The sequence below is a fragment of the Neomonachus schauinslandi genome, chromosome 8 (assembly GCF_002201575.2).
Source record: "Neomonachus schauinslandi chromosome 8, ASM220157v2, whole genome shotgun sequence".
Classification (NCBI taxonomy): domain Eukaryota; kingdom Metazoa; phylum Chordata; class Mammalia; order Carnivora; family Phocidae; genus Neomonachus; species Neomonachus schauinslandi.
In genome coordinates this window covers 48,906,511-48,978,599 of record NC_058410.1, presented here as the reverse complement: position 1 = coordinate 48,978,599, position 72,089 = coordinate 48,906,511, and the positions used below count along the sequence as shown (strand labels likewise).

General features: G+C 36.9%; 2 pseudogenes; both read right to left on the bottom strand.

The window, feature by feature from the left end:
* Positions 1-22,371: 22,371 nt before the first annotated feature.
* LOC110583296 lies at positions 22,372-27,072 on the bottom strand (annotated as a pseudogene).
* A 168-nt stretch (positions 27,073-27,240) lies between these two features.
* Positions 27,241-29,060, bottom strand: LOC110583293 (annotated as a pseudogene).
* Between the last annotated feature and the right edge of the window lie 43,029 nt (positions 29,061-72,089).

Below are 72,089 nucleotides of genomic sequence, written 5' to 3'. Positions count from 1 at the left end.
AGGAATTTAGGTTTATTATGAGAGGTGTGGTGAATTATTCAGGCATTTTAAGCCAGGGTCTATGAGGTGCTCAGATTTGCACTTTTGAAAGATGACTCCAGCCGCATTGTGAGAATGGATTGGAGAGGGCAAGGCTGAAAACAGAGGCCAGGTTTTGTTATTTTTCCAGTAGTTATGGCAATGCCTTCTTGAAGATTCTGTAGGTGGATATGCTTGCTGTTCGTCTCCTGGAGGATGAAAAATCCATCTTAATGATTGGGCCGAGGGGAAATATGGTAACATATTTATTGATTAAAAAGTATTAGCTTTTGTTTTCTAATCTTGGGGAAATGGATTTCCTCAAAAAAAAAAAAAAAGAAAAAATGCATCCGCGAAATACTTGAGTGGCAGATATGTGTTCTGCACAACAGGATGTGATGGAGGCTGAGCTGTCCCTCTGGGAGCAACCATGGGACTCCATAGGGCAGGGAAAGGACAGATCAGAGAGGTGATGGAAAGATTGACGGTGACACATGGTGTGTGAGCTCTGGGAGAGTGAAGAACGTGGTGCCCCCCACCCTCTATGCTGATGAAAGCAGCCTTCACAGACCCTTAACGCAATGAATCTGTTCAACAGATGCCTTCAGCCTGTCACTTGCGGACAAAGCTTCCTTTGCTAAAACCCCTCTCAGAAAGGTTGAGAATGGATAAGTCTGGTGAGAGGAATAATTTGTCAAACTAATTTATTATAGTCCAAGGAGGTCTCTGAATAATGCAGGACTCCAGGGAATAGAAGGCTGTCATCTAGTGGTGGTAGTGACTCTCCTCCCACAGTCTGGGGCCTCAGTTTGCTTATTTGTTTTTGGTTTTGTTACAGGGAAGAGGCTAACATTGTTCCCAGTTCCTTGGTTCTGTACATAATAGTCCATTTTATGTTCATTTTGAAAATGAGAAAATAGGAGCCCATGTGTGGGAATGCAGGGTTCAAACAGGACTTACCGAGGAAAATTGAATCCAGGCGTTAAAGCTGCCAATAAAACAGGAACTGGATCAGCCTGCTGTAGGTTCTGCTGCTTGGCTGTGAATCATTTGTAGGATCTTCAGGGAAAGAACAAGCTAACCTGGGCTTCTAAGGCAGTAGCTCATGCCTCTATACTCCCCCGGAAGAGCTCACAAACCAAACCCAAATCACTAAGCACTATGGGAGAAATGTATTTACTGCCTTTATAAAATAAGAAAGAGAAATCACCCAGCACCCCCACCATGCAATTTAGCAATAACTAAATGAGAAAATTATCACCTTTCTGATAGAAATGACCATTTATCAAGGGAAAGTGTTAAAATTTCTATTTCTAATATAATAGGTATCAGGCCACACATTTCTGAAAGAATTATTTTTCCTGGTCATGTCACAACTGTTTCTGTCAAACTATTACAAAGGAAAAAAAAAAAAAAACAAAAAACAAAAGAGGAAGAAAGAAAATAAGAAAAAGAGAAAGAAAGGGAGAATAATACCTGAGCTTCGTCTGGTGCAGGAGCCCCCTGGAGCCCTGTTTTCAGGGGTGGGGCTGTTCACATTGCAGCATGCTGGTACTCAGTCCCTTCTGTTGGCTTCAGTTTTCCAACGTGTATCTCCATATTAGCATTTCAGGATTTAAAAAATGAATGTCCTACTCTAGATTGCAGAAGAATTTAACAATTTCCAAAATTGATAGAAATTCTAAAACAAAACTATTTGCTTACTATTACGACAAGAAATGTCATGACAATGATCATAAAGGCATTTTTGGAGTGTGGTAGGAAGAGGTAGGGGCTCTGAATCTGCTACTTTTTAGTCTAATTTTAGAAAAATATCCCACTTTCACAGTTTCTTACTCTCGCAGATGAAGTGCTTGGGCTAGATGATCTCTGTTCTTTTTCAGATCTAAAATTCTGTATGTTAAATGGCCACATTTAAATTCAAGCAGTAAATATTTCTATTGCCAGATTCTGGGAATCTTAGGATTACCACGACCTGAGCCTTAACTTTTGAGGAGTTCACGTTACACTACATGTGGTTCTCACTTGTGTAAAATGAGTAGGCGTTTTGCTCTTTGTTTCTGAAACACATTAATATAATCAATACAAAGGCTTTGCAGTGAGATATAAGTAGATGCAGATCAATATGGCCCATTGGTGGATATAAGGCACATGGATGTGAGGTTATACAAATTTATTAGCTTGTGCTGTTGAACTGCTAGAGATGAAGTTTTAGAGTAAATCAAGAGATACTAGTTTGTAGAGGCTTGTTTGGACAGGTTTGCACAAACATGTACAAATTTATTCTTTAATTTGCCACAAGCTCTCCCGATGTTGAATTGTACTCACAACCGCTCCGTCCACCCAGACACATATTTTCAGCACAAAAATTCATTGAACTCAACCCTTGAAGGACAAGTGTCTGACCAGATGAGTCAGTAAGACAAATTTTATGTACTTTCCTCCTGGTTCCCAAGTGGAGTGCTAACACAGGTAGGGAAGGACATTCTCATCCTGAGTCTGAGAGCGTTACCTTTTTGTTCCCTGACAGGCACAGGTGTGAGTCGATGATGCTGTTGTTGGCAGCAGCCTGGCACAGTCACTGTCTAGATCTGTTGGCCACGGCTGCCGGTAGGTTATATGGGTCTAAGTTGAACCTCCTATGATGGTACATAATGTCTACACGACAATAAACTCTTGATACTGATCAAAGTCTTTTATTCTGCCCTTTCATTTTTAGGATATTCTGACTTCCATGAAATGATACGGGGCATTTTCTCTGAAAATTCACTTCTGGGAAACTGCTTCATACTCCATGTTACTTGTCTTTAAAAAGTCCATTTCAGATAATATACCAGGCCTTTGGACTTTCAACATTCCTCAGCCAGATGTTCAACAGCAAATATTTTCTCAGCTGGGAAAAAGAAGAAAAAAACAGTGAAACTTGTCAGCAGTGGTGGGAATTATCAGTATCAATGAACACTTATTTTTTGCTTTTGCATGGGAGACTGGCAGAAATATTTGAAATATGAATCTGGGTTCTATCCCTAATATACCTTAATAAATTCCAGCTCTGGAGTAGCAAACGAAAACTGATACTGGAGACTGCAGAGCATGCAAAAATATGAAACATATTCAGAAGTTATTACTATTCATTTTACTTCCAATCATAGGTTCACTCAACTTCTATGTGATAAATGAACCTTCAGGGTATGTTTGCATTGACATTTATGAGTTTCAAGAATAAATGACCTGACTTTTTTGGAGAGGCGTTCCCCAGAGGGCTTAAAGGTAACTGAAATATCTTTGGCCCAGAATATTTCTTAAGTAGCTTTGAAGCCAGAGAATTTAATTGAATTTGAAAACCCACTTAGGAATAAAAATCTGAAGGCACTTTGGGCATTGCATTATGGGGCTAAGCCAAATATTTCAAAAATATTTAAGTTCAAATGAAATTGTCATTCATTTGACTAGTTAATTAAATATGATTTTTTTCTCCCTGAATTTCCCTGAGAAGGAAAGAACTCTTTGAATGCATGGTATTAAAAAGAATTCTAAATAAATTGGAACACAAGAGGCCTTTGGTTTGGGGCAACTTTGAAAAGTATCAGCTTTTTATCAAGGAAGGAATTATATTACTTTCTTTGATCTGCTCCTTCCCTTATTGCCTTGAAGCTATTAGGGCCCCCTTTTTGGTCTCTTCCAGCATGGATGGTCACTTATTCTCCAGTGAATGTGACTTGGAAAGGAATTACAATGAACTGCTGCTTTGTCCCAAGGTCCTCAGATTGTAAAGGGTTCTCAAGTAAGATTTAGCAAAGCAGCATACTTCAGACTCAGAATATCTTTGCATTCAGACTTGGGTGTTTTTAATTATTGACTTGGAATCTCTTCAAACCTGGTTCATCTTATGAAAAAAGCTCATCTTTGGTGACATGATAAGTTATCTCATAATTTAAAAAAAAACTAAGCTTTTATCTTAGAATCACTTTTAAGATACAGCAATCAAAACTGGCATATCACAGCACTGTGTATCACCATTCATTTTTCTTAAATGATTCCTTTGTTTGAAATGCATTTTAATTTTGAGAGTGTGGCATTGGAGTGTATACTGATGGATTACTTGAAAAGTTGAATGCTCAAATTTAAACCTTGGGAATTTGGGGGACCTGGTTAAAGAGCAGTCTCAACCTAGAAAACAATGATACTGCCATGGACTTCTTTCTGGTGGGTGATAAAATCCTTCAAGAATCTTCTTTTTAGTTTAATGAACATGACATTCTAGATATAAAGTTTGGACACAAATATGTTGGACTTGAATCACTAGGATTGATGGTGCTCAAGTTCTAAGGTGTAGGGAGATAGAGTCCAGCAAGTTACTTGCCTGGTCAAATCATTCTGACAGTAAAAAAATCAGTGCAGGAAACTATTTCCAACAGTATCTCTCTCACCTAGTGAAAAAAAAATTGCTTTCGTTTTTATTTTATATTTATTTCCCAAGACCCATGAATTTACATAATTTAAATAGAAAAATCAGAAGGCTTATTTGTTTGGAAAGGGATTGGCAAAATATTTGGGAATCTCTCATTATTATATTATCCATTCCTTAAGGAACACCACTGTCCATAACTTGATTGAAAAGATGCTTTTCAGCCAAAATTAAAGCACCTAAAGTCATAAAGTTGGATCAGAACATACTTATATAACACTTTGATATTGTAGTTGGACTGGAAGATAGTCAAACAATTCATGTACAAATAATTGAACATTCATTTGCTGTTCACATAAACTTGATGTAATAATGCCCTATTAGAGAGTCACTTTCCACTTCCTCTGAACCCTTTTCCAAACACCTTTCAACTTCAGAATTGGTCCAATGCAAGGAGCCAAAAGTACTGAGTGTCCTGCCAGAAAATCTCTTTGCATTTCTGTTACTGGAAACCAATAGGCTTAAAACAAAGAAATCTTTCAAGGGAAATTGTGAAGGACTTACCACCCAAATATTGGACCAAATAAATAAAACTCAGATAACATTTTGAATGAGGATTATTTTGCCTATCAACAATTATGAACATTCCAATTTACTCAAGGTGATGGGGAACTGATCAAGTAGATCTAAAAATACATTACATACATAGAACATGTGTAGATGTAGTATATACATGTAATAGTACATAACACATATGATATAAAATAGAGCTATATACAATTGTTAAATTTCAGGCAAATACTTTCTCCTAATATTAACTGGTCCCAAACTATAACTGTACCAACTTGCCCAATTACTGGTATCACTTAGGTCGCATTAAAAAATACAGGTCTTTCCTTCCTCTTCACTTCCTTCTTGGCTGTGTCTGATTGATTAGGATTGGAGAGGGTCTCCAGAAACTGTGTTTTAAAAAAATCTCTTGGTGTTTCTGAAGAGGAACCAAATTTCCCATCTCCTCACTTAGGCCACCTGTTAGCCTGGCACCTTAGCTCCTTCGGAAATGAGTAAATAAAGTGAGTACTCTGACACCAGATATTAGGATGGGCTATTTTAACACTAATCCGCAGTATCTGCAATTATATTTGTAGGTGTTTCTAATGCAGACAAAAGAAAAACGCCAAACAGTTATAGTTACACTAAATGGGAAACCCATTCCTGGAGCTGTTGTGAACAGACTTCAGTCTTAGAAGTAGTTGGAAATTTCTTCTTAGAGAAATCAAGTTCAGACACAAATAGAAAGCTGTCCCTCAACTAGGGAGTAGTAAGAAGAGATCAGAATCTAGGTTGTTTAAGGGGGAATGGAAAAAAAATATTCTGGGATCAGGTACCAAAAGCTAGAATTTTGTTATTATCTTTTATTTCCTCTTGAAATTCTATTTCTTTTGTGTTTAAAGATTTTGTTTATTTATTTATTTGAGAGAGAGAGAGAGCATGCGTGTGTTCAAGTGTGGGGGGAGGAAGGGCAGAGAGAGGGAGAAGCAGACTCTGCTCAGCTCAATGCAGGGCTGGATCCCAGGACCCTGACTGAGATCATGACCTGAGCCAAAGGCAGACGCTTAACCGACTGAGCCATCTAGGCACACCTTGAAATTGTATTTTCTTATTACAAAACTAAATTTTGTAAAGAATCTACATTAAAGTATGTTAAATAAAAAATAGTTAGAATATTTATATAACTAATGGTTTCACTTGAAGTCAGTTATGTCTCAGTAAGTTGGGTTGGATGGGGCCCAACTTCATGGTAAAGTTTTTGTTTTAAAATCAGCATTATGGCAGTGTAATTAATATGCAATAAAATGCACTTATTTAAAAAGTGAAAAAAAGTAAATTTTGGAAAATAGAAAAATCGCTTTAAAATTAGAAAATATTTAAAAAATCAAAAAGAAAATATCACTACCTTCACAATCATTTAACATTTTGTAGTATTTCCCTTCTGTATTAAAATACTCATATCTCTATGTAGATGTTGAAACGCCTATAGATATTTACAAAATTTTAAGCCCCATAATTGTGTGACTCACTCCAGCTGACACCATTGCTGTATAAGATGTTGTTTTTAGTTGGACCAATGACTCAATTAAATTCGACAATACAGTAGCTACCATTTATATGTTGCCTATAGCAGGCGCTATGTGCTTGACACATGTTGAAGCTTTCACTCTTCAAAATAGTGAGGTAGGTACTTTATTATTCCCCATTTAATTGATGAAGAAAGGAGGCGCAGAGGGTTTGAGTGATTTCGCTACTACTTTGTAGCAGAAGCAGGATTCTAGGCCTGCTGGAGAGTTGTTGCTCTTACCATCCATGAGGGCGCACTGGGGGATGTATGGACAGGACGTGAGTATGGACTAGCAACTCCCTGCAACTCGCCTCTGCTCTCGTATTTCTGTTTTAACATAAACATTTAGGTGGCAGAAAAGTAATTAAGCGACCTCAAGGTTCTTTGCAGGCCTTGCTGTAGTACCACAAAAGCACCTTAGGAACCATTGATCTCAATGTTTCCATCAGCCTGAGTTTTTGCCTCAGTGTTTTGTTTATAAACACAGTGAAGAGGATTTCACGAATAACTAAAGACTTACCTGAGGCAGATTTCATTTTCCTTTTCTCAGTAAAACAGCTCTGATTCTTTTCTTCGGATCTGAAAAGCGGGACTCTAAAGCGGCCCCTGCAAAATTCTTCAAGGCAAATTTCTAAATCCTTGCAAACAATCCAAGAAAATATCTTAATTTTTTTTCAGATTAATTTAACAGTTGTATACGTAGTTCCAATAAACAGGTCGTCTTAATTTAGGCTGTGAATTAAGGCAAGAGGAATGTCAGATCCTCCAATAGGGCATGCTATTTTAGGACAATCTCCTAAGCCTTTGTGCTGGTCGTGCTAAGCTAACAAAGCTCTTTCCCTGGGAAATCAGCCATCTTAATTGCTCAAGCTTCCGCTGAAGGATATCTGAAGTGACCAGACCCCAGAGGGACAGAGCCATAATGAAGAATGTTTATTGCTATTCTTGTGTCCTCATTGTTCAGTGACACACAGAAGCATCTCTACTTTTTAGTATCATGTAATCAGTATCAAATTATTTTCTCTGGAAACCTTGACCTTATTATTATTAAATCACATGTGCACTGTTAAATGATTTGCAAGCTGTCCAGCTTAGCTTCATTTTTTACATCTCTCCAGTGATTGCATTTTCATTTTATAACAACGAACTTCTCATAGGTCAAAGAAAGCATCCTCTCAAGGTCAAATTCCCTTTACTTCACATTCAATTTAATGAAACGGAATAGGAAATCACTGTTACTGAGCCATCATTCCCAGTGCTTGGTGATAGGGCAGCCCGGCACTCTTGAGTGATGGAAACCTCTAGGCTGACGTCCGATGTTAGGTGATTTCAGACACACAAAGGAAATCCACTGCTGTAGAGGCAGCTGGCTTGCAGAGTTAAACAACAGCATAAAGATCACGCTTGCCCAACTTCTGAATTTAAAAATAAAATAAAATAAAGACAGAGGGAAACATCTGCCCAGCATCTGTTGTAATCTCTCCTATGAGCCCCAGACTCTTCCTAGACCTGTCAGTTCATCAGGTGACACTGCTAAGACCAGTATCATAGGAGATAATGATGATGTGGGAAAATGAAGTAGTAACAGTGGGACTCTTGTCCCTTTCAAGGTAAAATCCTGCCCGTCTAAGATACAGAGATCCAGTTTTGTTTTTGAGTACCTATCAAGACATCTGGCTTAACAGGCCCTTGATTTAGTCTCAGGTTTATATTCTCAACACACAGTTTTTCTTATTTTCAGTACCTTGTATGTTTCTTCACACATAGTTGATATTCAATGGATGATGTTGGAGAGGCACATTATCTGTTAAATTTGTCAGATAGTTTAGAAAAGATTTGACCTTCTCTTAGATCTCTTTCCTTTTTTTTTTTCTTTTGTGGAAAATTTCCAACAATCTGCAGTTTATATTGTATTTGAAAAAAAAAAAACTTTGACTTACTTTTATGTGTTTTATTATGGACTATTTCAAACATAAAAGAAGATAGAGAACAATATAATGGATACCCACATACCTACAGGAAGCTTTAAAAAAATCTTAAAGTTTTGTCATATTTGTTTCAGAGATTTTTTAAAAGAAACAAAACACTGAAGATACAGCTGAAGCCCTCATCCCTCCATGAATCTGCTTTCCTCCCCACCTATCTTCTGCAAAGAGTACATCTACTTAGAGGTTGGTATATATCATTCTCATTCATGGCTTATCAGTACATACACTTTTTATTATGTGAGTTGTTTATATTTTACTATTTTACTTTGGGTAATATATATATATATATTACTTTGGGTAATATATATTTATTTATTTATAAACATGTATTACCCAAACATGTATTTGGGTAATACATGTTTATGTGTAAAACCGTTGGCAACACAGTGTACATATAATTTTCAAATTTTCTCTTTACACTCAATATTATGTTTTTCAGATTTATTCATGCTTGTTTACTTGATTAAAGATCACTACTTCAACTCTGGTAAAGATTTTTTTTTTTAATTTTCAGTAGATCATGAACCATCTGTCTAATTAAAATACAAGAAAATGGATTATTAGAAAATATGATAAAACAAAAATGTACTAAAGACAAGTCGCACTTCTTATTATTACATTTACCAGATAAAAATTACTCCATCAAGCTGCTATAAAAGTTTCTAAATGCTTGCTCTCAATTTTAGTACTATCTTGACACAGATTGGAGATAAATAGTTTGCCAACTGATACTGGTCCATAGAATGTGCTTTGAGTGACATTAGTCTAAATCATCTACTTTCATATATATATATATATACACACACACACACACACACACACAACTATGCAGTTGTACCATGGTGTTTATTCATTACTCTTTTGGTAGTATTTGTTTTCAGTTTTTGCTATTGCAAACAGTGCTGTCGTGAATATCCTGACCTATCATGTCTCCTTGTGCAGGAGGTGTTGTGTGCAGAACACAACTGTTTGGTCAAAAGAGATGATCACCTTCTTCCTTAGTGGTCTTTCTTCATTTTTGCTTGCATTTCCCTAAAAGAACTTTAAAAGGGTATTAAAGAGGGCACATATTGAATGGAGCACTGGGTGTTATACACAAACAATGAATCATGGAACACTACATCAAAAACTGATGATGTAATGTATGGTGACTAACATAACAATAAAATAAAATAAAAAATAAATAAACTCAAAGCTAAAACTAAAGCCCTCGCACATCTTAACCTGATAGTTAAAATCTTTTGACATGAGTTCAATTAGTTGCAAGAGATATGAATGCTGCTATCTTGCAAATACGGACAGTCCCCGACATATGATGGTTTGACTTATAATTTTTTGACTTTATCATGGTGCAAAAGCACGATCTATGTATTCAGTAGAAACCAGACCTAGAATTTTGAATTTTGATTTTGTCCCAGTGAGCAATATGAAGTAGATACTCTCTTATGACGCTGGGCAGCAACAAGCTGTAGCTCCCAGGCCGCTCCCCAATCACGAGAATAAACAACCAATACACTTACAATCATTCTGTACCCATTCAATCTTTCCGGTTTTCTTTTTTTTTTTTTTTTAAAGATTTTATTTATTTGATAGAGAGAGACACAGTGAGAGAAGGAACACAAGCAGGGGGAGTGAGAGAGGGAGAAGCAGGCTTCCCGCCGAGCAGGGAGCCCGATGTGGGACTCGATCCCAGGACTCCGGGATCATGACCTGAGCTGAAGGCAGACACTTAACGACTGAGCCACCCAGGCGCCCCCAATCCTTCCAGTTTTCATTAAAAACAGTATTTTTACAGTATTCAATAAGTTACATGAGATGTTCAAGTTATTATACATTAGACTTTGTGTTAGATAATTTTGTCCAACTATAGGCTAATGTAAATGTTAAAAGCACATTTAAGGTAGATCAGTGTAAGCTCTGATGTTTGGTAGGTAGGCGCATTAAATGCATTTTGACTTAATGATATTTTCAACTTACGGTGGGTTTTTTGGGATATAATCTCATCATAAGTCAAGGAAGAACTGTACTGACATTTAAAAGCAAAGTTCATAGAGTAGTCTTTAAAATGTACTAAATAGAATACAAACATCAGCAACATTGCCCTCTATTATCTTTTTAAAAATACACGAACAGGTTCTTCTTTAACAATGGGAAATTTTGCACTGTAATTTTTACTTTGCACATTCATATTTCCATCCCATGTTTCTCAAACAATTCTATGTTAATATAATATATTGTTATATTTGAAAGTGTTTTATTGATCAGTTTATCATAGTTTTCTTCAACAATAATATACAGGTACATTGAAACAAAAATTTTAACTTTCTTATGACATTGGGCTCTAAAAATTTTTTTGTACTGGGATAGCATTACAGTTATTACTATTAGATAAGTGCTCAAGACCACAAAATTATGTTAAAAAATTTGATAAAGGTAAAATTGTTTTGGAAATATATTTCCAAATGAGATGGACTTTGTCAATTAGTTCATAGAAATGAATATTACATAAAGTTGAATGAAATAAGTTTCAGCATCAATTCCCATTTATTCAAATAAATGTCTAGACAAGAACAGGAGTCTTTTGCTGTAACAGCATTGTATATTTCTCTAAACTTATTTTGTGTTTAAACCAAAATTAAAATAATGATGGAGCATAATAATCATTAACAAGCTTTTTTAAGCCAAAATTTTAATTAAGTTCTTTAGTTTTGTTTAAAGTAAATAATTAGAAGCCTTTTTTTTTTTCTCTTGGTTAAATAATCTGGTATATTAACAAGCTGAATAACACATTGCTCTTTAAAAATATGTAAATGAGGTAGGGATGCACAAAAAAATCTAGAGTCTGTAATGTTAACTAAAACAAAATCTTAAAATAATATGGGTACATTGATTGCAATTATGAAAAATTATATCTGTGCAATATTAAAGCAAGGGGAGACCATTGTGTCTTGACACTAGTTGGGGTTTTCTGGTGAAAAGGGCTGGGATTTTTCTTTTTTGATGATTCTGCTTATATTTTACCCTGAAGTTGTTAATATATAATTAAAAAATGTAAAAACCCATATGGAATATTCCTTGAACAACTCTAGAAGAAAGCCACTCTGAAAATGAAAGCATAGTCATCAAAATATTATCACATCATAAACACACACCAGGATGGTCATTAAATTCTGCTAACTAGGCTCCAGTTGGAATGTGGGTGTGCTGAAGTCTCTGGGGATCTGCTTGCAGTGATCAGCACCTCAATGCTTGCAAGGGTCAGCCTGCAATGAGGACTACCTTAGGTTTTTGGGGGCTGAAGGAGGGGTGGAATATGTGCTATCACCCATGTGGTTCATGAAGGGAAGCCATCTCCCGTTCAAAAGGATTGTTTCATCATCAAAGTTACCAATTTTCTCCATTTCTGGGAAGTATGCCAAAAAGGCTTTTCTAAGACTTAACAAATACGTGTTGATTATATTTATTGATTTTTCACTTAAAGTATCCTACCTAATCCAATTACTCAGGGAAGATTGAGAAAAATCAAAATTCCTTATTTTCAGTAACTTCAGAAAATGCACGTGGTTTTGATGAAATCTTTCTACTTTATCATGCACTTTAAATAATTTTGTTAATATCTTGGAAACATAGGCATGATTCAAGACATAAGGGAATGAGAATGCTTACCAAGTTCTTCCTCATCACAGACAATGGTTACATGCAGGGAGGACACCTTTAATGGTGGATTGGCATTTGCCAACATGCTGTTCACTTATCTTTAATATTCTAATTTTAAAGAGATAAAGTTTTGGCATGAGTATGTCTTATGGATTAAATAAGGCAAAACTGTATGTAATATTTTTACAACTTCCTTTTTCTTTGCTTTTGTGAATCTATATATGGAAGGTAAAAGTCTGAAAATTAATACTAATTTATTAATTTAATTTAATTTTTTGTAGTTTCAAGTTTTTATTTAAATTCTAGTTAGTTAACGTACAGTGCAATATTAGCTTCAGGTATAGAATTCAGTGTGGAAATTAATTTTTAAAACTTCTTTGTGTCTATGTACCATTTAGAATGTCTTTTTTTTTTAGGTTTTTTTTTTTTTTTATTATGTTATATTAGTCGAATGTCTTCACATGTCTCTAAAAGTTTGTATTCTGAAGACTGCTATTTTATTCAAATAAACATGGTCAAATTGCTCTTAAGAGTATTTGTATGCCCTTACTATTGGTGTTTGAATGTTACCATTTCTCCACATGCCTGCCAATTCCTTGTATTGTCAGATTTTTCATTTCTGCTAATTGGATGGATGCGAAATGCTAATTGAATGGATGTAAACATAGTTGTTTATAGGTTTTTTTATAATCACTTGTTTATCATCATTTAATATTTATGATGGTTATTTGTGTTCTCTTTTCTCTAAATCATCTAGCCATGTACTTTTTCCACTTTGGGGTTTTTCTTTTTCTTGTTGATTTTTAGCAGGTTCTAGTCTTCTAGACATTCTAGTCTTTTGTCAGATTTGACTAAAATCAGCACTGCCATATTCTTTTCTTTTGATGGCATCATTTTCCTTGTTTATATTATGTGTCACTGTATTAAGATCAGAAATTTTCGCGGTTTACCTTTCTTTCATAGGTTTTTGTTTGTTTGTTTTGTGTAGGAAATCTTTTTAACCCGGGGGTTATAATTTCTCCTAAAAATATTAAAGACTTGTTTTTTACTTTCCAGTGTTTAATCCATCTGGAAATTATCTTTCCATACTGTGTGAAATAAAAATAATTGTTCTTTTCCTATGGATAACTAATTGTCCAAGCACCATCTGTAACATATCCCTTCTCTGTTGGTTTATAAAGTCATTTCACTCTATGTCAAATTTCTGAATATATCTATTGTTGGTTTCTCTACTCTCTTGTTTAAATACTACCCTATGCTCAATACTATTATTATATATTCTTAAGTTATTGAGGCTTAACTTAAATACCATAAAATTCATTCTGTGCAGGTGTGCATCTCAATAATTTTTAACAAATTTATACAGCTGTGCAACCATCACCACAACCCGGTTTTAGAACATTCGCATCATCGCCAGAAGTTTCCTTATGCCTGTTTGCAGCCAATCCCCACTCCATCCCCAGTCCCTGTCAACCACAGATCTGCTTTTTGTCCCTTACAGTTTTGCCCTTTGTAGAAATTTCATATAAACAGAATCCTACAATATGTGGTTTTTAATGACTTAGCATATATAATGTCTTTGAAGTTCATCTATGTTGTGGCACGAAATCATGGTTCATAGTTTTTAATGATGACTTGTATTCCATTGCAAGGATATGCCGTATTTGTTAATCGGTTCACCAATTGATAGATATTTAGATTGCTTTCACCTTTTGGATATTATGGACAATGCTGCTATATCATTCATTCATGGGTCTTTGGGTGGGCATAAGTTTTCATTTCCATTGGGAGGGTACCTAGGAATTGAATGCCAGGTTTTAAAGTAAGTATAAGGTTAACTTAAAAAAAACAAAAACAACACTGGTAAACTGTTTTTTAAAGTGACTATACCATTTTATATTCTAATCAATAATGCATGAGAGTTCCAGTTGCTCCACATTCTTATTAAAACTTGCATTTTGATGGTTGTTTGGATTAGTCAGTTTAGTGGGTATTTAGTGGTATTTAGTGGTATTTCATTGTGGTTTAAATTTGCATATCTCTGCTGACTAATGATATTGAGCATCTTTTCATGTGCCTATTAGCTATTCATATATATTCTTTGGTGAAATGTTTATTTAAACCTTTTGCCTATATTTTAATTTAATTGATGCCTTCTTAATACTGAATTATGACAGTTTTTTTTTTTAAAGCAGATATATGACTTGCAAATATTTTATCCCAGTCTTTGACTTGTCTCTTCATTTTCTTACTGGTAACTTTAGAAGAACAAAAGATTTTTATTTTGATAAAATCTTTTTTATCAATATTTTTCTTTTATGGATTATGCAGTTAGTGTCACATTTAAGAAATCTTTGTCTGCCTTGAGGGCACAAAGATTTATTTATCTTATGTTTTCTTATAGAATTTTTATAGTTTTAGTATTTATTTATTTATTTTATTATTAAATTCTAGTTAGTTGACATACAGTTCAATATCAGTCTCAGGAGTAGAGTTCAGTGGTTCACCATTTACATATAACACCCAGTGCTCATCATAACAAGTGCCCTGCTTAATACCCATCACCCATCTATCCCATCCCTTACCCACCGCCCTCCATAAACCCTCAGTTTGTTCTCCATAGTTAAGAGTCTCATTATTTGTTTCCCAGTTTTGGGTTTTACACGTATGTTTATGACCCATGTTAAGTTAATCTTTGTAATGGTGTGAAGTAAGAATTTAAATTAGTTTTTAAAGATTTTTCCTGTGGATATCTAATTGTTCCAGCATCATGTGTTGAAAGGACTCATTTCCTCCACTGAATTGTCTTGGCACCTTTTTGAAAATCAACTGATTATTACAGTTAAGGAAGAAGGCTAGAATGAACCATGTGGTCCCCAACGAGTGATGGTGACACTATATCAGTATAAACACATATACATTAATATAGATACCGATGGATGGCTCTATCTATCTATCATCTATCTCATTTACATTATGCCATTATGTGTGTACATGGGTTAGTATATATACACATACATTTCCTAACTCTGTCCTCTGAGAGGGCCTAGAAACAATGTCATCTTACAAGCAACATGCAGACTGACATCTAGATTTTGGTTTTTGATACCATTCTCCAATGAAAGGACCCAGGGCTCCTTGGAGAAATGGTAGATTCTACGGCTGGATCAGGGAAAATACAAGATGAACCCAGAGATCTTGTGGGAAAGTAAGAAAGTACTTAAAAGACTAAATGATGGGAATATGTCAAAGTTACACAGGAGACAATGTGAAAAGCTCCCAATGGCCAAAGCTGGGAAGATTTGAAGAACAAAATAAATAATGTAGTATTAGATTATAACCCAAAGTTCAAGTAAATGCTCATGAGTTCATACTGATATAAATAAATGATCAAATAAACAAATATAAAAGATAAATATCCCATACTAAGGAATTATGAATAATTTGTGTAGGTATAACAACCTTAAGGAGGTGGTGCATAACTCCCCACCCCTTAAGTGAGGACGGCTCATAGTGACTCTCTTCTAAAGAGTATAGTATGCACGAGGTTGGGGAGGCACCAAAGAGTAACTTTACACTAGACTAATCTGATAAGAATTACTGCAGCCAGGTGATCAAAGTCAAAATCCTCAGCCATGTCATGTGATAACATGTATTCTTGATATGATGGGATAAGAAAAACACTTTATGTTTGTGGTCTTTCTTCCCCAACATGCGTAACCACAGTCTAAACATAAGAAAAACATTAGAAAATATCAGTGTGAGGGACATTCTACAAAATACCTGACTAGTAATCCTGAAAACTATCTAAGGCATAAAAAAAAAACAAGGAAAGTTTGACAAACTATCACACTCTAGAGGAGCCTAGGGAGACATCTTGACTAAATGTAATGTGGTATCCTGGATGAGATCCTGGAAGAGAAAAGGAACATTAGGTGCACATGAAGGCAATCCAAATAAAGTATGGATTTTAGCTAATAATATTGTACTAATATTGGTTCATTAGTTGTGACAGATGTACCATAATAAAATAAAATGTTAACAATAGGGGGACCTGGGTGCAGCATATACTGAAACTCCCTGTACTATTTCTGAATCTAAAACTATTTAAAACAAACAAAAATCTTTAAGGCTTTTGAGAAAAATCTTTTTTTCTTTGTCACTCTCTTTAGTTTATCAATTTTGTTGACTCTTCAAAGAACCAACTTTTGGTTCTATTGATTTTCTTTATTGGTTTTATATTTTTCTGATTCACTGAGTTCAGCACTGGTCTTTATTTTTTCCTTCTTTCTATTTAATTTGGGTTTCTCTTTTTTCTTGAGGTAGGAACTTAGATAATTTCTTTTACATCTATCTTTCTAATATAAGTATTCAAACCACTAAATTTCCCTCTAAGCACTTCTTTAGCTGCATTCCCCAATTTTTACATTGTGTTTTTTTTCAAGTAAGACTCTTTTATTTTCCCTGTGGTTACTTATTTGACCTTTGGATTATCTACAGATGTTTAATTTCTAAATATTTGAGATCTCTCAAAAATTTCTTTCTATTGTTACTTTTTAATTTAATTTTATTGTGCTCAATGAATATATTTTTTATGATTTCAATTCTTTTAGGCTTACTGAGACTTATTGTATGACTGAGACTATGGTCTATCCTGGGAAATGTTCTGTTTATTCTTGAAAAGAGTGAGTATTCTACTGTGTTGGGGCGGAGCATTCTATAAATATCAGGTTAGGTTGTTTGATAGTGTTCAAATCTTCTATATCAGTATTAATTTTCTGCCCAGTTCTATCAGTTGTGAGAAATGGAGTATTGAAATCACCTACAATTGTTGAACTGTCAGTTTCTCCTTTTAGTTTTGTCTGTATTTGGTCCATGTATTTGGGGACTCTAATATTAGGTGTGTGTACATGTATAACCTCCATATATATTGACTCTTGTATCATAAAATGTCCTTCTCTGTCACTAATAATATTTTTTGTCTTAAACTCTATTTTGCCTGATATTAGCCACCCCAGCTCTTTTATGGCTCCTGTATGTTTAGTATGTTCTTCCTCACCCTTTTACTCTCAACCTAGTTGTGTCTTTAAACCCAAATTGTGTCACTTATAGACAACACACAGCTGGATCATTTTTTAGCAAGTCTGACAATCTCTGCAACGTTTAATCCATTCACTTGAAAAGACATTGATATAGTTGGATTTATCTTTACCATTTTGTTCTTTGTTTTCAATGTCTCATGTCTTTTTTTGTCCCTTCGTTCTTCCTTTGCTACAGTTTTTGTATTGAATCAATATTTTAGTATATTATTTTATTTTCTCCTTTTAAAAAATAACAGCTTTATTAGGATATAATTCATATATAATACACTTCACCCATTTAAAATGTGCAATTCAATAGTTTTTAGTGTATTCACAGAGTTGGACAACCATCAGCACAATAAATTTTAGAACACTTTCGTCACCACCAAAGAAACCCCATACTTACTAGCAGACACTTCCCATTTCCTCCTAAATCCCTCCTTGACCCAGCTCTAGGCAACCACTGATTTATTTTCCATCTGCAGAGATTTGCCTATTCTGGTAAGAGTGGATATCTTTGTATTGTTTCTTTTTTTTTTTTTTTAATTTTTTTTTATTATGTTAATCCGCATACATTACATCATTAGTTTTAGATGAAGTGTTCCATGATTCATTGTTTGTGCATAACACCCAGTGCTCCATGCAGAATGTGCCCTCCTCAATACCCACCACCAGGCTAACCCATCCTCCCACCCCTTTGTATTGTTTCTGATCTTAGGAGAAATGCATTTAGTCTTTTACCATTAAGCATGATGTTAGCTATGGGTTTTTCATATATGCCTTTAATCAGGTTAAAGAAATTCTCTTCTATTCCTACTTTGTAAGGATTTTTAGCAGAAAAATGTTAAGTTTTGCCAAATAATTTTTCTGCATCAATTGAGATGACCATGTGATTTTGTTTTGATGCTTGTTGTTATGATGTATTGCACAAATTAATTTTAGGATGTCAAATCTTGCATTCCTGGAATGGATTCCGCTTAGTAAGGGTATATAGTCCTTTTTGTAGGTTGCTGGATTCAGGTTACTAGTATTTTATTGAGGGTTTTCTCATCTTATATTCATAAGAGATGTTAGTCTATAGATTTTTTTCTTGTGATATCTTTTTCTGATTTTGGTATTAGGGTAATACTGACCACATAGAACGAGATGAGAAGTAATCCCTACCTTTCTATTTGGAAGAGTTTGTGAAAAATTGGCATTAATTCTTTAAATGTTCAGTAGAATTCACCAGGGAAGACATCTGGGCCTGGGATTTTCTTTGTTGGGAATTTTTATTTATTTTTTCAATCTCTTTACTTATTATAGGTCTATTTAGATATTCTTTTTGAGATAGTTTTGGTTGTTTTTGTTCTTCCTGGGTTTTCTCAATTTCATCTAATTTATGTACTTTGTTGGCATATGGTTGTTCAGAGTATTCCCTTATAAATCTTTTTTATTTCTGTAAGGTTAATAGTGATGTCTCCTCTTTCATTTTTATTTATTTTTTTAACTCTACATTTTTTAGTTATTTTCTTAGTGGTTACTTTAAGGATACTATATACATCTCAACTATCACAAGCTAGGTGAGGCTAATATTGATCTAATTCCAGTAAAATATAACAACTTCTCCCTACTTTGTGCTATGATTGTCATATATATTCTGTCTATGTATGCTATGAACCCAACAATACAGTGCTACAATTTTTGCCTGTTACAGTCTATGGCTCTTTCATTTTTAGGGTGTCCCTTCAGTTAAGATTACAAATTCAGGTTAGGAGCATAAGATTTTCCCTGTTCATTACCTAATGAGTTTGCTGCTTTTATTGACAACATTGCCATACCTGAGTTATTGCCCCCTGCTCCAGATCAAGTGTGCCCCAGCTGGCTGCAGGTTTTCCTGGCCAGCCCCACCCTTGCCAACTTACCAGGTCAACTGGTTGTGTGTGTGTGTGTAGGAAGCACGTAAGGGAAAGAAGGCTGCGGACAGACTCCCACTGTTCTTACAAAAAGCATTGTATTTTTCATATATGTGCTCAATTTTGTTTTGTTGTTTCTTATTGGTCAACTTTTTACAGCCCTAACATGTTTGTTCATCACAATTTTGTCCAGTTTTATACTGGTTTTTTGGAGAGAGGATTCTCCAATATCTTCATGCTGTCACATCTAAAAAGCCAAACTTCCTGTTTTACAAAGAGAATGCTTCTTATGAAAAAGTTTAATACATAGAGAAATAAAGAATAAAAATCAATTCCTCTGTGTTTCAGCTACAACTATTATGAACCCCAACTACTATTAACCTCAATGTGACTATCCTTTCATGCTCTTTTAATGTATACAATTTTATATTAAGAGGAGCACACATTACAGAATGTTTTACAACCTGCTTTCTTTCTTTCAACAAGGTAGTGGGTATTTCAATGTCAGTGTGAATAGATTTACATCAGCCATTTTAATGCCTGCACAGGAGTCCATTTTATGACATGGTTGTTCTAAAATTTATTACCCTGTCCCTTATTGAGGAATTTTAAAATGGTTTCTTCTTTTTTTCTTCATTCTATAAACAACAATGTGATAAATGTATATCGTAGCACATTTGTTTAGGTATCTTCCTTAGCATAAATTTCTATGGGAAATATTACAGTTTTCAGGATGTGGTCATTCTGATTTGGGGAATATTTTGTCATATCATCCTCCAGTTTACAGGCCCTCCAGTGCATATGGGTAGCTATTTCTTCATATTTTCATAAGATCTGAGCACTTTTCGCTACTTTCAGGCTTTCCAGACAAATAACTGGCATTGATAATCCCTAATTTTGCTTGAACTTACTTGATTACTAGCACTTTCAAACATATTTTTTTGTTTCTATTGGATATTTGTGTCTCTTTTTCTGTGTGAATTTCCCATTTCTATTCTTAGCCCATTTTTTTTCCCATTGTTTTTTGTTTGTTTGTTAGGTTCTTTGTCATTTTATGCTATCTCCATTACATCCATTTCCTATTTCATGACTACTACTTTATAACATGTATTTCCTTTTACTGGCCTTTTACTTAAAAATATTTTATGGGGCTCCTGGGTGGCTCAGTCGGTTGGGCGTCTGCCTTCGGCTCAGGTCGTGATCCCAGGGTCCTGGGATTGAATCCTGCATCAGGCTCCCTGCTCGGCAGGGAGCCTGCTTCTCCCTCTGCCTCTGCCCCTCCCCTTGCTTGTGTGCTCTCTCTTTGTATCAAATTAAAAAAAAATAACATCTTTAAAAAAAATTTTTTTGGGGGGGGGCACCTGGGTAGCTCAGTTGGTTGAACATCTGACTCTTGGTTTCAGCTCAGATTGTGATCTCATGGGTGGTGAGATCCAGCCCCCGTGCTGGACTCTGTGCTTAGTGGGGAGTATCCTTGAGATTCTTTCTTTCCCTCTCCATCTGCCCTTCTCCCCCACCCCCCACACCGTTCTCTCTCTCTCAAATAAATAAATAAGTCTTTAAAAATACTTTTATGGCAGGACACAGGTTATGGAGTCAGAATGCTAATATTCCTATTCTAGCTTGTCTACTTAGAAGCAATATGACTATAGATAATGAGTAACTCTATGCTTTAGTTTCCTTAGATGTAAAGTGTGAGTAATGCTAGCAACTACCTCATAGAAACTGTGTGAATGTCAAATGTTATAATAATTGTAAAACACTTAGAATATTACTTATAAGTCTTAAGGAGGCTTAGCTTATTGTTATGTAATAAAAACTTATAATGTTTTTGACATTCTGGTTTTCACAGCCAGCCTTATCCTAAGATTTTGTGATCTAAATGTGCTTGGTCACTCTAATATATTTACTTACACCTTATGAGTGTAAGTAAATATATTAGAGTACTTCGAGGATTAGTATTTATATAGTTACATGTTCAATCTATTTGAATTCATTTTGGTGAATGACTTTTTTTTGGTGAATAACTTTTCCAAATGGCTCATTTTGTGTGTGATCCATTTAATTAAGCAATTACCAGATGACTTAATAATTTGTTGCACAGTACACTTTATCTTAGTAATTTGAAATGACTGCCTTTTATATTAGATTGAATTCCCACATATAGTTGAGCCTAACTCTTGCCTCTCTCTTTTGTCCTAATTATGTCTGTCTACTTCTGAATTGAGATCATATTCCTAATATTTAATTATTGAAACAATTTTAATACATTTATGTCCATGTGATCTTGTTTTCTCATTTGTAAAATTGTGAAAATAATTGTACCTATCTCAGAGTTGTTTGAAAATTAATATATGTTATGTGTAATAGTTGTTAAATACTCGTCAATCTTTTAGTACATATTAGCAGTTGTTATAATCATTATTCTGGAAGAATAGTTTTATGTCTAGACTGATGGGTTATTACAATAAGAGTCTCCAGTGAGTCATACCTCCCGGTATTCATGCCCCTTTGCAATGTGAATTTCTCAGCCCTCATCAAGAGGTGGAATCTGTCTTCCCACCTCTTGGATCTGGGTGGGCCTGTGTCTTGATTTTACCAGTAGAATGGTAGAAATGTCTTTGTGTGATTTGTATGCCTGGGCCCAAGAGGCTTTAAGATACCTGCTTTTACCCTATAGGAATTTTTGAATATCTTGCTGAATAGGAAAATTACGGTGGCTGTCCTGGATAACCACTAGACACATGAGTAAAGCCATTTTGGACCACCCATTCCCAGAAGAGATCTCAGTGCCAGCAGCTGCATGAGTGACTCTAGGAGAAATGAGCAGGAAAAAGATCTAATGGAGGGCAGCCCAAATTACAGAATATGAACAAGTAAATGTTGTCTTAAGCCTCAGTTTCAATTCCTTTGAAATGCCACAGTAGAAAACGGATACACAGACTTTAATTTCCTATTTTATTTTAAAATATTATTATTATTATTTTACACAAAGTAGTTTTAATTAGATTTGAAGATATTAATTGCATTCTGTGTGCGGTGAAAAAAATGAAACATACATGTATTTAGCACAAACTTGTGAAATACACTGAGCATAACTGGGTAGGAAGCAGTCTCTGCCCCTCTCCCTCCTCTGAGAACTGTCAGGAGATCCCACTGGGATGAAGTATTTCCTGCAACAGTGGGGCACCAAGCGTAACATTCACTAATTCTCTCCTTTCAGTATTGGTGGCAACTCGCCATTGTCTTCCAGTTCCTTAGCAATATCCAGACCTCCAACAAGCTCCCCTGTTAGAGACAGCTGAGAGTACGTGGGCCAATTGGAGTAAGCTTTTAACCCCTGCTGAACTTCTTCAGCCTCCAATACATCAAGTGTCTCATATTCAACACCAGTACTATTTCCTATTTCCAGAATTTGTCTGCTGAATCCACAGTTTGCTTCCTGTTAGTTTCCCTCCATAGGAGCATGACAGAAGCTTTATTTGTCAGTATTTTGATCCCTCTAATTTGGGAGCTTTGGGGCAAATTGTATCTAGTTTGTCCGATACTTCCAGCTCCTTAATTCAATCAAGTCCTCCTATGAGCTCTCCAGAAACATAGAGCTGGGGAGAGGTGGGCCGATTGGAATAGGTTTTGAGGCTCTGAAACTTGAGAAGATATCAAAACTGCTTAACTGAATATTACGTTTGTTAAAAATTTCCACCATCTGCTTGCTGAAACCGCAGTGAGGTTCTTGAGGAGTTCCTTTCATCAACAACATGCAAGGGGCGGCAGGAGTTCATTTCTTCAGGCGAAGGTCGGGATCTTCTTTAGGATGCTTGTTACCACTGGGTGGGAAGGAGCTGCTAGATCCATGTCGCTGAACTTTTTTGGTCAACTTGGGCATGTGCACCATCTAATAGGTCATTTTTCTGAGAAATCTTGAAAAACAGGAGGATGGGGAATAGAACTAAAATCATATTTTTCAGATACTTAAGTGTGGTGTCTAAATGTGGTGTCTGTCTTGATAAGATGGGGACCCCAAATGTGCGGTGATGATAGAGTGGGGGCTGGTGGTCTGAGCGTGAAAGGATTCACCCGAGGCGGAAAAAACGGAGAGAGAAATTTGTTGACTATACTGCAAGGGAGCCGCGGGCAGGACCGCAGAGGAGAGGTCGTGTGCCAGGAGGCTGTGGGTGGGGGCTGTAGTTAAAGTGGGAAGGTGAGGAGGTATGGGACATAGGAATTCTCCCTTTTTTGGTGACTGTGCCTGGTTGGAAGTAGCCCATTGGTCAGCTAGGGCCTATGGATATCTTGAGGCGGGTCCCCTGATAGGCCTGAGTTCAGCCAGGGGGTCGCTGTGGGCCCTTTCTCTCTTCCATCACTCAGGCCTGTTTCCTGCAAGCAGCCTCTACATTAAGGACTAGTTTCAGCTTCCAACTTCACAAACGAAACTTGAGGGCGTTCTTCGGCTAACTCTGCTATGGTGTCATTCATCTGATCGCACCCTGGAGCCCGTGGTGCCCAAACATGGACCTCGAGGAGGGACTTGGCTCTGAGGAGCAGCAGTTCCTCAAACGGCAGGACTCCGCCAACCTCCTTCTGGGCCGCTCCCGCCTCGGCCACAACCACGACCCTGCCGGGGCTAGACAGGGGCACTCGAGTCTAAAGTTAAATGATTCCTTCCATATCTCAATAACTAGAATTTTGCATTCTTTAAGGATATTCTACTCTTTATTCTCTACTTGGGTTTGAATCTATACTTTAATCATCATTCTGGTGACACATATGTCTATGAAAATATAGAAAAGGATGAAAACTCACAATAATATCTAAAATAAAAATTGACAAATTATTAAGTTATCAGTGAACATTTTTTCCTCTACTAATTAAATAGAGGACAGTGGTGTATTTAGAACAAACAATGGCTCACCTGTGCTTCATCCCAGACATTCTGGTCCTCTGAAAATAAAAGATGGTTTTATCCTTCTCCAAGGCCTACTGTCAGCCCTTAGACCCATTCAGCTCTACCATCTAGAAACCTGGTATCAGTACCAAATAAGTCACGTTATTCTGCACAAAAGTTTGTCAGTGTTTATTCATAATATAAATATAGGTTGATTACACAAGAAAAGCAAACCTCTGTCACTTTAAGACATATACCAGAATAAAATAGGATAACCAGCACTTCCAAATCAATAGCTATCATTTTCATGTAGCCAAATCTATTTAACTATGTTTCTCCTTTATGCACCAAAGATGTTCTGAAGTCTAAGGTGTTGTTGTCTATTCACATACAGTATTTTTCTGATACGATGCCCTTTACTTAGTGTGTGACATATTTTATTTCAGAATTTAGGAAAAAGAATAACTAACATCCTTTAGGAAATCAGGAAGAAAATTAAGACCAACACAGAAATGAGTCGATGGAAATTTTCCTTAAAGTAGTTCCTAAAATAAAGACAATCAGAAAGACTGATCTCTGGCATGTATAAAAAGAAAAGTAGAAAACAAGCAAACTTATCCAAAGAAGACATCCAGATGGCCAACAGACACATGTAAAGAAGCTCAAAATCACTAATCATCAAGGAAATGCAAATCAAAACCACAATGAGATATTACCTCAAACCTGTCAGAATGGCTAAAATCAAAGACACAAGAAACAGCAAGTGTTGGCGAGGATGTAGAGAAAAAGGAACTCTTGTGTGCTGTTTGTGGGAATGCAAACTGGTGCAGCCACTGTGGAAGACAGTATGGAGGTTCCTCAACAAGTTAAAAATAGAATCACCGTATGACCCAATAATTCCACTACTGGATACTTACCAAAAGAATATGAAACATTAATTCAAAAAGATATATGCACCTCTATGTTTACTGCAGCATTATTTACAACAGCCAAATTATGGAAGCAGCCCAAGTGTCCATTGATAGATAGATGGATAAAGAAGAGGTGGTATGTATATACAATGGAATATTACTCAGCCATAAAACAGAATGAAATCTTGTCACTTGCAATGACATGGATGGAGCTAGAGAGCATTATGCCAAGTGAAATAAGTCAGTCAGAGAGAGACAAAGATCTTAAGATTTCACTCATATGTGGAATTTAAGAAACAAAACAAGAAAACAAAGGAAAAAAGGGACAAAAAACTAAACTCTTAACTATAGAGAACAAACTGATGATTACCGGGGGGAGGTGGCTGGGGAGATGGGTGAACTAGGTGATGGGGATTAAGAGCACACTTACCATGATGAGCACTGAGTAATGTATAGAATTGTTGAATCACTATATTGTGCACCTGAAACTAATATAACAATATATGTTACCATATTGGAATCAAAATTTATAAAAAGTAAGTTTAATTACAATGAAAAAAAACCAAGCAAAATTAGTAATGATAAAGTTGTTTGTCAATAGCTACAGCAAAGATAGTCCAATAATTCAACCACAGGGCATGACATTTTAAGCTTTTGTTTTCGATAAAAAGGAAAGTAAATTAGCTGGATTTTAATCCTCCAAGTCAAAAATATCATATTTCTTTCATTTTCAGTAGTAGAATTATCTTGTATAGAGAACTATTATTTAAAATAATAGCGAACTCAGTTCTGTTCTTTATGATAATTTTCACATTTCTTTTTATTTTTCTAGAAGTCAATCGTGGTAAAGTTCTTTTTGTGATTTATGTGAGGAAGTACTGTCCCATATTCTTCTAAGTTGAAATGAAATGGTGAGTTTTTCCCCTTCATATCAATAAGAGAAATCTTTAGGGGCCCACAATGTAGTTTGATAATTTAATTTCATTTTCTGCCAGATATGCCTTTCCTAGCAGTGAGCGAATGGCACACCATTCTCCTTCCTCTGCTATTTGTTTAACAACATGGTAAGAGAGATGACCAGTAAGATAGAAGCCAAGGTAATTGCTGCAGTCTATCCAACTTATGGGTCTTGTTTTCCCTGCCCTTCCAACAGTGCTCGTGACTCATACATTCTAACATATAAGTGTGCATCATATACATGGCGCGGCACTTGTTTCTCAAGCCTGTGTGTGTGTGCGTTTCTGTTTGTGTAGGAAAGCATTTTTAGTACATGAGTGTGTATCTAGGGCAGCATGGAAAAACTCAGGGGAATTTTTATAACTTGAATTTGTATATCATTTTAGTTTGCAAAGTATAATAACAGCAGTCATCTCATTTTACATTTTCCTATCTCACATGTGTTTGAGGCAGAAAAGCAGGAAGTAGTTGCCTCTCTCTATGGAGAAATGACTGTGAACAACGGAGGCTAAGTAACATGTCCAAGGTTACAGAGTAAAGGAGGAGCGGAGGTGGGACACCTGAATCCCTGACAAGTGCCCTTTACCCAATGCCATGCTGGCCCTACCAATAGAAAATATATTTTCATGATGCCGAAAGGATGCTCCTCTCTTTACTTTTTTTTTTTTTGAGGTATATTTCTTCAAGAAACATGTTCAGCATAACCTGGCTAGCATTATAAAGGAATATATAAGGATTAAATTTGATTAGTATATAGCATATATACTAATATTATTATAGCCCATATACTAACATATATTATTATTCTGAGTACTGATACACGTTAAAAATAAGGTTCTAAAATGCCATTGGCTTATGCAGTTTTGAGAAAGAATTCGGTAATAGCATGCTGCACCCTTCCCTGTAACACACACACAAACACACACACACAGTGCATCAGTAATTAATAATAAATAATAAATAAATAAGTAATCAACCCACCAGATACTTATCTAATTTGGTCTAAAGCAAAAATAGCAGAATTTGTTTTGCCCCTACTCATGATTCATTTTTTTTTTTCACAGAAAAGCATTTGGATTTAATTTAAGAATTTAGATACTTTTTTGAAAATGTTGGTAAACACAGTCTGTACTTGGAGCTGGATGACAGACATGCTTTTAACATAAGATGTTCATCCTACAATGTGATTTTTTTCCAGAGAACGTTCAATATCAGGCCTCTTTGCTGCAGGTGGTTTCCGCGGGAGGCCCTAGAGATTGGTTTCTTTACAAACAGGTTGCTACTACTTCCTGTGAAGTTCATAAAGCACCTTTCCCTTTGCTCAGTCATCCAGAATGAAGTCAAAGGGCTGAAGGTTTCTCCAGAAGCTGTGAGCCAGGGTGGTCTCTTCCTTGCTCATCTGGCACTGCCTCTAGTCAGACCGGTCAGGAATATGAAGAATGGCTTCACGGGCCAGGACCTCGCTTTTTAACTGCAAGGGAAATTTTTTTTTTTTTTAATTTTGTAGGAAAGCTTCTTTCCTCTGTCAATTTCAACATAAAAATACATTCCTCCTGGCTGTGCAATGGGCTTGATGTCAGAGAGCTCTGGATTTCCAACAGCTAGCTCCATCTGTTCTTCCTGTGCCTGGGTAACGTAGGCATCTTTAATGTCATTAGCAGAGCAGTGGCTGAGTGGCACAAAAATGGTAGCTCTTATAATGTCTCTAAAATAGAACACTCCACTTCCTTGACTCTTGCAGAGCTGTCTCAGTGTAGTCTTATATTTCTTCACCTCTTCCACCATCTTGCTGAAAGCTCGATCACTGACTGGTCATGTCCGATGGGCAGGATGTGGACATGGTCGTCAGATAAGCCTCCTTTGACCAGGGAAAGGTAGCGATGTGTGTCAACGTTGACCACCAAATGCTTGTCCACTTTTGGACTGGCAAGGCAAACCTGGCAAGGTTCTGGAGGCTAAGGAAGTTTGGAAGCTGCCTTGGGTCAAGAGATGATTCCTCCTGTAGAGGAATGCCTTCCTTCTCTGCTTCAGTCTACCTATCCCCTTAGCCATCCTACAGAATAACAGAGTAGTTACAGATGATTAAAGAGATAAAAATGTACATATAGCCTTTAGAAGATCATTGGTCACATAAGCAGGGATGATTTCATCTTCTGTGTGTGGGTTGGATATAAAACACCTATTTAATTTTAACCATCATTATTGTGAGCCAGCTTTGTGGAAGTGGGAGAGAGCCATCTGCTCAGAAAGGTGATTATGAATAACACATAATGAAGCCTCATCAGACCAGCACTGACTGGGGCAGAATTACATGGTGACCAAGACAGAGTGTAGAGATCAGCAAACAGGGCTTTGAATAGGAATTCTCCCACTTACTACCACTGTGACCTCAGACAACTAGTCCTCCCTTCATCTGCAAAATGACAACAATAGTATCTACTTCATAGAGCTTTTGTGAGGATTAAATAAGAAAGTGCATGGAGAGCCCTATGCATGGCACATCATCTACATCAATAAGTGTTGTAAGAAATTTGCCAAGAATTTCATAAAGTAAGATTTCCTACTGATTCAAGAGCTCATAGATATTTTTAAAACATTTATGAGACTTTTGTTCTTTGCCATAAAACTTGATATAAACACTAATCATGTAAATAATTTGGTCTGTTATAATGTTACTGATAGTCACTATAAAACTTTCCAACCCTGCATTTCTTACTTTTTTCCTAGTCCTTACTTGTAAATTTTCTGCCAAATTTCCCCAAATCATAACTAGTTCACTCTTGAGAAAAGATTAATTTGTTTCTCTTCTGTTCAGTGTCTCAGGGTCCTGATTCTCACAAACGTGATTTTCCACACCCCCTTTGCCAATTGTTTTCTGGATAGATACCGCTAATGGGAGACAAAATTTAAAAAAAATGGAGCACAACGGGAGAGAAGCCAGGTTACTTCCTTGTCTTCTTTCCTGGCTTTGAGCTGCATTTTTGGTATAGACTGAGTCTCCATAATTCCATCTCTTTCTAGCAGACCTTCTCTCTGTGGCCACAATTTCTGTTGAGCTAATCCTTGCCGTGATCCCAGTTCCCAAATGGGCCTTGCTTCCGTGAGTTGTTGTTCCTCTGTGATTCCAGCTTCTGTCTGCATGTTCTGTAGTCTCGAGCTTTTGCAGCATCATTGTCTCCTTTGTCTCGACAACTCTAGACTAAATTTTGACTGACACTAATCTCTGGGTGTTGATGTGAAACACTGGGTGTCCTCTCCATTCTCTGATCGTCTTGTAGATCTTCCTCTTCCTTTGTAACGCTAGTGGTCCATATTAATGTCCTCTATTAAACTACTTGGTCTGGGTTCTCCTCCTGTTTAGACCTGACAGATTCAATCATGGTAATTCTACAACTGTTCCTAAGCAACTGACCTAGTGTAGACATTTAATTTTTAGATTTTTTTTGTGTGTGTAGAATTTGATTGAATTCCGGAGTACATTTTACAAAGGTAAGTACAGAACTATGAGTCATTTCTTTTTTGGGGGGGGAAAATTAAAAAAAATGCCTGCTCCAGACTTTGACAACTAATTTTATTAGCAAATAGCTAAATAGTAGAAATTCTGTGCCCAAGATCTATAGGTAAAAAAATACAATGAATTCCAAAACATGAGCACATCCCCAGAAAAAGAAGAAAAGACTATTTTCATCATTTCTTCCCGTTAGTATTATAGCTCTTGATATTTTGGAATTTGAAGGAGAAATAATTTAATTAGTTTCAAGTTTATCCTAAATAAAAAAGCTTGCAATTCTAAACTAAACCTCAAAATTTATGTATTAAGAGTTTTTTTCCCGGGGCGCCTGGGTGTCTCAGTCGGTTAAGCAGCTGCCTTCGACTCAGGTCATGATCCTGGGGTCTTGGGATCGAGCCCCACGTCCGGCTCCCTGCTCAGCAGAGAGCCTGCTTCTCCCTCTCCCTCTGCCTGCCACTCTGCCTACTTGTGCTGTCTCTCTATCTCTCTGTCAAATAAATAAATAAAATCTTTAAAAAAAAAAAGTTTTTTTCCCTATGCCCTTAATGCATATAGTTCCCACAAATTAAATAAACAAAGGACAAAATACTAATCAAATACTAGGAAATAATTATAACTAATATCAGAAAATAACTTTTCTACTTAATTACAGAGAATATCATAAAGTCAGCCTGATATTTCCAACTCGTTGCTTAAGTCAATACAAAAGAATTGAACTTACAACTTCCTTCAACTTTGTAGATCATTTGAATTCAAGGGAAAAATTTCTGCCCCAAATAAAAAAGGTGGATTGAATTATGAAGTTTAAGAAAATCATATTAACCTAACATCTCAAGTAAAACACAGCCAGATTCTCTTAAGCAACCCGAGGGCTATATATATATAAGCTTTCATCTTTGGGCAGATGGGTTGCATTCAAAAGGAAAGAGAACATAGAACAGTCAGTGTGTCCTGAGACATATGCTTTTTTTAAATTGTCTAAGTTGGTTCTTTTCTGTTTCCCAAGATCATGGGGAAAATACCAATAAGTCAGGGTTATGGAACTTATCTAAAGTTGTGGAATATCTGCTCTGATGGGTTTATGTGACCACAGTGTTAATATAAATATATACATTTATTAAATTGACCATTTTAGACAAGTGTACACTGAGGTAGGTAAGAATTACCTGAGTTGGTGCAGCTGGTGCTGAGCAAATGTTATTGACCTTGAAAAACATCACAGTTTGCCAAAAATAATAAAACTCTAATTTAAAAAAATGGTTATTCATAAAGGAAACCAACATTAATGAGAGTATTCCTTAAAACTGTCTCTCAAAGTAATAACCCATAAAAATAAGTCAATTAGGAAAAATGTAGTGTTTTAATGGTACATAAAGAGTTTGTGAAAGAAGAAACTAGGTCCAGGACTTAGACAGCTGTGGATTCCATCATTATAAAAATGTAATATAGTAATGGAAAAATATGTTTAAAGGTTGATGCAATTGTAAAAGAAGCTAGGAAACATCATATGACAAGGGGTAAATTAATAAAATATTTATTTATTTTTAAATTAATAGGCTATTTTTTAGCAGTTTTAGTTTACAGAAAATTAAGCAGAAAATATGGAGAATTCCCATATACCCATTCTCTCCCCTGTGTGTAGTTTTCCTTATTATTAAATCTTGCATTATTGTGAGCATTTGTTACAACTGATGAGCCTATATTGATACATTATTATTAATTGAAGTTCATAGTTTATATTAGAGTTCACTCTTTGTGTTTGTTATGTATTCTGTGGGTTTTGACAAATGTTTAAATATATTATATGTGTCCACACTACAGTATCATACAGAATTTCACTGCTCTAAAAACCCCCTGTGCTCTACCTATTCATCCCTCTCTCTGCCTCTCCCAACCTCTGGCAACCACTGATTTTTTACCTTCTTTATAGTTTCGTGTTTTCCAGAATGTCCCATAGTGGGAATTATATGATATGTGGCCTTCTCAGATTGAATTCTTTCACTTACCAATATACGTTTAACTTTTCTCCATGTCTTCTCATGGCTTGATTTCTCCTTTGTTTTTATTGCTGAGAAATATGCCATTGTATGGATATACCACAGTTTATCCATTCCCCTATTGAATGACATCTTACTTGCTTCCAGGTTTTAGCAATTACGAATAAAACTGTTATAAACATTCATGTGCAGATATTTGCGTGGACATAAGTTATAACTCATTTGGGTGTTTCTGGGATTTTTAATATTTACAGAAGTTTTATGAAAACTTTATGCTATAAATTAAAACATTTCAACTAAGTTGACAAATTTCAAGAAAAAAATATATAAGCAAATTTACTTAAAGAAGAATTGGAAGGTCTGAATTGTCCTATAATTACTAGAAAACTGAATCAGTAGTAAAAAATATTTCCACTAAGAAAATTCCAAGTGCAGAGTCTCTATCAACAAGTTCAAACCAGTGTTAAAGTAACAAATTTTTGCAAACTTAACCATACTTTTTCAGGGCACTAAAAACTTATTTATGAGGCTAGAGCAATTATTTTTTAAAGATTTTATTTACTTATTTGACAGAGAGAGACACTGCGAGAGAGGAAACACAAGCAGGGGGAAGTGGGAGAGGGAGAAGCAGGCTTCCTGCAGAGCAGGGAGCCGGATGTAGGGTTCAGTCCCAGGACCCTGGGATCATCACCTGAGCCGAAGGCAGACGCTTAACGACTGAGCCACCCAGGAGCCCCGAGGCTAGTATAATTTTAATGCCAAAATGCAACAAAGATAGTAAAGAAAGAAAAATATAAGCAAAATTTATTTATGAAACATAGAAGCAAAAATCATAAGTTAATATACTAGCAAAAAGAATTTAGAACATATATAAAGTATAAATGATATAATGCATGTGACAAAGTTGATTTTACTTCAGGAAGATAAAGTATTAATATGGGAAAGTTAATATAATTTGTCACATTATAACATTAAAGATCATAAAATACCTCAACAATTGCAAAAACGGCACTTATTAAAATATAATGTCCATTGATGTTGATGTTCTTGACAAATTAGAAGCAGAGGGGAACTTCCTTCATGTGACTGAAAATCAACAGTAAACTTTATACACAGTGAGAACACATCGAGAAGGCTCTACTTCTGAATTCAGGAAGAAGACCTAGATTCCAATCAATACCTCCTTTTTTTTTTTAAAAAGATTTTATTTATTTGACAGAGACAGACACAGCGAGCAAGGGAACACAAGCAGGGGGAGTGGGAGAGGGAGAAGCAGGCCTCCTGCCGAGCAGGGAGCCTGGTGCTGGTCTCCATGTGGGGCTCGATGTGGGGCTCAATCCCAGGACCCTGAGATCATGACCTGAACCGAAGGCTGATGCTTAACGACTGAGCCACCCAGGCGCCCCACAATTACCTCTTTCATTTACTATTTTACCAGTTTTTCTAACTAGTGCATGATGACAAGAAAAAGAAGTAAGTGTGTAAGGATTGGAAAGAATAAAGAATTAAAAACTAATTTGCAAATCATATAAATTAGTAGAAGAGTAAGAAAAGGTTGCTAAATAAAAATCTGCATAGTAAAATAAATTATGTTCCTAAATAACAGTAATAAATAGTAAGAATACAAACAAAAAAGTTTGAAGATAACATTTATAATAACACCAAGCCTACAAGTTACATAAAAACATATTTGACAGAATATGTTCAAGAACTCTGTGAGAAATATTTTAAAATTTATTGAAAGAACTTAAACAATACCTAAATGAATTAAAAGATAAATTATATTAATTGATTTTGCCCTCGAATGATTCTAGTCAAAATCACAGCATTTTCTTTCCATAGAAATTAATAAGCTGATTCTAAAATTTATATGTAAATTTAAAAGGGTGCTAATAACTAGACAGTCTTGAAACAGAAGAATCAGAGCAAAGACTTGCTTTATTAGATATTAAGGCTTTTTATGAATCTGTAATAATTAAGGTAATGTGGTCTGGGTGCAGAGATAGACTAATGAAATAAAATGGAGAGCCCAAAAGCAGATGTATAGGTATTCAGACATATATGTGACTGAGATGGCATGGAAGATTAGTGGAGGATGAACAATCTCTTCCATAAATACTGTTCAGTTCAAATGTATCCATATGAACAACAAATCAAAATATTACTTTATTCACACATAAAGTCAAGTCTGGGTCGATTAAAGACCTAAATGCAAAAGACACAATTATCAACGCAGGAAAATATCTTCATGATGTCAGGGTAGCAAATGATCTATATCCGTTGACTTCAGTTGGAGTATAAAATATGAACACATAAAATAGTGGCCCACCAATAATATTCATAGAATTGAATATGTCATTCTTTTATATTTTAATATGTAACTATTATGCTGTATACTTTAACATTCTTTTATTAAGAAAATATAAACACTTGAAAAGTAAAACAACATAGCAGCAATATCTACTCGGCATTGCTCAGTGAGAAATACTAAATTTGCATAATGGCCTTTTTATATGAATTGTAGTAAACCTTTAGTATAGGAATACCTAATAGACTTTAAATATTCTTTTCCATTTACTTAATATAACTGTTTCTATTTTGTTATTCAAATAATATTACAAGTTGGCAATTTATTTCTAAATATAAAAATAAAAATATGTGAGAAGAAAGGGAGATAATCAAATTGCCAGTATGTGTATGTGCGCCTTTGAGAATTATTTTTCTTTTTTGCTTCGTTAAATGTGATTTGGTTTAAAGACTTCCTTGACTTCCAAAAAGCTACGAAAGCTCGTTATTTCTTCCAATGTAATGCTTTCTCTTCATAAAATGTTGGATTCTATAGCAAACATTTTAGAGAGAATTATTTGTATAATCTGTTCAGTTTAATAATGTAAAAGTTGCATTCCTAAGAAATTGTGTGTTATGGAAAACAATCATTTAGCAGGGAAGGGCGGATAAGGACTAATGACTTTTGATCCTACAATAATGAAGTGATTTTTTACTCTAGGAATTTCAACAATAATAGTGTTTCTCGAGCTGTTATGGACTGAATGTTTCTGTTCTCCCCTAATCCACACACTGAAGCCGTATCCCCCAAAGCGACTGTATCTGGAGACATGGCCTGTGAAGAGGTGATAAAAGTTAAATGAGGTCGTGAGGGTGGGACCCTCATCCTATAGGGCTCATGCTCTCCTAAGAAGAGGAGACACCATCATGTGAGGACACAAAGGAAAGGCGATCTGCTGCAAGCTAGGAAAAGTTCTCACCAGGAACCGATCAGCTGGTACCTTGACTTTGGACTTCTCAGCTGCCAGAACTGTGAGAAAATAAATTTCTGTTGTTTAAGCCACCCAGTCTATGGCATTTTGTTATGACAGCCAAAATTACTAATACAAGACCTAAAAATGAGTAGCTATAAACCTAACCCTTCCTGCGACACCTGGCATTTATTTGTTCCATAATATTAGCCTTTCCTTTCTGTCACCATTCATAAAATAATTAGCAGAGTTTCTTACAAACAATATTTATCTCATCCTTATTTTTTCAATCAGATTTTGTCATTTAATGAATCATCCAAAAGTTAATGAATTAAAACATCCATTTATTTTGCTCACAATCTTGCGGGTCAGCATGCAGATCTCAGCTGGAGAGTTCTGTTCTTCTAGTTCTTCCGGTCTAAGCTGGGATTCCTCTTGTGTTGGCAGCCACCCGAATGTCTGCCAGGCAGATCTCTCTCTGGAGGGTGGCTAGTCATCAGCTGGGACAACAAAACTGATTGGACTGCGTCTCTCACCCACTGGCAGGCTAGCCTGGACTGACTGACGGCAACTCCAGGGTGGCAAGAAGCCAGATCCGTCCCAAGCTCAGAACTTGAACTCTGTTCCTTCCACCCCAGTCTGTTGGCCAAATCAAGTCAAAAGACTAGACCAGATAGAAGGGACAGAGAAGAAGAGCAGAGCATTGTGGCTGTTTTTGCCATCTACCACAATTAAACAATGCCTATAGATATTCAAATAGCATACCTGTATTTCTGAGGCAGTGACGGTGCTCCATCCCCACCACCACGGCAGAGATAACCAACACTCATCTACGGCAATGAGAATTGTTTTTTTAACTAGGTGATGGCATGACAGTCTATTCAAGTTATCAAAATCTTCTAGAAACATAAAATCTTAACTCCAGGGAGATGGTGGTCCTTTCCATTCCTTTGCGACTTAACCCTATCCACACCCGAAGCTCAGAGGAAATAAACTTGTGTTTTGAAAGCTATATGCCATTATTTTCCTTGTTACATGAAGTGATCTCTTAAATAGGTTGACCTAGCCTAGTGAGAACCTGCAGAAACCTTCCATAGTCAGCACAACAGAAGCGTAAGTTTTGAGGCTGAGGCAATAAAGCAATGTAATTTTTCCTCCCAATGGCTCTGCAATGTGTATGTGGCTGTTTTTTCCCTGCCCTTGCATGAGACCTCAAAGAAGTTCTTAGACACTAAAAGCCCTGTAGGCTCTCTGACCCCTAAAACAGTTTTAGACCAATAATTAGTATGTTCAGTCCCAAGTAGTAATAGAAACTCCAAATTTCATTCTAGGTTAAATCTTCTATCCTTGTATTAATTAGGACAGATCAAGTTGTGCCCTGGTAACAGACCCAACACATGTTCTGGGTTTTTGTTTGTTTTTTTATTTGTTTGTTTGCCCTAAGTCCTCCCAGGACCGAAGCAGTAACTCCTCCTTGCAGTAACTCAGTAATCAAAGCCATGTCTCTCTTGGGGTGCCGCCATGTTGACGGGGGACCTCCTTGCTGCTGGGAAAGAGGAAACAACAGAGTCACACAGAGGCTTCTCATCGCAACAGTTTGAAAGTAACACATGACATACTTACCTGGCAGGGGAGATACCATGATCACGAAAGTAACACATGACATTTCCAGTCCATTTTTCTTCAGTTATACATAGTCACAGACCCCATGTAACCGAAAGAGGCTGCAAAATGCGTCTTTCCTAAATCAGAAAAAGGGACTAGAAGGATGTTGGTGAGTTCTACTGCTGGGTACCCTACCTCTCTCCCAGCTCGCACCTGCTGGGAATAGGCAATGTAGAAGACTTCTTTTCTATTTTATTGCCTCATGTTTCTGCTCCTGCTCCTCTCCCCACACAGATCATAAAATAGGGTAAAGATGCCATTGCTCCCCCAAGATGGAATGGAGAAGAGAAGGGAAAGTAAGGGGCAGTAAAGGTTTTACTTTCCTGGTACTGTTGTGAGCTGGCATAACACTTTCTGGCTTGGCTAGTGTTTCTACAATGGATCCTTTCTTCTACTGTGGGCTGCATGGGTTCTCTGGAGGTTCTCCCATTACTGCAGATGGCTCACTGGTAGTTCTTTGACATTTTCCCACTGACTATTTAAAACTCCTGGTTGTCCACATATGTCTGGGTCTCTACCACACTTCCTGGACAAAGTCACTTTTAGATGACTGAGGACTGACACAAGGTCACGTCTTCCCAGTTCAGAAGAAAAACACACACAGTGAACTTATTGATAGAAAAGGTTCCCCCAATGAAGCCATCTTCTCAGTTACCACTGTCCATTTTACCCACTCCTAGGCTTTAAAATTCCTCAAGTCTGGGGCAGACACCAGTCTTCTGTATCACCCAGGCTTTAAGAGATATAAATCAGGTCTTCTGATTTGTCCTCATGGTGTCACTGGGTGAATGGGGTGATTCTGGGCTCTGGGCCCTCGACCCAGCCAGACCCAAAAGAGTCGCTGAAGATTCTTGGTTGTCATGAGAAGGAATTCAGGATAGAGGATGCAGCACAGAGGATGAGTAACACAAGCGGCAAAGTTTATTAAAGTGAAAAGTACACTCTCAAGATATGATAGCAGCTAGCAAGAGGGAGAGAAAGAGAGAGAGAGAGGTGTCTTCAAGGTTTGGGTTTCTACCTTTTATCTGCAGTTGTTAACTAGCAGGTGGAAAATTCACTACTTGGAGCAATAAGCAGGGCTTTGCCCTTTTTCTTCCTAATTTGGTCAGGAGTTTCCTGTCATGGCATCCACCATCTTGGGCCTGTCTGGTTTGATTGGGCTTCTTGTGGAGTGCTTCTGGGACAGGCCTCAGACCTTGCCTAGTTGGCCATGACTTCCTTCTTCCTGACCTCCATGTATCTTGTTAGAACCTAACTGCCTACTCTAACATCAGAATCCCTTTTTTTTTTTCTTTTAAAGATTTTATTTATTTATTTGAGACAGAGAGAATGAGAGAGACAGAGAGCATGAGAGGGAGGAGGGTCAGAGGGAGAAGCAGACTCCCTGCCGAGCAGGGAGCCCGATGCGGGACTCGATCCCGGGACTCCAGGATCATGACCTGAGCCGAAGGCAGTCGCTTAACCAACTGAGCCACCCAGGCGCCCCAGAATCCCTTTTAATTGGTCTTCATTCTCCCATACTTTTTCTTATATTTCACTGTATTTCACAGTGTATAATATAGCTATTATAAAAATAAAATGAGTTTTATTACTCCCTTCTTAAGACTTTCAGCAGCTTCCCATTTGCACTTAGAAGAAAATTTAAAGTATTTATCCCTAAAGGGTTAAATACTTTAACCCTAAAGGGTTCTGTCTGATTTAGTTCTTGTCTTTCAACCTTACTTTGTATCAGTGGTTTCCAAACATTTTGTACATTGGATTCACATGGTGTGCTTTAATAAGTCCTAATGCCCTGGTTTTACATTTTGCCATTTACATTAGAATGTCTGAAGGTAGCAGTCAGACATCATTATTTTTTAAAGATACCTATATGATTCCAGTGTGCAGCCAAGTTTGGCAACTACTGTTTTACACCATTCTTTCTTGCTCACTATGCTCTCTTTTCACTGGCTTTCCTTACATTTCCTACAAGTTTTGTGGTATAATAAACAATGTGTATGGTCTTGTCCTCAGTTCCTGGCAGGGAGCTTCAAAACCCCTTGGACTTTCCTAAGTGATAGGAGTGTCTTCATTACACTACCGAGGTGAGTCAAGGTGGGATCCTAGATAGCTTCAGGAAGGCACTGCTTACTGGAAAGAACAACCACCTGATTAGAAGGTTGGAACTTTGATCTAGCCCAGCACCAGTGGGGGAAAGGGAGGTTAGAAAATGAGTTCAGTCATGTGGCCAATGATTAATCAACCATGCCTATGTAATGAAACCCTCTTTGTTTTTTTTTACTTTGATGATGATGATGATGGACAGTAACCTTACTTTTAACTACCAATCAACTGTTTTGTTGGGAAAATCAGTATAAACACATATTTTCCCAAATGATGCCAAAAAGAAAAAAAATACTGGTGAACAAAAAAAAAGCCCCTTTCATTGCATTTATGTATTTTCTGATGGCAAACTATTGAAAGTTGCCATGCATAGTGATATCTCCACAAGGCAATATGAATATGGAACTGCTCTCCCAGAGCACAGAAGCCTTCTAGTTTGGCATGTCTACAAGGCCATATGCCATGCAATGAACTCCCTATCCCATTGCCTTGCTCTTTTTTTTTTAAATTTTTAAATTTTATTTTTAAAAAAATTTTTAAAAAATATTTTATTTATTTATTAATAGAGAGCGCACAAGTGGGGTGAGGGGCAGAGGGAGAGGATGAAGCACACTCCCCTCTGAGCAGGGAGCCTGATGCAGGACTTGATTCTGGGACTCCGGGATCATGACCTGAGCCAAAGGCAGACTCTTAACCAACTGAGCCACCCAGGTGCCCCTAGAATTTATTTTTAGAGAGAGAAAGAGAGGGAAAAGAAAGAGAGAGCAGGGGGGAGGGGCAAAGGGAGAAAGAGAATCCTAAGCAGGCTCCATGCTTAGTGCGGAGCCTGACTCAGGGCTCAATCTCAGGACCCTGATATAATGACCTGAGCAGAAATGAAGAGTCAGACGCTTAACCGACTGAGCCACCGAGGCACCCCACTTTTCTTTTCTTTTTTTTTTAGAGAGAAAGAGTACTCTTTTTGAATCACATAAGTTTATATTCATATACTGTGCCTTGATGCTTTTTGGTTCTATCCTAAAACCAAACCCTAAACCCACTCTAAACACCAATGAAATCACATAGTAGTATTCTGTTATAAAATGTTCACTTACATCAGAGGTCATCAAACTTTGGCCTGCTGGCCTAATCTCCAAGCCCCCACACCTATTTTTTAAATAAAGTTTTATTGCAACTTAGTCATGCCTCAGTTTCTTTTTGTTATTGCCCATGGTTGCTTTCCTGCAATAATGACAGAGTCAGGTAGCTTTGATAGAGCTTATATGGCCCACAAAGCCTCAAATATTTACCATCTGGTCTTTAACGGAAAAGGTTTGCTGACTTTGGTTTACATAATTGAGATTATCACTGAAATGAAAGAATGCATATGCACAAAATTCTCTCAGAACTCTCCTGATACCAGAGACTCTATTGTGGATCCCAGGTTTAGAAGTCTTCATCTACCTCCTTGAAAGAACTGAGCTTGGAATCTCAGAGAGGACCAAGGTCTGAATCAACCATTAAAGTTTAGGTGCGCCAGGAATCTGTCTTCTGATGCTCCCCTGGCTGCTGGTTGGAACACTGCCGAACATTTAACCACATTCTTCTATTTGTGGGCCTGGAGCTAATAGTAGCTTATACATTTCTCAAGGGCAGCCATATTATGTTTCACATGTTTATCCCTAGCATCAAATACAGTACTGGGCAAATTGCAGGAGTTTAATAAACATTTGTTGAACAGACACTGAACTAGGAATTGCCAAGAAATGTGGAGTTCCTTCGGAGAGCTGACCAGAGTCACACTTCAGGGCAGGCATGGACACCTTTGGGGAGCAAACCTTGGGAATTAGGAGGTCTGTGCTAAGAGCTGATCCTGCAAGAGCAGCCACCCCAGGGCTACTGCCAATAGAGCTGATCAGCTCTGATTGAAGATTTTGTTGGCAGGAATTGCCTTAATAAAGCCAGGAACTTACCGTTGAAGGTCTCCAGCTCATTCTTTGTTGTGGAACAGTGGCTGTCCTCCTCACTAAGAAGAGAGAGCCATAGTTTGCCCCTTAGAGCTACATACATGAATTGCTCACACGATATAATCTTTGTTTTTTTTTTTTTTTTTTTTTTTTAAGATTTTATTTATTTGAGAGAGAGAGAATGAGAGACAGAGAGCATGAGAGGGAGGAGGGTCAGAGGGAGAAGCAGACTCCCTGCCGAGCAGGGAGCCCGATGCGGGACTCGATCCCGGGACTCCAGGATCATGACCTGAGCCGAAGGCAGTCGCTTAACCAACTGAGCCACCCAGGCGCCCTGATATAATCTTTGTTATTAGACGTGGTTATCCTTCAGTTAGGACAAATGAAATAAGAACACTATAAGGAGTGGAATTTGTTATAAAACACTATCAGGACAGCATTTGGGTGATATAGGAACTATCCCAAAGGATCAAAATCAAAGTTTGCACAAATTATTCTTACATATTATAGTGGATGCTTCAAAGATCCTCTGTGAGGTGGGTGGATCAAGTATTACTGTATGATTTTACAGGTGTATAAGCAGGCTCAGAACCTCATAGGTCTGGCTTTATCTTAAGAGAATTAGTGAAACTGAGATTCAGAAAAAAAAATCTTAGGATTCCAAATCCACACGACTTTCCTCTAGTCAATGTTGTAACTCCAAAAGCAAAACTACCACTTGAGAAATAAAAGATGCGTTTCCTTATATTTTGTCCCAAAGTCCGAGAGGTGTGGTTTGTAGGCTGGCAGGGAGGAAATATTTGTGTGCAGACACTTGTGAAACTCAGTGAGCTTATTTACTAGCTTCTCTTGCAGGAGACTTTCAGGGCAGATACTTGCAGAAAAATCCTTCAGAATTTTCCTTTTACATTTAGCTTCACACGAATTTATAAGGGGGCTTGTGCTGAACGTATGGTAGTAATATGATGAGAGTTCGGCCTTTATTTTTCAAAATTTTTCTCAACTGAAAAATATACTAATCAGAGAATCTTGCTTTAAACCTGAATTTTTTTAAGATCAAAGGAAAATTGGCATTATTTGTTGGCAGAAAGTGAAGTGACTTTCCAAGCATCAGAGGTGTTTAAAGAGTTTTGAAAATACAATTATGCTATTCATTTGTTTTCCCTTTAGAATCAGTGTATCATGGATGCCAGCTAGGGCACTTTGCCTTGGATGGAATGCTAAAGAGTAATCTCAGTTGAAATAGGTTGAAATCCCTCATTAGGTACTAAAGAGCAGCCTGAGGGAAATTGGTTTCTTTTAATCTTCCACACAAGGAGGCAATCTCTTTATATGCAAATACAGAATTTTGCATATTGATTGTATTTTTTGATGATTGAACTTACACATTTATAGGCTAAATGCCATTCTTTAAAAAGAGGGTGCAGAGTAAATATCAGTTTCCATGATTTCCCCTAACAAGTTCCTACTCCATGGTGCCAAACACTCTTAACAGTGCAATTCATGTCTTCTTTCTCATCCTAATAGCTCTGTTCTCTTACACTAATTTTACACTTCTGTAAATGCATAAATAATTCTTAGCATTCAAACCAAACAGCAAGGAAACTCCTCTCTTTCAGGTCCAAGGTAAATTCTTACCCTGTACTTGGGGAGTTGGGTAACCAAATTGCCCTGTCTAACCCGGGGAACTTTCCTGGTTACAGTGATTCAAGTTTGCACCCAAGGGTACCTCTTAGTCCCAGGCAAAATGGATGGTTGGTCATTTGGAGTGCTGATCTTAGCACCTATTTTTTATATACTTTTAAATTTGTATGTAATTTCAAACTTTTAAAGAAGCTGCATGTACACACACACACACACACATCTTTTATCCAGATTAGTAATTGTTTAATTTCTCCCCATTTGTTTAATTAAAGTAACTCTCTCCTACCTGGCACATCACGTTTAGACTAAATTAAAGAAGCCCTTTGTCTTTATCTGAATGCTCACTTTTTAATAGGGATCCACATTATAACTACCAATATAATTAATGCACTGAAATCCATTTCTTAGGACGTGGACCTTAACGATCTTTTCCAGTAGTTGATAATTATTGTATCCTCACTTTAAAACATATTGTTGGTCATGTTTATGATTCACTTGAGGCTGACTCTTTAGTTAGGAATGACAACCCCAAATAGTACATTGTTCCTATGGGAAACAACATCTGCTTGAGAGTAATTCACTTTTAGATGTGGCTTGTGGTGAGAATCTGGGACTGTATTCTTCTGCTTACAGCTAAAGAAACTGGGGTTCACCCACAAATAGACTTCCCATGAAAGATCCTATGAGAAAGAAGAGAGAAAACAATCTTAAAGCAGTAGGCTCCAATGTTGAGAGAAAAATAGAGAAAAAGGAAAAAAGGTCATCTGAAAGCAGAGTAGAGACCTCTGTGGGCCAGGTGATGGGTAAAAGAAGGAAAACACTTTCAGAAAAACAACTTCTATATCATCAGAAACCCAGTGTACTCTGCTTCAAAACCACCTACCCAAGAACTTTTCTGTTTTTAAAATCACCTCTATTCTTCATAATCACTTCTTCCTTATGCTACTTTGTTTTATGGCACCACATACAAATCAGTTTAAGCAGATGCCCCAGAAAAGTAAGGTATGAGCACAAGGAGAGGGAGCAAGTACCGTGGGTTGAGCACTGTAAAAAATGTCATCATGATAAATGTTTTAGATCCACATTATATATGAGGAAGAAGAAATTTAGACCAAAGATTGAAAAAATTCTAAATAGTTGGACTGATAATAAATGAAGGACATAGTTCCTGAGGCCTTACTGATTTTTAATTTTTGCTGAAATTCCAACATTCTATTGGCCTATCTGAGCAGAACTGCATGTAGCTGGAGCCAAGCTGATTTATGTGGGGAGTGTTACTACTAATATGTACACAATTTACATTTAAATTAAAAGTCTGTCAATAGTAAAATATCCTTATAAAGTAGTCTCTCTCAAATATGCCAAGATGGATTGAGTGTCATATATTTTCTTTTTCTTTCTTTCTTTCTTTCTTTCTTTCTTTCTTTCTTTCTTTCTTTCTTCTTTCTTTTTCTTTCTCTCTCTCTTTCTTTCTTTCTTTCCTTCTTTCTTTTCTTAAACTGTTTTACCTGTCTAACTAAGGATCATGCCATCTCCATTCCTTCCTTCTTATCTCCTTCCCTCTCTCCCTCTCTCCCTTCCTTCCTTCTTTCTTTTCAGATAATCCTTACCACCTCCCTTTTAGGTTTAGTCACATTTCTTCTTTTTTACACTATCACTGAAATGTCATAGAATAGAGTGTTGTGAAAAGATTAGCACATGATGTATGGTATGCTGACGTAGTGCATTCATACAATGCCTACGTTGAGGATTTATATAGAAAGTTTGGTCAGTGTCATAATGCTCAGAATGTTCCTATTCTTGGACAATAAATGTTATCCAAAGGTGTGATTCAGATGTTTAAACTATGAGAACTGGTTTCTCATTACCTCTTGATCCCTGTCATTATGGTTCTGTGCTTTATTTCCAGACTGGGCATCCTTTCTTAGGCTACCACAGAACATGGAAATTGCAGGTCACATACACCCAGATCTTCCATTATTCCTAGCAAGAGGTTTGGCCTAGAATGAGGATTTAAAATCACAGATGAGGGGCGCCTGGGTGGCTCAGTTGGTTAAACCGCTGCCTTCAGCTTGGGTCATGATTCCAGGGTCCTGGGATCGAGCCCCGCATCGGGCTCCCTGCTCATGCAGGAAGCCTGCTTCTCCCTCTGCCTGCCACTCCCCCTGCTTGGGCTCTTTCTCCTTTCTGTCTCTCTTGCTATCTCTCTGTCTGTGTCAAATAAATAAAATCTTTAAAAAATATATGAAAAAAAAAATAAAATCACAGATGACCCCACAGCTTTACAATATCCAGTTATAAAATCTTCCTCTCTAAGCTCACTGTGCTGGGGCCTATAGAGGAAACATAGATTGGTTTCAATTTAGGGTCGGATTTTAAGCATGGAGGTAGTCTCTGCTTCACATTCTCCTGAGAAAAAGTCCCACTCACCCATGGAAAAGGAAGTTACAAGTTTGGAAGGTCAGTTACCTCTTAACCACTAGGGGAGGGTGGGGAGGTAGGATGGGGAGTGATTGTAGCCAAAGGAAGAGGATAACAATGAGCTATGTGTTTTCTTTTTTTTTTATTCCCAACCACAGGCTATTGACAGGAAAGTTACCCTAATATTGTGTTGCACAAACTTTAATAATCCTGAGACTCATATTTTTAAATTCTGCAGAGCATGAGCAATACATTTCTACTACCTTAAAATTTACTATAATATGCTTTCCCATATTTTATTTGATCATCACAAGAATTTTATGAATTATCTCTCATCCCCTTTTGCGGGAGAAGAACCAAGACTTGAGAAGCTGTGATGTCTCAAGTCGATACAGTGAATCAACAAAATGTTCATTGGCAACTACCATGTGTCAGGTATGCTGCTAATCAGTAAGGGAAGAGCCAGGATAGGGACTAAAGTTTTAGAATTCTGAGTCTCCTATCCTATCCTGTCCTAGGATGCCTCAATTCCTTATGAGTATTGTTGATAGAATTCTTTCTTCTTCCCTATTAAAATATGTTTTAATATTTGCTTTCATTTCTGGTGGTGTCATTTCACTTACTAGAATGTAAACTCCCCGAGAACAAGGTTAATTTTTGCTTTTTGTTGTTGTTTATTTTATTTTATAGCATCTATAGAACAGTTTTGCTCACATAAACCGTGCAGTATAAAATCACTGTGATATATGAAGTTCCCTAAATATAATCATTAGCCTGTGAGTAAATTAAAAAGTAAATCATAATTTTTAGGGGAGGGGATGAAAATTAGCTTGAGCTGCTCTTTTCTCACGCACTTAATTATTTTAATTGATTGACATTCAGTACTGAAGCATAAATAGGTAGAAGTAACAGATTTGTCACAATATGTGGAACAAATAAAGTCTCACTTATAAAAATAAAGTTAAAATATTTTGAATATTCAGGTTTCTGGTTTGACCTCTAGATACACAGTGTGTGTGTGTGTGTGTGTGTGTGTATGAAGGAAGAGAATGTAATACTAATTAAATCCAGAAATTGAAGTAATGAGAACAGGGAAGCTGCAGCATTTTTTCATCCAGAACAATGTCAACTCCACCAGCAAAGCTTTATGAGAGAGTTCAGTTATCTGTGTGAGCTGATAAGCCCCCCTTCCTTTTCACTTTCCTTTCCAAACTGCACAGCTGAAAAGCATTATTAATGGAAACACCCTGTTAAATCAGTGATTCATACACCCTATCTGTTAGTTTTTGTTGCTGAAGTGCCATTTTAACTGTCAACCCTTTGGGAAAACTAATAGGACATTCCAAACATAGACTCCAGATTTTCATTTGTTTATACCCAGTTGCAAAGTTTCTGAGCTACATGTAATTACTGCACCCAAAAGGGATCCTGACAAATGTTCAGGTATTTCCTGGCCACACTCTGTATCTTAGCCTGTTGTATATTTGGAGCCAGGAAGCTTGAGTCCAGAACATTTACTAACAGAATTTAGGGTTGGGAAAGCCTAAAATAAAAGCTCTGAGTAAGTGTGTGTGTGTGTGTGTGTGTGTGTATGTATATGTGTTGGGATCAAGGGACAGGAAGGGAAGAAAACAGGGGAGCAGACAAAAGCCATTAAGTGAGAACTCATTTAAAATCATTAAATTCTTTAAGAAATAAAATGAAAATAGAATTTGAATATTCTGCTGCAGTTACAATGAATAAACAAGACCTATGTACCAGCCTGGATAGATTAGGTAAAAAATAATATGGGGTAAAATCTAACTTGCACAAAACTATTTAGCAATGATGTCCTCTAAGTAAAATTTAAAAATAACAAAATCGTATATAGATACATATATGTGTGGCATGATTATTTTTTAAATGCCTGGATATTCTGGTTAATTGTTTTCTGGAGGGAGGAGGAATAGGGAATAAAACTGGGGAAAGATTAATTTGATTTTAGTATTTTCTTTAGTGAAGAAAAAAAATTATTGTCAAATGTGGCAGACTCCATTATGAGTGGTAGTTCCATGGGTGCTGGTTGCTCTACTATTTTCTATTTAAATAGAAATAGAAGAATCTTTATCCCTTAACACCATTCATATATTGAGAAAACCAATGGTAATAAAAGTTTGGAGGTTTAAGATGTACATTACAAAAAGGAGTAACTGATCTCATTTTTACTTTTTTAAAGATTTTTTACTTATTTGGGGGGGGGGAAATGGGCAGAGGGAGAGAATTTTCAAGTGGATTCCCTACAGAGTGTGGAGCCAGAAGCGGAGCTCGATCTCGCAACCCATGAGATCATGACCTAAGCCCAAAGCAAGAGTTGGACGCTCAACTGAATGAGCCATGGAGGCTCCCAATAGATCTCCTTTTTAAGAGTTCTGCTGATAACACTTCAAGTAATTTAAAGAGTGACAATATTCTCTTTAAAAATGTTTTGCCACATTACTTACTCTTTGAGGCCCATTGATTATATGAATACTTTAAAGTTGTGTTAACCAAGATTTTCCATATTCACTTTATGTTCAGTGCTGATGGATTAACTCAGAGGTGTTTTCTTTGAATTTTCCATTCCTGAGAAAATTGATAACGCTCTTCTGTTTTCATATTTTATTTCATTATTTCGTTCACCATTCGGGCTGTTGAGAAATTTGCACTAAATTTAGGCAGAAAAAGAGATCCTCCTTCTGATCTTTGTTCTGGGAAGAGTGAGGGTTGGGTCTACTTCTGCTTCCACTCGTCAGATCTTGGTTTCTGAATTAGGCCTGCAACTGACCTCTGGGTGGGCTGCCTGAGATGGGAAGCTCTGTGGTCTTATTTCTGCTTTACTTTCTGTTTCCTGGGTTGATATGTTAACCCTTCAAACTTAAAAAAATGTTTCAAATTTCATAAATTGTTTCATTTAAAAAGATTTTTATCCTTCAAACTCGCAAAAGAATGCTAGAAGAAGTAAAAATGGGACTCTTCTTGTTTCCCATTATCTGCCTCTGTGGGATCTTTTCTGCAATCTTATTTGCCATTAAGTGTTCTGCGGGTGGAACATTTTGTGTTCACAGGGAAGGTATTTTTTAAGGAGGTACAGCTTTTTTCCATACTTTTCCATACCTGCCATTTTCCTTCCTCCCCTCTGCCCTCTCATGCTCAAAACAAAGGTCTTTGTTCTTAGTTGACTCCTCTCGTTTGACATTTTTTCTACCCTAGGATATTTGTATTTCTAATGGCATGTACTTCAAGACAGACTCTTCTACAAAGGAATGATACTATTTATGAAGGTAAAGGGTTGGGCAATAGGGTCAAATTCTGAGTACTGGAGCTGCTCAGAAACTGCTCAAATGCCACCTTAAATCTGGACATATCTTTCTCCTTTTGATCAGAAAAATTTGTTAAAGATGGTACATCAAATTTTACCTTACGAATTGTTGCTATTTATTGGTGCTAAGACCTCACCAGCTGAGGAAAGACAATTACTTTGCAGCATTTTCAATATTATATAGGAAAAAGTGCTAATAATACGAGCATTTAAAAGTTAAAAACCTTTAATAATTTGTTTTTCTTAACTTCCTTCATACTGCTACCATTAGACGAACATTGGTTCAGCTTTTTTGTTGCTCGGCACATGGTGTAAACAAATTCCATACACATTCAACAACTTGATGTAATATATATGGGAATGATGTATTTTTATAGACTAGCAGGTCCCTAGTTTCCAAGTAGATTTTTAAAGAATCTTAGGAAACATAACAAGTTTTGATAGAAAAAAAATCAATGAGCCAGTTGGAGACTTACTATATTTAAAGAGAGCCACAGTTTCGGGCGCCTGGGTGGCTCAGTTGGTTAAGCGACTGCCTTCGGCTCAGGTCATGATCCTGGAGTTCCTGGATCGAGTCCCTGGATCGAGTCCTGCATCGGGCTCCCTGCTCGGCAGGGAGTCTGCTTCTCCCTCTGACCCTCCCCTCTCTCATGTGCTCTGTCTTATTCTCTCTCTCTCAAATAAATAAATAAAATCTTAAAAAAAAAAGAGCCACAGTTTTTTTTTCTTTCTTTTTATTACAGATACTGTTAACATTGTGCTTTAACAACTTAAATACTTTGAATGGAATGGACAACCTTTTTACATACTTTTTATGTCTGTGTTAATGTATATTACAGGAAAATGGCAGTAGCTAAATGTTGTTAGTGAAAAAAGTGTCTTGATTTCAAATACTTACACTGAAATGAAAATCTGAAAACAAGAGAAAAGTTAATGAAGTCAATTAGCTAAGTTTTGAGGTTATGTTGGTAATAAATAGTACATATTGCCTGTCACCTTGCTTTGCCTTTCCTTAACAATATCTCTTCTGTGTTGACCATCTCTTGGATCCTTCCAATTGGAATAAATCCTTATATAATAACGGTACCTAAAATATCCACTGCTAGACATTTTATAAGTAGAAATCATTCTAGTGTCTAATGGTAGTTTGTGGAACATATTAATTAACCTCTGCATTTCCCAGTGTGTGTTCCATAGAGCTTTAGAACTGAGAGCAACTCCATAAATACAAGGGCTTTGGGGCCAAAGGAATGTGGGAAATAGTTTATGTTATGTTTTTCTCTTGGAAATTCATAATGAACTTTTGTATAATTTAAGAACTGAGATCTGGGGTATAGAAACTTGTTTAACTTGTTTAATTACTGATTTCCCAAACAATAGAACTGTTTCATTTAATGTTATAGAGCTTGTGTTCCAAGACCGGTAATTTAGGAAGCAGTGGATTAACCCAACATTTATATATGAATGGCTTTGGAGGTTAATTTTTCAGGCTATTTTTCTTAACTTGCGCTTTGTCTTTTCTCTTGTTATATTTGTAAATTACCTCCAATGTGGGGAAATTATTTTTAGTGAAACATAATTGAAATCAGATACCTCAATCTCAATGTTAACTAAGCTACCATGTGCAGAAATAAGTTTAAAAGAAGAATCAATAATACCATCAAAAAGAAGCATTTCTACTAAAAAACTGTTTTTATTGGTGCATTTTAAGAATTCAGGATAACAGTATTTGAAAATTTAAAACTTTTATGTTGGTAAATATGAGATGCTTAGAAAAAATGAAAAATAACTGGAACCTAATATATTACTAATTACAGCCCAGGGAAGGTTTTTAGGAAGAAGTAACTGCCTTTTTCTTGAATTTCTTAACCCAGTGTGCTATTACAATTAAAAACCATTACCAGGAAAGAACAATATGGAAAACATTAGCTTGGCCTTACTCAAAGTTAAAGAATTTTTGTAATTCCAATTTGCCATCTGTTAAGAGATAAAGGAACTGAAAAATTATGAAGAATAATAATAGTTTGATAAAGTAGATAAATGGGTTCCATATTAGTACAAATGGGAAGAAAATAGAGCTTAATAAAAATAATTAAAAGAAACAAAAGAGTAAATGAAGGGATACCTAAAATTTTTAAATTAATGAAAAATGTGAGCAAGATCCTTAATTCATCAAATACAGAGTACGTAAAATAAAGGGGCTCTCTTTGACTCTTGTAGTATCAAAAAAGACATTTTACATAATGATCACTACAGGGTGAAAATGTAAATGAGTTCAAGAAAGATTTTAAAATATTCATGAATAACTTTTGTGATTTTAAAAATGTTATACCTACCTCAAATAACTATTGGAAATAGATAGCATTTGAATAAATAAAAACCCTGACTTTCTGAGGCAAATATAATCAAGTATTTGAGTATAGCCTCTGGAGTATAACTGTATAGTTTGTCATCACAACTTCTCCACTTAGGTGTGATAGTGGGATGTAACTTAATTTCTCTAAAGCTCATTATTTTCATCTGTAAAGTGGGGAAATAATAGAACCTATCTCATTGGATTGTTGTAAAGTTCTTAGCATAGTGCTAAGTACACGGGAAGTAGATAAAAATGCTAGCTATTATTTTACTATTATCATATGCATAATTGGTGACACTTCACTGAACTTTTGAGGACAAAAAAAGTCCCAAACACTCTTCAGAGCTATTCTAAAAGACCAGGTATTGAGCTTGGAGGAAACTGGCAAGATCTTTCATATTTTTAACCTCTTATGTAATATTCCCAATGGTATAATTTTGAAATAATATAACTATTTTGAAGTTTATTATATGCCTAAATCTTTCTCAGTTGTGTTTGATGATATTCTATGCCCATAATTTTGTCAACTCAAGCATTTATTATAAGAAGCATTGCTGGATATTTTAACTTAACTTTTATTACTTTGCAAATATTTACTTGTCTCTAGAAGAGAATCTTTGCCTTGTTCCAGTGATCAAATTTTCATTTTTAATTTTGTCTGGTATGATGGTAAAAGAAGAAAGTTGCTTTTCCTTAGCAATTGAAGTTTTCTGAGTGTATTTACTGTAAGTAATGAACTTTAATTACTTTTGCAATTACAGCTTATTTGATTGAATTTTCCACTGACTGCACAAAACATCTGTCCTACTGGGACCATGCATAGTCTCTGATCTGGGTACAATGTGCTGTTAAAATATAGTAACATCTGCAGTCCATTAATTTCTAAAGCAATAGGCAAGTTGGGCTTCCAAATGGGTTCAGCCAAGTTTATACTTGGGAATTCTGTTTCTTTGCTTTCCATCTAAGTGGACTGAGACAACTATGCTTTCTGCTTTGTTTTAGTCTTTACTTAGCATTTGATAAAGCAATATCAACAATTAACAGAGGATTTGATTTTATGCTTTACTTTATTCTGACTGCAGAAGAGATAATAGAAATAACAGTGGTGTGAAGGTACTTCATTATGATTTCACTGACATCCCCCGTATGCTGTTACTGAATTGCTAAGTGATGTGAAGATATTTTGTGCTAATAGCACTTTTATGTGGACTTCTCTGAAGACTAAATCTAAGGATACTTGAAAGGTGGGAAAGAGGCTCCTAGGATTGCAAGTTTTTAATTTTGTCTGAAAGTACAATGAAAGACTATCATTACCATTATCCTTGTTTCTTGTTCCTTGCAGAAATACTCTAATACAGAAATATTTTTCTAATAAAGTCTGGAGATAATTTTTTGTACCCTTCTGTTTTAGAGAAAACAGGGGAGGCATAAAGAAATTATAGAGAAGGATGAATGTTGGCCTTAGGGGGCTTGATGCAGCTCCCAATAAAGGTCGTTTGTTTCTCATGTAGATTTTGAAGCCACCATATCATTTCAGCCAAGTTTGGTTTGTATTTCTCTGTCAATAATAATAGTCACTCTGATTTCCAAAATAGAAAATACTGACAAACAAAGTCTTTATTAGAGAATTGTGGTTATAGAAATTGCCTATGTTCACGTATGCTTTCTGTGCTTTTTGGCAATTCTGGTTGTCTTCTGACTGGTTTTTGACAATGAGATGTGGTTGGAAGTAATGGATGCTACTTCCAACATTGTGCCTTCCTTCTTCTCTCTTTCCTTCCCAGGTCAAGACCCTCCAGATGGCAGAGCTACAAGATAAGGGGGCTGCTTTACTCATATCAGACAGGGCTATCAATAGAAAATTAACATTTTTAGTATTACATTTTTGAGATTTAAGTCTGTCACAGCATCCATATTAAGTCACCCCAACATCATTACTAAATATAATGTATAGTTCTAGCTAAGTAGTTTCCATTCTATCTGTGAGAGTGAACATTACTCTCTGGCACTTCCCAAACAATATATTATGTCTATTTTTCAGTTTAATAAGATACAGCATTTATTTTCACACACATATTATTATTGTTGTTATTATTTTGAAAATGGTTTATTCAATTGCCAACTTAGCAGACCAGTGAAAAAAAATAGTGCAACACTATTTTTGTGAGGAAGAGGAGAGAGCCGAGGAGTAGGCCCAGGAAAACCCATTAAAGGATTGATAGGACACTGACAGGAGTAAGAGCAAGAGAATCGTCAAAGAGTCGAGGAAGGGGTGAAATACCCTCCTGAAGAGCGTTCCCTGAGAAGAAGCTTTCCATACTCCAGAGCGACAATAAGGCCTTGAGGAAAAATCGTGGCCATGCCAACATCACTTTGGGACCTGCTGAGTCCAAACTGCCAGATTCATGTGGAAGGTTCTTTCCTCCTCTCGATCACAGACATGGATAAAAACACACCAATGGGGAAAAACTGAGTCCCTTGAGGAAATCTGATGCACTCTTTTTACCACTTTTGAACACCTTAAATGGGTTTTAAACATCCCCAAATGACTACAATGTGTTCATTTCCTGTGGTGGATTTACAGTGTGTGACAGGAAATCCATTTCTTTTCCTGTAGATGCTAAATTCATTACCTTGACATAGAATTCAGACTCACTTTTTCACTTGCTGCCATAGCAACCAGTATCAGGCATTTTTTTTTTTTTTTCTGCTTTGCCTTCTACTGGAAGCAGGGTGCAGCAAAAACTGTACTCCATTAAAAAATTATTTTAAAGGCACCTCACTCTGTTATACCAAGGGTCTCCTCACATTGTCACCTCTGTAGACTACATACTTCATAAATCTATCATCACATTACAGATCACAGCATCCTAAACTAGCAGAGTATGGCATTCTTTAAGGTCTCTTCATGAGAAGATCTCCTTTTATTCTTTTTCTAATTTGTTCACAGTAAGGAGAGCTATTTGAAATAATGGGTATAATGTATCCCCCCACCATGCCCCCATCTAACAAAATGCTCTCTGGAGCAGTGATTGTTATCGGAGGCAAGTCCTGGGCAGGTACTAGACTTAAATGATCTAAATGCTGCTATGACTCGGAATAATGTCATGTTACAATTCCATAAGAGCTAGGGTGTCATCTGCTTTATGCTTCAAAAAAGAGAAGAACACCACAAACTCATCATGCCAAGATATTGTCCTAGTTTCCTAAATGGCAGAGTGGATTTATAAGAAGCAGAACAGAGTTGATCATTTTCCCTGCCCTGAATGTCAGTAGCATTGGCTTGGTGTGATAGCTGAAGGGGAAGAGAAAGAACACCTGATGTGCTTACCTGAGTCTTAAGAGGTCTTGTTTCTGAGGGTCCAACATGAAATATATTCACACATATCCCATTGCTAGAGTCTGGGGCATACCTCTCCAAGGGCACAGAGAAAGTCATGCGAACCCTGGGAAGCTGTAAGCGTGTGTCATTGCCAGGCTAGTGACCAAACAGCAACAGTCATCACAGTTGCACGTGCTAAGGGTTCAAACCACACAGTTGAGGTAGTTTAATTTACTCTGACTATTTAACTTTCTTTTTTTTAATGTAGTATCCAGAAACTACTTTGAGGTGGGAGCGTGCTCTAAGAAGAAAAAGCAGTTAAGTTATAAAGCTCAAAGCAGTTACATCGTAGAAGCTGAAGAACAGGTGATGATGTATAATCCTTTTTACTTCTTTCTCTGGTTACTCCGTGTTCTCTCTTGTCTTCCCCCACAACTGATATATTTTGCATTTAGTGATTATCTCATTTTCCTCCATATTCTTGGGTCTGAAATAAATCCAGGTCTGTACTATGAGATTCCACGATTACCTATTTCCATTTCTTTCTTCCTTGAATTATCTCCCTTACTGAACATTATTTTGCCTACTCAGTAAATGAGGGTTGAAGTCTTGGTAATGTATTGTAGTAAGGCAAAGCCACATACAGTCGAGATGATGCAAATGCTATTTAAAAAGTAGAGCATTTTAAGTTTTGCATTGGAATGATAGCCAGCTAGCCAAGGTCTACTAAGGCATTGTGTTGTTTAGGGAATATTCCATTGAAATGGTATGATAAAAACTGAACAATGCTATATGAGGCAAATATAAAATCTAAGCAAAGTATGATGAGCGTAAACTCAGAATTAGTAAGAGCTTGAGGAGCTGTAGGCTAGGTAGATACAGCAGCAGGTACAAAACTATAGCACCTTTCCTCAGGCCGCTGGTCTAATGCCCAAGAATTGCAACAATAAAGGTTTATATAATGTACCCTCGATTATATGCGCTGGCAGGAGGAGAGGGAAACTAAGAGCTGCCTAAATGGGAAAACTTCATAGAGGAATGAAACCTGATAGATATAACTAAAGGAAGGGTTCAGGGCTGAAAACAGAGGTGGGTGAGGGAGAGGCATTCTGGGCTATGAGAAATGCAAAGAACTACGACACTTGTCAGGAAGAGCTATTGGTGGGGCCTCTTTGACTAGGGCAGGATATGTGTGAAAGTGAGGCTTTAGGGATTGGATGAAGAGGATTCAGTCTATTGGTCTGAAACATCTGAATGGGTCAAACACTGAGGGGCTCTACTAGAGAAGTGGTTGTGAAATGGGGAGTAAAGGAAAGATTAGTTATTTCAAGGAAAACAGGAGTTGATGGAACTGAACGATTCATTAAATTTAAAAAACACACTTGGTAATTTTAAAGTCAGTATTTGTAGTAGATAAGAGAAGCTATCTGTAGTTGTTATCTTTTGTTTTCTTTGAAAAGGACCACTTACTCCCATTCTTCTGGAAGTACCTTTCATCTTCTCTTGAGAACCTTCTCCTCAACTCCAACCAAGTGGTTTTGGAGGAGGCTCTGCTGGACTTGCCTCCACGTCCTGTCCTGGGTGGTCACACCACCTATACTTGTCCAATCAGGGTTCTCAACTTCTAGCTGGTTGGATTTAAAGGGTGGGTACAGGACACAGTTAGGCCTTCTCTCTCCGTTGTTGGAGTTGCAGGAATGGAACCTCAGAGCTATTGGTGGCCAAGGTTTCCTGGAAGAGAGGAAACCTGGGAGAATAGCCCAGAAGCAGAGAGCAATCAAAGTGAGGTGTGCCTGCACGCACAGCTCACACAGAGAAGAAGAGGAAAGGAGACAGAGAGGGACCAGGAGAGGCAGAGATAATAGTTTCAGAATTTGACATTTTTAAAAAAGTTTTATTTATTTATTTATTTATTTACGAGAGAGCACATGTAAGCAAGGGGAGGGGCAAAGGGGGAGGGAGAGGAAGAATCTCAAGCAGATTCCCTGCTAAGCTTGGAGCCATGGTGGGACTTGATCTCACACTTCTGAGATCATGACCTGAGCTGAAATCAAGAGTTGGACACTTAACCCACTGAGCCACTCAGATGTCCCAGCAGCCTATGAACTTTAAAAAAAAATTTTTTTTATTGTTATGTTAATCACCATACATTACATCATTAGTTTTAGATGTAGTGTTCCATGATTCATTGTTTGTGCATAACACCCAGTGCTCCAGGCAGAACATGCCCTCTTTAATACCATCACCAGGCTAACCCATCCTCCCACCCCCCTCCCCTCTAGAACCCTCAGTTTGTTTTTCAGAGTCCATCATCTCTCATGGTTCATCTCCCCCTCTGATTTCTCCCCCTTCATTCTTCCCCTCCTGCTATCTTCTTCTTTTTTTTTTTCTTAACATATATTGCATTATTTGTTTCAGAGGTACAGATCTGAGATTCAGCAGTCTTGCACAATTCACAGCGCTTACCAGAGCACATATGCTCCCCAGTGTCTATCACCCAGTCACCCCATCCCTCCCACCCCACCCCCCGTCCAGCAACCCTCAGTTTGTTTCCTGAGATTAAGAATTCCTCATATCAGTGAGGTCATATGATACATGTCTTTCTCTGTTTGACTTATTTCGCTCAGCATAATACCCACCAGTTCCATCCATGTTGTTGCAAATGGCAAGATTTCATTCTTTTTGATGGCTGCATAATATTCCATTGTATATATATACCACTTCTTCTTTATCCATTCATCTGTCGATGGGCATCTTGGCTCTTTCCACAGTTTGGCTATTGTGGACATTGCTGCTATAAACATCAGGGTGCACGTACCCTTTCGGATCCCTACATTTGTATCTTTGGGGTAAATACCCAGTAGTGCAATTGCTTGATCATATGGTAGCTCTATTTTCAACTTTTTGAGGAACCTCCATACTGTTTTCCAGAGTGCAGTCTATGAGCTTTGATTGCAGTCCCAAAAGTCTGTAAAACTGTCTCAATTTCTGCATTTCTTCCTCAATTTAATGAATTGCCCAGTATACACCCGATGAACTCTGTTGTTTTTATAAGATACTTTGAGTTGGATTTCTGTCATTTATAACCAGAATTCTCATTAGGATACTTCCCAATTAGGTTGAAAGAACATTATCAGAAAAACTAAAAACTTATGTTTTGATTATTAATTGGAAGTGATGCATCTGTGGGTATGTCAATCTGACTTGAAACCTATAAACGGTTTATGTTTGGGGCAGTACTTAAAAGGAAATATACGAAGTAAAGGTCTCGACTTTACCACTTCAGTCTAATACTAAAAATGTCTGGGAGTGATGGTGGTGGTGGTGATACAAAGGTGATTTCTAGAAGAAATATATCAGAAATAACTACTAAATATTTCATAAGGTTTGATAACCCTACAATGAAAAAGACAGTTTTGGTTAAGGTTATTTCTATTGAGTTGTGTTATGCTCCAGAGACCTATTTAATTATTGCAAACATTACATAGAGCCTCTAATGAGAAATGGTTGGGTCAGGAACCAGGCTAGCACAGAGCTAAGAACTGTCTGTGGGCCTGCTGCTTTCCACTGACTAGTGGAATGGTGGTGATTAAAGTATTATTCCATCTATTTCCTGTGCTTGGAGATTTAAATAAGCCTTTCTTTTATTTTCTAAAGGACTTTAATAAAGATAAAAGCTTTGTTTATGACAAGTAGTCATACATTGTAGGTTGTTGTAAGAATATTGAAGCTGAATGATGTTAATTTAAAATTTGGTAATACATAAGAAGTTGCAATATGAAACAGTATTTGAACTGAGTCATAACAAAGCCTTTAGGATTTGATTTTGATAAGTGAAAATACAGGAGGAAAGTGACTTAAGAGACCTTGGTAACAAATTTCAGAGTGATATAATACAATCTAAAACATTGTCATCTTTTGGCTACTTGGGGCAGTTTATAAAGTTTCTTGATCATTTTAGTCCCATTTTTATTTTTTGAAAGTTTTTATGTGTCCTAACCTATTATTCCCTCCAATCAATTTTATATCTTCCAAGTGCATGTGCTATAAGTGGTGATGAAGATGTTTTTTGGAGGCAAGGATTTTATTAAATTATGGTACTGTCCATATTTGGATGATCAAAGAAAAATATTTTAAGTGAACTGATAAATAAATATTTTAAAATATTCTGTTTCAATTTCTTTTTTTAAAAGATTTTATGTCTTATTTATTTATTTATTTATTTATTTATTTATTTATTTACTTATTTACTTATTTAACAGAGAGAGAGAGAGGGAGAGAGAGCACAAGTGCTGAGTAGGGAGCCCAATGCGGGGCTCAATCCCAGGACCCTGGGATCGTGCCCTGAGCTCAACTGACTGAGTCACCCAGTACCCTTACTCTCAGCTTCAATTTCAATTACAGTGTAGAGTAATGGATACAACCCAATTAAACAAAAGCTCTTTGGAGTTCTAAATAATTTTTAACGGCACAAAGGGGTCCTAAATCCAGTACGTATGAGAACTATTGTTGCTTTACAAAGCATTAACGTAGTCTTACTTATCAATATGGAAAAGTATCAAGTTAAGCACATTGACCAATGAATGATAATTTTCATGATCAAGTCCGAGAAGGAGCCAAGAATGGTCATAGTAGTGAAATGAGTAATTTTTTATTGCACTGTCAGAGAAAGCCCTGACTCCTCAGCAGTCACCAATGTGAGGCATGCCTATTTTATATTACATGAATTATATGACATTTAAAAGAATCTTTGCCCTTTCCCCAAGTTGTTACATTCAGTGTTTAGAATATCCACTGAGAAAAATTCTAGTGTGATAATTATAGCTGACACAGGGATCAGTCCAAGGAACATCAACTGCTGTATTACCTTGATCATCTAAGGAATTAAAATAGGTAATAGCCTGAAACCGGCAAATAACTGTATTTAACTTAGATTTTAAAACACGGAGACAGTGCCTGTCATGCCTATATCACAATAGAAATGTGGTATTTATGGCTTTCATCCATGCAAGGAATTCGTCTGGAGCCAGTTATCTGGAAATACTCAGGAAGAACCTATACAGGAAAACAAACTAAATTCCTTCATATGCCTCTCAAGATAATTGGTTTATGGCAGAAAATGCTTGAGAGATCATATTCATACAGAGTACCCAGTGGAATGAAATATTTCTCTAATTCATTACAAACCAGTAGTGCTCTGAAAACAGATCACTGGTCAGGAGAGTGCCCGCAGGGGAGAGGGCAACTGAGCCTAGGGGCCACAAAGATGCAGTCCATGGATTCTCTTTTAGAAGCCAGGTCTTGCATCCCATCAGATACAGGGTTAGATGTACAGCCGTGCTACGTCGTTTTGTGATGGTGAGAGCACTTCCAGCTGATTAATGTCCAGTTTTCCTGAGCCTTAAGATTATTTTGGATACTCAAGTGGACAGTTGACAAAATAATGGGGTCAAAGCATCAAGGTCATAAAACAAAAGAAAAACTGAAGAACTATTCCAGATGAAGGAGAGCAAGGAGACATGACAACGAAATGTAATGTTTGGTCTTGGATTGGATCCTGGGTCAGAAAAAGACCATTAACGTGACAGTTGGCAAAATTTGAATAGCATTTATAGATTAGAACTATGTTAATTAATTAGTACTGTATTAATATTAATTTCCTTGTTTGGGTAATTGTGCTGTGGGAGTCTGGGTGAAGGGAATATGGAAATTATTTACATAATTTTTGTAACTTTTTTGTAAGTTTGAAATTATTTAAAATTTAAAATAAAACATTTTAGGTAAAAAACAATACAACTATGGATACATTTACTAGAGAACCTATATCTCAGTTTGGGTAGTGATTGAGAATGCAGATTGTGACAATAGCATTCTTGGGTTTGAATCTCAGTTTTATTACCTGCTAACTGTATAACTTTCAAACGAATCAATCTCTATATGCTTCTGTTTCCTTATGTGTAAAATGGAGACAGTAATGCTTCTTACTTTGTAGTGTGGTTGTGAATATTGAATGAACTAAGATACCTAGAGTGCTGAGAAAAGTGCCCGATTCGACACATATTTGTTAGAATCCTGAAAATTATTTGTGCAGTGACAATTGTCAAATAGGGAATATTAGAATAAAATATGATATTGTTAATTCTATCTCCAGATGAGAAACTGTATATCTAATTGTCAGCTATATAGGAGCTTAGAAAATTATTTGTTGAGGAGGAAGCAAATAGATATAACGTTGGAATGTTTGACGTAGCAACAGAGGAGCCTCCCTGAGGTGAAGAGGTCAGGAGGTCAGGGGAAGCCATTAATGTGGCTTTTCTCAGAGATTTGAACTTTTGGCAAGGCAACTCACTATTAGCTCAAGACAGGAAGTATTTCTGAGAAATAATGTGGTATACAAGAAATGAATTATCATTTAGTATATAGGCCCAAGAAAAGTTTGAGTTTTATTTCCCGACAATCTTATTTTTTGCATATGCATCTGCTTTGATGCATTCTAGTGCCGCACACAGAGGGGAGAATGTGGTTAAGATGAGCATTAGAAACCTCACATTCCCTTGCAACAAGGCCTGCAGGAATGGGGAAAGAGTTTCAAATCATGGAAGCCATTAGCTGTGGGAGGATATGCTGTGGGAAAACCAGACCTGGGATCATAAAATACAGTTGGTCTGGCACAGGGTAGTTTGATGCATACAATTTTCTACCCTATGGCTTTGCTATTAAGACCAGCTGTGGTGCATTGGACTCAACAAATTTTATATCCCCAAATTTTGCTCATTCTGTGAACCCAGCACTTCTCTGAGAAGCTTTGAAATTAAACATTAGGCTATGAAATTAATGTAACGAATGTTTGACTTTAATAAAGTGTAAGAATTAGGTGATTGAAACTGAATAAGGGTCTAGATAGGTTACCTGGTTCATTCCTTTACTCTCAGTGTTAAAATCCTCACCTATTCTCCAAAGACAGATGATGCTCTCATAGCTGCATCAGCCAGAATCCAGCCAGGAAGTAGGACTCACTAAATATTTTAAACAAAGGGATGAACCTCAGGAGGGGCAGAAGGACACAGAAGTTGGTGTTGGTAGAACCTGGAATTAAACGATCTCTTGGGACTGAAGACACAGGACCATTAAGGTAGGGCAGCAAGGGAGCCTGGGAAATGTAGTTTGCAAGAACAGGGCCCAGTTACATCTGTCTGCAGACAGGCAGCAACCTCCATGATGCCTCTGCCCAGGCCCTGAACAATGAATGGAAGTTGAGTCCCTGCTCTGGCACAGGCTCTGTGCTAGGAAGGACTTGCCCACGTAGGCGCTTTGCCTTTAACTTTTCAGAGCCATTCTGTTAATTGGTTACTCTGTTCTCAACTTTATAGATGAAGAAACAGTGTCTTTTTTTTTTTTTTTTTTAATGAAGGAACAGTGTCCTGAAGAGGTTCAGGTCTATGTGAGGTTACAGAGCCAGAAAGGAACAGAGGCCACCTGGTTTTACACATACTCATTTTCCTCTCCTCTCTATCTGGTCAGCACTTCAAAGCTAATTTCTATGATGCTGGATGGTAGAGTTTAAAACACTGGAACTGAAAGCAACAACAGAATTCACCCAGCCTGACTTTCAAGATGATAGAGCTGAGGTATGGAAACATAACATCTTAAGATGATAGAGCTGAGGTATGGAAACATTTCCATGAGGTATGGAAACATAACATATGACATCTAGTGTCATAATGGGAACAATAATGTAAAGTTTCCTCAAGAAGCTGAGTAATTCCTTCAATATTTACCTTGGATGTCATCTGGTGCTCTTGCTTTTCGCACAGTCACTGAGAAATCTTGGAGGGGATGGCTTGAAGAGCTCAGGTGGAAGGAATTTGCCTCGAAGAGGCAAGTGTCTGCCTGTTGTACATGCTTGGTCACCTCTACTTCCTCTGAAATAGGGGGCTGGACAGTCTGCTAAGATTGTGGGGTGAGGGAATAACATGGGACATGAGAAGGGGGTTCTACGTATGGACTGTCTGCTGAAGGAGTGGAAAGCAAATCCTGCTAGGAATGAATACAGTGACTGTAATATATAATGGAGAGTTGAAGACCCACTCACACCTGCTGAGGGTGAAAGGGATCAAAGTGAGTTGATGCCAATGAACATGGCTACATACTTCCATCAGTAGTGTCCCTGGTGTGGAGAAGTATTAGGAAAGTGAGTGCTTAAACGGATTCAGCATTGCAGAGTGGTCTGGCCAGTGAAGCACATTGGTTAGAGAGCTTTCCTAACTGAGTGCTTTCCCAACAAAGGCTGAGGAAGTCGCTGGACTCAGAGAAAGGTAGCATCAAAGGAAAGGGTCTCTTTGGGGTTTAAATTTAGGTTTAGCGACAGAAAGATATTGGAAGAAGTCAATGGATAGAAGGTTAAGATCGGAGAATCTGATTTCTAAGATTAAAGTTTCAGGGCTATGCAGTCCAGTCAGGGGTCACTAGTCACAATGCAGCTACTCCAAACTGAGATGTAAGCACAAGTAAGTGTTGTAAATGTACAGTATGGACCAGACTGTGAAGACTTAGTAGGAAAAAAAGAATGCAAAATTGTTGGGGTTAATGCAGAGCATGAAATCAGCCATAATACCTGGCTTGCTAAAATGTAATACAGAGGGGGCGCCTGGGTGGCTCAGTCGTTAAGCGTCTGCCTTCGGCTCAAGTCATGATCCCAGGGTCCTGGGATCGAGCCCCGCATCGGGCTCTCTGCTCGGCCGGGAGCCTGCTTCTCCCTCTCCCATTCCCCCTGCTTGTGTTCCCTCTCTAGCTGTCTCTCTCTCTCTGTCAAATAAATAAAATAAAATCTTAAAAAAAAAAATGTAATACAGAGGCCGCTGGGGGCAAGGGAGGGTTTCAGAGAAGGGCGTGGGCCTTTGGAATGCCAGGGCCACCACTCCGCTGCTGGAATGCCGTGGGGAGTTACCTTCCCCGAAGCTCTCAGCCCAAACGGCTGTCCCGTGATCTGAGATGTAAGCGTTGTCCCTTAGGCTATGTTTAGTAGAACACACAGATTAGCATATCGTATCTTTCCTATAAATCCTCTCAGTTTCAGTAAGACTCCTTGTCACACATCTTGTGCTTGAGAAACTGATAAAGATATCCTGAAGGATCAATAAAAGCGGGAGCAAAGAAGAGCAAAGGGTCTTCGTCTCTGAGCATTGACCTCCTTGCCGTCGCCTCTCTTTCACGGCAAAGTTTGGAATCATCTTTCATCTGTTGGTACAGGGATTGCTGGCCATTCCCAGAACAAAATATCTCAATATTTTAAAAAATATTTATCCCATGTTGAAATAATAATATTTTGGACATTTTCAAATATTAAAGTTAATGTCACCTGTTATGTCTTACTTTTTTAATGTGGCTGCTAAAACAGTTAAAATTACATATGCGGCTTGCGTTTATTTTCTACTGAATGGCACTGTTAAAGCAGTTATGTAGTCATAGATTTAAGACAGAGCTTTTCAGAATGCGGTCTTACATCATTTAATAGATATGTGAGGCATAATAAACCGATATATTGAAATAAGTAGAAAAATTATCACAGTGTAAAAAATAAAGGGTTAACAACATTTTAATGTGTGTTCAGAAGAACGATCACTGGGGGATGGACAAAATGGGTGAAACGGAGTGGGGAAAAAAAAAGAGTGATGATCACTGCTTAGTATTAGTGAGGAGATTTTCCTAGCTTTTCACCGAAGTCTTGATATCAATCTCAGTTATAGATAGATTAATGCACAGATTAGGAACTACACTCAACAATTTTCTTAGTCTTTATTTGTATTAAGTTAATCCTATCCTCACAATCATGAGTTTGCAGCATGGAAATAATTATTTGGCAGCTGTCAAATAATATTGAATACTCAGATTGAATGTGTGCAGAAATTCAGAGAGATTCCTCACTTAAACTACTTCCAGTACTGTTAATAAGCATTGCCCATTCAAAGTAGAATTTGGGAGATAAATGCAAAAATATTTCTAATCCATTCTTTAGTTAAATTTATCTCTGGAAATTAAATTTTAATTTTCAAGAATCTGAATGTGGTTTAAAAATAAGACCCTCTCATATATGGTAAAATGATCTTCGACAAGGGTGGCACGACCACACAATGGGGAAGGATCAGACTCTTCAACAAATGGTGCTGGGCAAACTGAATATTCACATGCAAAGAATAAAGTAAGACCCTCATCTTACATCATATACAAATATTAAGTCAAAATAGGTTAAAGACCTAAATGTAAGAGCCGAAACTATAAAACTCCCAGAAGAAACGTGCTTTGTTATATTGGATTTGACAATAGTTTCTTAGATATGACAACAAAAGCAACAGGCAACAAAAGTAAAAATAGACAAATGGAACTCCATCAAATTTAAAAACTTGTGCACATCAAAAGAAATAATAAACAGAGTCAAAAGCATCTGACGGAATGAGAAAAAAAAAATTGCAAATCATATATGTGATTAAGGGTTAATATCCAGAATAGATAAAGAACTACAGCTCAAAAACAACAAAAAATCAAACAACCCAATTCAAAAGTGAGCAAAGGATTTGAATAGACATTTCTCTGAAGAAAACATAAATGGTCAAAAGGCAAGAAAAGATCCTTGACATCACTAATCATTAGGGATATGCAAAACATGATGAGTTATTATCTCATACCTATCAAGATGGCTAGCAAGAAAAGCCAAAAAACAAAAAACAACCCCCCCCCCAAACAAAACCCAAACCAAATCAAAAAACCACCAGAAAGTAGCAAGTCTTTGCAGGGATGTGAAGAAATTGGAAACCTTGTGCATTATTGATGAAAATATAAAATGGTGCAGCCCTATGGAAAATAGTATGGAAATTTCTCAAAAAAATAAAAATAAAATTACCCGATGATCCAGCATTCCCATTTCTGGGTATGTATCCAAAAGAACTGAAAGCAGGATCTCAAGAGATATTTGCATGCCCATATTCAATGCAGCATTAATCACAATAGCCAAGAGGTGGAAACAACCCAAATGTCCATCGACAGGTGAATAGATAAACGAAAGGTAGTATATACACACGATGGAATATTATTCAGCACTGAAAAAGAAGGAGCTCCGATTACATGCTACCACACAGATGAACTTTGAGAATGTTACACCAAGTGAAATAAACCAGTCACCAAAAGACAAATACTGTATGATTCCACTTATATGAGATACCTAAAATAATCAAACTCCTAGACATAGAAGGTAGAATGATGGTTTGCCAGGAGTGAAGAGGAGGAGGAAATGGGGAGTTGTTGTTGAATGGGTATGGAATTTCAATTTTGCAAGATGGAAAAGTTCTAAGAATCTGTTGCCCAATGATATGAATACAGTTAACACTACTGAACTGTCAACTTAAAAATGGTTGGGATGATAAATTTTGTTTAGTGGTTTTTTTTTTAACCACAATTTTTAAAAAAAAGCTTGATTATACGGTATCAATTTCTCTAATGAGTGAAAAAAAATGATGAAGTGTTGGGAAAGCATGGAACTTTGAGCAACTGACCTGTTAACACAGCGATTCCATCTTTGTAAGAAATCCTGGTGGTTTTTTCCAAATGATTCTCAACCTTAAAACATGTAATTTTTATATTTGAGTGCAGGTTATTCGAGGTAGAGTATTTGAGAAAGCCACTTGAAATTGTTATGAGCAGTATCAGTGTCATTATGAAGTGTTTATAACTTATTCCTTAGTTCAAAAATAGATGTATTTTTCCATTCAACAACCGGTGAACTTTCTTATAGTTCCTGCCCAACCTATTTCTCCTTAAAGTATTCAAAAAACATACACCCAGGGATCTCATTTAATTGTGTTCACAAAGTTTCATGTTTCTTTCAATACCGAATCTACATCAGGAGCTACAGTGCTCGTTACCAACAGTCTCTGTGAATGAAGACATGTATTGCTTGATATGCAGGTGCAATTGATTTTATTTGTGTAGCAACATATCCTGTTGCTGCACACATGGTTGAAATTTGTCAGCATTGATCTAAATGAACTTTGCCAGTTTATATCTGGCTTGCAGAATATTCATTTTGTACCAAAACTCACATCTTCGTCACTGTAGATTTTCAGTGATAAACAGAACAAGTAATCACCTAGTACTTCCCCTCGTACACGTCTCACACGTACTAGGACCTAATTCATGCGCTACGTATTAGTGACATTTGTAGAACCATAAAGCAAAATACTGGTTAGCACACAAACATAACAGCAATTGTTCTTCTACATTATACATTGATGATAATGTGCAAAATATGCTGATGTATCTTGTGTGCAACTCTTTTGGCTTTCTTTCCCAATACTCTCTTTCTCTCCCTCTCTTAAATTGGCTTTGCTAATAGTCTTACAAACTTCCCAGCAATAGTAGGTTTATACTTGTTTGTGCTATGAGGCGTATGATTTTGAATGTTGTCTCTGTTGTTTTAGTTTCTTCTCTGCCTCTGGCAAGCAAATTCATCTATTCTATACTGGAAACTATTATTTGTTCCTCATTCTGGAAAAACTCAATTGGCTTACCAAAGAGGTCACTGTGCTTTTTTTTGAAAACAATGTAAAAGCTCTTATGGTTTCATACCATTATCTGAGGTACTTTCAACAGGAAATGCACTGAGACTAATTGATCACTGGTTCAATAAAATTGAGTTTTCAGATATTCATTATTATGTAGAGTATTCTTATTTTGTCCTTTTATGTGAAATGATTACACTTGCAGATTCACTTATCTTGCACAGAGAGGTTCATGTCAGATGTTATCCTGGAGTTTGGTTTACTGTAAATGACTTTCCTGGTTGTAGTAATTTGTTGATTATTTTTGCCACCTTTGTGATTTAATAAACAACTTTCGAGTCATTGATCCATTTTTTTTTCTGAATTTGAGATATGTTACAGCATAATAACAACTGCAAACAAAAACAGATTAAGTTCTGAAAAAATGTATTAGTTGAAAAGACTTTAAACTTGAATGTTGTCTATAACATACTGACTGCATAGGTATGCCTTGTAAGCCGGGGTTGATTATTAAAAACGATACAATTTCTGGCACTTCTCATTCTTTAGCTCTCAAGTCTTCTCTTTCTGAAGGACCTCCCCCACAACACCGTATTTATTCTCTTCTTCCCACATCTCAAACCCTAACCCTCATCTCTCTCTATCACATTATTTTATTATCACGTTTATGTATTTATCACATTATTTATCACATATATATACATATATATCATTTATATATTTTATATTCTCATGCCCTGTAGTGTGAAATAAATTTATTTATTATTATTTGCTTATAGATGATCTCCCCCACTAAAAAGGAATCTTCAAGAGAACAGGGGCATTGATTATTCCAGGAAAAACAAACAAAAAATGCTCACCCTGTTCAGGTTCATAAGAAACCCTAGACCTACTCAACTTCTTGACCAAGGAGACTCATGCTTTTGAGGAGTTCTCAGCTGAACACTTGAGCAAAGATCCTTATAGGCACAGAAAAGAACAAATGATTACACAAACACCTGCATGCTTTAATCCCAGACCCCTGGGTAATGATAAAGAACAAGTTCTTGTAATATGTTGAAGAGCATGGACCAACTCTGGCTAAAATAATTTCTACTCTAAAACATTTCTACCTAATGTTAAGGTCATATGATAGGCTTCATACTATTATCTCTCCTGGAAGTAAATATTCTCTGGATTTAGCATTTTATGGTTACTGCTGCATCCCCACTATGTACAACAGTGGTTGACACAGAGTAGGAACTCAAGGGCATATTTGTTGAGTAGATGAATATTACATTTGACTACCTGATATTATGTTGCTTTTTTCCTTTCTTTTTATAATAACATAATTATTAATTTCTCCCTAAGATCATGAGTCTCATGAAAACAAGATCTTGTCTGTCTTGTTCACTACTATATCTTCATGCTTACAATAGTGCCTGGCAATTCGCTGGTGCATGATGAATATTTATGGAATAAGTGAATGAGATTTGTGAAATGAAAGTCAACAAGATCATTTCATTGTCTTTTGCTTTAAATTGCCACATGTTTGCTGACATCATTGGTGATCATCAAAGGTCTTCTAGGCCACTTTTTGAGAAACTTTTTAGGGCATACCTATGAAAGCAGGTTTCTGAAATATAGGAAAGGATTATCAGGGCAGAGCTTAGAGATGTACTAAGATGTGTGCTCAAAGTGAACATTGGCAAGCTCCAAGATGCCAGTAATGGAGAAGAAAAATATGAGTCAATTGAAAGAGTCTTCAGGGACTGTGGATGTATATGAAAATTAGGAGATGGCAGAAATAAGAGTGGAAAGAGGTTGGTTTAACTAGATAGAGAGGAAGTATGATGCTGTGGGGAGAACTTCAGTGGGGGTTCAATTCCCACTCCACTTCAAAAACTAGGTTGGTTATTAAACCTGTTTGAAACTTACTCTCAAGGAGTGTTATTTGGAGACAAAAAGGGAGTGAAGTGAGATTTATGGAAAACAAAATGATGTCTTCAGACAATGCCTGTCATATTATTATCTGTTTATAGTAAGTGGACACACAAATAAAGGTGCATCCTCCCTTTTTAAACAAGGGTGAAAGAATAATGATCTGAAAATGTTGGGGGGAATCTGGGAGTGCTTTGATCCTTAGAATATAGGGAGAAGAAAAATAGCTTACACTCAGAGGGAAAAGAAGATCATGAATGTGTAGTGGAGGAATTATTCTATGGAGAGACTAAGTGTAGAGTAAAATATGTTGATAGATAATGAAATGGAGGTGCCATTGGATTCACTGGAATTGATTTTTTTAAAATGGGGTCAATAGAGGGAGGATGGAGAAGAGAAGGGGTTGAGATGGATCTGGGTAGAGCTTCGTCAGTTCAGAGGGGCTCAGTCTTGGCAGAGACTGAATCACAGAATGTAGGAAGCAGCACATAAGAGTAGACAGTAGAAACGTGGGCTGCACCAAGATTCCATTTGTATTTAGGAGCACAGCTACTTTTACTTCCACAGAGTTTTAACTCTGTTATATGTGAAAGGCTGAGAGCTGTATTTGGTTAATCTGGCTTTGGATTTCAGATACCGGCCTTCATTGTCTTCCAAGGAGCAAGGCTGAGGGAGATCCCTGGCCTTTTAGAGGGGTCCCAAAGAGAGTGATGAGTATGGTGATGAATCCTTCACATTTTAGTCCTTTAGGTTAGAGCGAAGTGGGAGTTAATCAGCACTATCTGGTATGAGGTAGGCAGTATGGAGAAGTTGGAAAAGCATGACTGGGTTGGGTTTGAGTCTCAGCTTATTCAGTGGTATAAATTTGGGCAAGTAGTTTAGCCTTCCAGGGATTCTCTATTTTCAGCTGCAAAAGGGGGATGATAAACAACTACCTTCCTAGGTAGTAGTGAGTGCTAAATAAGAGAACATGAGTGTGCTGCCCGTCATATTGGAGATGGTGAATAAAGGTTCATTCTTTTCCTGTGCCTTTACAAGTTGTGTCTCACAATGTTGAAAAATGATTCATCTTACTTACTCTTTCAATAGTCAACAAATATGTATTGAGCATCTGCTACCTGTAGGCTCTGTGGAGGTGCTGGAAATATGTGAGAAGGGTAGACATAACCACTGCCTCAGAGAGTTTACAGACCAGTATATATTCTGATGCAGATTGTTTCTATTTAAATCATTGGACTATGGTGCAAGTTTAACTCCTGTGCAACTGAGCCTATATTTTATCAGGGCACTTCTACTCAGTGCTAATTTGCAATATAATCTGACCTCTAATGAAAGGGCTTTACTTCAATGGTAATGTGTTTATTTCTAGAGCAGTGAGGAAAGTTAGCTCTCCACCTGTCACCTCTTCTTGGTACCATTACTGTTTTGCTCTTTACACTAAGCTCTTTATAATCAGAAGAAAATATTCATAATGATCAGTTTAATCAGATGAATAAGCTTAGCTTTTATACAGTCGGATTCCTTAGGAACAATATACTGCCTTGTGACACGTGAAACACTGTTGTCAGGATTGTGAATCAGAGTTTTATAGTCAAAAGTATGAGAAACCATTTCTTTTTTTTTTTTCTTCTTCTTTTTTTTTAATTCTTATGTTAATCCCCTACATTACATCATTAGTTTTAGATGTAGTGTTCCATGATTCATTGTTTGTGCATAACACCCAGTGCTCCATGCAGAATGTGCCCTCCTCAATACCCACCACCAGGCTAACCCATCCTCCCACCCCCCTCCCCTCTAGAACCCTCAGTTTGTTTTTCAGAGTCCATCGTCTCTCATGGTTCGTCTACCCCTCCGATTTCCCCCACTTCATTCTTCCCCTCCCGCTACCTTCTTCTTCTTCTTTTTTTTTTTCCTTAACATATATTGCATTATTTGTTTCAGAGGTACAGATCTGAGATTCAACAGTCTTGCACAATTCACAGCGCTTACCAGAGCACATGCCCTCCCCAGTGTCTATCACCCAGTCACCCCATCCCTCCCACCCCACCCCCCACTCCAGCAACCCTCAGTTTGTTTCCTGTGATTAAGAATTCCTCATATCAGTGAGATCATATGATACATGTCTTTCTCTGTTTGACTGAGAAACCATTTCTATCTGCCTTTATATTTCCTTCTCTTCCTCTAAGAGAGGGAAATAAAAATTTTTTTCCCCCCATATAAACTTCACTCCCAGGTACAGTGATAAGGAAAAATGCATGCAAAGTTCTATTCTAGTCACCTCATATTATTTTATTGTGAAGGCAGAAGAAAATGTACACACCAAGATGAATTCAATATCTTTATACATCTAAACTGAAAACTGTAAGACAAATAGACATTCCCAGGCAGAGTGATCTTTAATCACTGAAGCAGTGCATTACCAGAGGATGTCAGATCTCTCAGAATATACACTCTGTTATGGATCACGTCACAGCTTTACACAAAACACTTATTCAGCATAAACCAGCCTTTCAGAAGCTGCCACTGCCCTTCCCCCTCCATTTCCACTTTTCATGCTCCCTTCCTCCCTTGGGAAGATGCTTGCTTGTTCCATTTGCTCGCGGCACCAGAGTTGCCATGGAAACTCGCCTCCTTTTCTTCCCCCTCCCCAGTTACCAAGTACAGCTTCTGGACTCAGTGCCAAGACCTCCTCTGTACAACCTCAATATTCTTTCAATGTTTAGACAAATCTGGTGGAAAATGTTGTTTACATTTTTTTCCACAGTGCTATAGCTGCATGTTTTATGCAATTCATTTCCCAGGGATCTCTCCACGTTCTAAAAGAGATCTCATTTGCCCCCCTTTCCACAACAGCTTTAAAAAAAAATCTTACATTATTTGGTCTGATTTTTAACAAGGCATGAAAAAAAATCTCAGGATCACAGAGATTCCATCCTTGTTGTCAGTTTCATTAAATTCTAAATTTAGTATTATGTGTACATGACTTTGATGCTCTGGGAGACAATTTCTGTTTTGCAAATTTGTAGCATTAATGTCTGCTTAAAAAAATCCTAAACAGTTAAATAAAAGTTAGCTGTCATATCTTATAAGGCCACTGAAGTACATCTGTGGACTTTAGGTTATTCCAACCATTATAAGTCAAATGTTTAAAATATTAATATATTGACATTCTCCATTATGTGTACTTATTCTTAGATGCCTTGGTACGTTTTCTGCAGACTTGTGAAGTATTGTGTATGGTTTAATTAGTCATTCTTACACTCATTCATTCTGGCACAAAACATTTTGTTGGTGAAATGACTTTTTGTCCCTGCCCCCACCTTTAAAATGTCAATTTTGCATATAAATTTCTCAAGCATTAAAAAATAGGCTCAGCCAAGTACTTATTTACTTAACATTTTTTATTATAAATAAATCTCATAAGCCATACTAGTCATCCCATCATGTTGCCACTGCCATTTTTTATTATAAATATTTATATTTAAACATTTAAAAAATATGTCTTCCAACTACTTGGGAAAAAAAATCTCTCTGATAAACAGAAGAGGGAGCAATATTTCCTCCTTTTTGACACAGAATGCAGTTTTTTTTTTCAAATTTTTTTTTCACCCCCCCCCCCCCCCCCCCATGTAAACCTTCTCTGTCATCATCTCTGCTCTGGATTTTCTTTTTCCTCTTTTCTATTTTTTTTGTGTGTGTGGGGGGGGGGGAGGGGCGCCTAGTGGTGGAAGGAATAGGACCACCCATTTCGATCAAGGAAACAAAGGCTAAATTCTTTCTGGTTTGCTACTTTCTCTTAGGATATAGTCAAATATTAGAAATCTTTGTCTTCTACTGTATATTTTTACTTGCAACAATACTTTCAAGAAAAAAAAAAAAATCTACTGCACCACTTTACAAAGAAGCCCCGCCATTGTGTAGTCAACTGGAGTGAATGTGTGCATTCTCCAGCGCCTGCCCTGGGAGAGACTGTCTCCCCGTTGTTCTCACTCTGAGCTGAGTAGGAGCCGTGCACATCTGAATAACAGAGTCTTTTCTGCCTGGTGCAATCCTGGATTGTTACAGTCTAAAGGCCAGCCATGCTGTCACCGGCACAAATTGATTTAACCGTCAATTGCTGTGGTCATTAAAGCTGCTAAA